This window comes from Anser cygnoides, chromosome 31 (assembly GCF_040182565.1).
Source record: "Anser cygnoides isolate HZ-2024a breed goose chromosome 31, Taihu_goose_T2T_genome, whole genome shotgun sequence".
In the NCBI taxonomy this organism is placed as follows: domain Eukaryota; kingdom Metazoa; phylum Chordata; class Aves; order Anseriformes; family Anatidae; genus Anser; species Anser cygnoides.
The window spans coordinates 800,578-871,066 of record NC_089903.1 but is presented as its reverse complement, the minus strand read 5'-3'; the positions used below and the strand labels follow the sequence as shown (position 1 = coordinate 871,066).

The 70,489-nt window shown below is 46.8% G+C and overlaps 1 protein-coding gene across 1 annotated transcript; it reads left to right on the top strand.

Moving 5' to 3' along the window:
• Window positions 1-10,455: 10,455 nt before the first annotated feature.
• LOC136787871 (serine/threonine-protein kinase PAK 1-like) lies at window positions 10,456-65,668 on the top strand. The gene is made up of 5 exons (XM_066985256.1): window positions 10,456-36,749; window positions 40,017-40,134; window positions 40,539-40,638; window positions 42,383-42,579; window positions 44,056-65,668. Exons 1-5 carry the CDS (start codon window positions 36,514-36,516, stop codon window positions 44,287-44,289), a joined length of 885 nt encoding a protein of 294 aa, XP_066841357.1. The 5' UTR covers window positions 10,456-36,513; the 3' UTR covers window positions 44,290-65,668.
• Window positions 65,669-70,489: the final 4,821 nt, after the last annotated feature.

Here is a 70,489-nt window from a genome sequence, read left to right as displayed (position 1 = left end):
TAAAAATTAACCTAATACAAACCAGAGGTTTTGAATCTCCAAGGCAGTTTTCCATGTTCTGAGACGTGCATTTCTTGCATTTCTTGCAATTACTGTCACTGTGTGCCTTCCTTTGCTCTCTGCTCTGTTTGTTTGTTTGTTTGTTTGGTGTTTTTGTTTTTTTTTGAGACTTTTATTCCCTGAGCTGTCCCCCATGGATGATGTGCCTTTAGTGACAACAAATACATAGAAAAAAAGTAAGGTTGCTGCTCTATTTTTCATGTCATGGCTGCTGGCCCAGGCCATATTCTATCTCTCAGAGTGCAGTCACAAAGTGTGTACCCCAAAATGCTCAACTATCTGTCACCCATGAGGAGGTTTTGACCCTACAAGGCAGTTTTGGTGAGTGCTTGGCCATTTCAGGAATGTATTTACTGTAGCAATAACCGCTTCTCTCCACCCACCTGTCCTGCCTTGCCATTGTGCAGAAAGGCCTAGAGTAAAGTGACTTCCCTATACAAAAATAATTCTAGAAATGCCTCATTTTGTCATTTTGTACCAGGATGCAAATAATCTCTTCTTGCTTTCCCAGGTCCTAGCGATGTGTTTGCTTGCAGAAGGTCAGCAGCTGTACCTGCACTGGAGTCACAAGGTGGGGAGAGGGTTTTCTGGTAACCCTAACCATGCTTTAAACCATCAGCCTGTGGTGTTTCCCTGCGTGCAAAACAGCTTAGATCATAGGAGAGAGGGAGGAGGTTAATCTTAGGAGGCTTTAAATATCCATACTAATGATATCTCCAAGTGAGCTAATCACCCCAAGCTCCCTGCGCGGTCAGATGAGGGAAATGAACCCTCTGAGGATGCAAATCATCCAGCTGGTCATAGACACTTAAATTGAGATGAGATGAATCACACCTAAAGTACCTTTTTTCCCCACTGGCTCTAAAAGGAGCCCGTGGTGACTCACTGAGGTGAGGATGTCTGCATTTAACATGTCTACATGTGGTTGCATGTAGACAAAGGCAAAGTTTCCATGAGGAGCACAGCGTAAGTCCCTGTAGCAGGACCCAACAGCTTTAAAAACAGTGGCCGCTTCCTCTGCAGAACAGAAACCTGGCTTTTCCAAGGCATTCTGGTGCCCCGTGTCTTTTGGTCTTGGGGTGGTTTTGGAAAAGCCACGTGGAGTTTGGAAGGCATAGAAACAACTCCTCAGAGAGCTGTTGCTGCAAAATGATGCTTTAGAAACCACCTTTCTTAAGAACTTCTTGAAAGCCAGGTGAGGCTTTTAAAAAAAGAGCCATGAAGCTTAGGGGAAAGCGTAATAAGATTGCAAATCTTGCAGTGGAGTGGAATAGTTGAATGTCAAAATACTCGATCCTCTGTTTCTTCATTTACACAGTGGAAACGATCAATTTTACTATCAAAAATGGGCTTCCAGAAGATCCAGAAAGCTGTAGAGCAATTTGTGGAAAACACCAACGCTGCATCCCTATGTGGAAGAGATTAGGGACTGATTATTAGGATGCTGATCTGTAGGATCTCCCTGAAGACTGGTTAGGGCCTTGGTCCAATTTCTACTCGTGTTTAGTTCTCAGCAGGCAAATAAGGTTCCAAGAAGAGCCTGCCATCATAACTGCTTGGTACCAACCTGGGCAAGAAGCCACAGCACGGAATGAGCTACCCCTTCACTTTTTTTTAGTTAAAGATTAAATTCTTATTTCTGAACTACAGAAATGTTTGCAGTTGCTGAAGCCTCTTCCAAAGCAACTCAGCATAAGGAAGCTGTGCTGATGTCTCTTTTGGGTTTAACTTGGTGTTTCTGAGTTCAGCCAACTACAGAATTTAACGATAGTTGTTCATCTAGGCTCCATCTGCATCAACAGACAGAGAGAGGCATCCCTTATCATAAAGCAAGTGGAAATGGATCACCTCTGTAAATTCCTCTCTTTCTCCCGTGACTAGAGAGGGAGCCTTGAGGGCTGACTCAGGTTAGGTACTTAACTTGTAAAATCAGTTTTGCCATGCAGAAAATCCAATTTATAGCACTGTGGGTCTGGTTTTAGTCCCATTAGATCTCTTTGTCTATGAAGTGGCACAGCCAAGCTTGTGCATCCCGAATGTATTGAGTCCAAGCTGATTAAAGAAGCCTGTTAGGCAACTAGATTGCACACCCTATGCAGAAATGCCAAAGCTTATTAATGTCCTTTGTATCTCCCCAGATTGGGACTTTTCTTGTCCTGGGCTTCTCTATCACAGCCCTCTTCATATTACCTGTACTCTGGGGAGATCAGTGGAAAACAGTCCGCCTCTCGTTCCAGGTAAGAGGCTTGTTTGAAAGGAGGTTCTTTGAAAAAAACAACTGGTTTCTTGAAGTATTGTGTGGCAATCAGTGGAAAATATTCCATACGTGAAATGGTTTTCACATGGGTTTTCCTGGCAGTCTGTGCAGTTTTGTATAAACTTTTATTAAGACTTAACATTTCCCGTAGGGAGGAAGGAAGCCAAGACCTGAGGTTTGGTATCAAGCTATCTGTTTGATGTAACATGTCTCCTTTGGGGAAGTTGTATCTTTTTTTTCCCTTTTTTTTTGGCAAACTTGTTGTAAGTGCACTGTTAATTAGCAGGTGCTGAGGGCAAGTAAATCAGATCCCTTTGGCTGGTGGGGTTACTGGAGTGAGAATTCAATCCCTACTCAGCTCATGCCAGCTCAGCAGCTTTTAGCATTAGTCCAATTTCAGTCTCCTACAACCCAGAAGAGCTTCATCCCCTGAGGATGGGAATCAGGGCTAATGCACTGGCAAAGGTTAAGAGAAAGTGTCAGCTTCTCCTCCCTTTTGCAGACTCTAGGGGAGGAGGATGGGGAGAAGGAGACACAAAATCTTTTGGGTTTCCCACAGGTGTGGTTTATTTGGGGTGTTCATGCCCTTTGTGATGCTTCAGCTGGCCTCCTGCTGCTGTTCCCAAAGGACACCAGTCTTTAACAAATCCTGTGTCCTCTCCACTAGCCCTGCATAACTATCTCAAATATCCTGGACGTCTCAGGTGGCACCTTTGTTTATGCAACTGCATCCTGCTTCTGGTCAAAAGCAGTTGGGATCAGGTGTCCAGGGCAGACAGTCTCACACACAATGACATCTCTCAATGACTTCTGCTTTTCTTCAACCCTTACATCTTAAGAGAGTTGGCCAAGCGATAGGAAAGGCTGAGGAAATTCGAGTTTGTTGACATTAGATTGATGATTTAGTTGCAGTGGAGATGACTGTTACATGGATAAGATTGGATTGGAGTAGATTGGATTAAAACTGGTGCTCTCTGGAAGGTGTTCACAGGTTATGATGTAGTAGTAAATGTGATTGTTTGCCAAGCCATCCTGGACAAGGACAGACTCGTCCCTTTTGGCTGTTTGAGAGGAAAGGAGAGCTTTATACTGAAGTGAGGAGCACTCCTCAGAGCAGGGAACCAGCCTGGCACATCTCTCTCCCCTGACTCAAGATGAGTTTTGTGGATCCAGCCTGGGTGTGGGAGATAATGAACTGCTGGTGTCCACAGCAGGAGCCCACCTATGAGGGAGGCTGCAGCTGTGTTGGGGCTTGTTTCTGTCTGTATCCACACTTCATCCTTTGAATAAAATCCCTTTTTCTCCTTTCTGATTCAAAATAAAGTTAATAAGAATCATTTAAGGAATAAGAAGTCTTTGATGTACCAGTCCATACTAGAGTAAAGGTATCACTTCTTTCTTGCAAAAAAAATGTAGAGTTGGCTGTCCAGCAGTGATGTAAAGATCCAGTATGAAAACAGTAATTCCCCTTGTCCTTTTTGGCATCAGCCAGAGTAGAAATGGACTGGCTGCAGGAATTGCTAAATTGCTGAGTAACCGATGATGAATAAGTGGCTTTCCCCTTTATTTCAATGGGGGATTAAAATGATTGACGTTGGTGCTGGCAGGTTTCTAGGGGACTCTTGTAGTAATGCTCTACTTCTTGCATTTCCTTCCCTGCAGGTTGCAACCAAACAGATGAATTTGCAGCAGCAGCCCAAGAAAGAAGTGATTATCAATGAAATCCTGGTAATGAGGGAAAACAAAAACCCCAACATCGTCAACTACTTGGACAGGTACGTCGTGATTTGAAGGGTTCACCGAGGGGCTCTGGAAAACACTTCCTTGCCACTGTCTTAAGTGATCCATCTCAGCTCAATGTAGATCTAGGACGATCTTGCATTGCTTAATGGATGTGGCAAGGTTGGGGTGTGGGTCGCTTAGTGGTCTCCATCTATATCCTAGGAGAAACAAGTGTCTGAATTGGTATTAATGGAGTATTTAGGCTCTCTTTAGAGATGCTGACAGCAATGGCATTAGCAGCATGCTGTCAGGACCCCATTTTCCAAGGCGCTCTACCAAATTTCACCCGACAAGCCATTTCCTTCCTGATGCTACAGGAGAAATGGGAATCCCTTGAACTGTGTTATTTGTTTTCCTCTTCCTCTTCTTTCCTCCTCCCTGAGCAATACTAACGTTCTGCTTGCAGAGGAGTAACCCTTCAATGTTCAGATGGTAATCGTGTCCCTGTGGCTGTCCACGTAAGGGAGGAAAGGAGAGGTGGCACAGAGTGGAATAGTCCTGATAGGCACTAGGATAGACACTGATGCATTGTGTCAAGCCTGGATCATTCACCTTATGCTCAAGCTAGTTGCAGTGGAGCTGCAGCAGGGTTTCCAGCCTGCTGCCCTCGTCAGAAACAAGCAGTCTTGATTAACTACAAGTTTGGCTTTTTGTAGGGAAAACTGTGCCTAGATGGGTGAGCTTCAGACTTTAATCTTGGCAGCTCATCTTCTGAAGATGGAACGGAGGGATGTGACCCAGAATCTCTTCTGGGAATCGGAGAGAGAGAATTTGGACACTCGCTTGCTCTGCATGGATATCAAAAGCCTATCAACTGTTGCCTTAACATCTTCCTCTGATGTCCTAGCTAAAAAAAGTACTTCTCATGCTGCAGCATCCACTGTGGTGCTGAATTTATATGGTGCTGTGTTCCGTGTTATAAGCACGGATGTAAAGAGCTGCCTTATCGAAAGGACAAAGCCTGCTGGTGAAATTTTGAGGAAGGGGTGCGTTTGTGCAGGGAAAGTGGTGCTGGGCACTCTTAGAAACGGCAGAAATTACCTGTGCAAAATGAGCAAAGCAGAAAAGAACATTTAAGGATTGCATGTGGGCTGAAAGTGTGTATTTCTCCAGGCTGATCAGAGGCTTTGTTTTGGGAAAACTGTTTGAGATGCATGTTCTTCCTTTAGAGAGAACATCCCCGTGTACATGCACATGCCTTGTCTAGCCAATACATCCCAGCTGTAGGGTAGCTGCACGTCCTGCTGTCTTGTTTAAACTTCCAGCAACAAGAGCCGCTTCTTTTGTCCTCGACTTTCTCTCGCTAAGCTTTTTCAGGGGGATTAGCTTTTGTTCGAGTGCAGCAAATGGACAGAACAGCAACGAGGGTGAACGCTGGGGGTTCTTGTGCCTATTGTGGGGCTTTGCAAGCGCAGGATCTTGCTGCTGGGCAGCTGCATCCCTCCTGCCTGCCCTAATGTGCCTGCTGGTTTCCTGAGTGCTGAGTGAAGCTGGTGTTTGAGCGCTGCTTGCTGGCTTCCACCTACTGCTGTCACAGAAGGAAGGATGTGCTGGCCGCTGTGGGACCTGTTTCCTTTTTTGTGGTTCTTTTTTGACAGTGCAGACAGGTACTCCCCCCCTTCTGAGTACCTACTGGAAGCTGCAAGATGCTCACCAGTATAAACCAGCCCTCCCATCCCTCTGCCTCAGCTCCTGGCCTTATGCAAGGGTTTCCAGTGTCTCTTACCTGCCTTTACCTCTCTTACCTACTTCCTAGTAGTTACGAGGTCTTACTAGATGTTAAGAGGTCTGGCTGGCTCACAGGCCCCCAAACACCACCGTGCAAATGGGGCATTTAGGATTCAGGCAGTGCTCTGCTGCCCTGTGTGGCACAAAGGTGTGCTGGGAAGCTTAAGCCCTAACTCAGCTGTACTTTTATTGCTGAGTGTAGAAGCATGCGTATCTGAAGACAGTGACCCTGCACAGACAAGCAGCCACTTGTGCTGAATTACCTTCTGGTCCTGCCTGTGTTTTTCTCCCGTGTGAAAGAGGCCCTCAGAGACCTGTTTCTAAATGTAGGCACCTAAAGTTAGAGGATGCCCAGCGTGAGGCAGAGCAAAGTTCTGCCTCGGGGTTTCTTTTGGAAGAGGAACCCTCGTTAACCTAACAAACCCCACAAATCCTCATTTTAGGTGATAGCCACTGTTACGGAACTGCGCTTCCCAGTAACCCCAACTCCCAGCTTGTATGTGTCGACTTCTTGATGAATTCTCCTGCCAGCAGGCAGAAGCTTGCAATTTGATTCTCTGCCGCCTCTCTCGACTCATCCGTCTGCTCCTTTCCAAACGGGGCAGATAAGCTGTGAAGGTGGGGTTTATGGTTTTCAAGCTGATGGTTCCTTCCTTCGGGAATGTGTCATCCTGATGCATCTGTTGTGAAAGGTTGTGTTGATTTTTTTCTGGATGGGCCCAAGAAGGCAGAAGTGGTTGGTGATGATTTTTTTTTACATGAGTTAATGCTGGTGCCTTCAACCCAGGTCTTCTGCTTCTAGGCATGAGCACACGTGCTCCCAGCAGAGAACAATATCCCAAATGGATGTGAAAAGTCACCCTCATCTCAGCTTTTTCCTATTTATCTTCCTACAGGCTTCCTACAGATGAGATTTTTCAAATGCACGATGCTTAAAAAATGGTGTTCTTGAAAAAGACCTGAAAAGTTGTACGTGGGCAACCACCCAGGACTGTCCGTGTGCCTGGGCAAGGGTAGGCCGTTGCTTCGGGTAGGAGGATGCCAGTGGTGTCAGAACAGCCCACAGCCACCTTTTTCAGTGCAAGAGCCCTTGAAAAATCATGCTGTGCACCAGCTGTTTAGGGATGCATGCTTGGACCCCGTCCTTTCCTGGTATCTCTTTCCTCTCTCTCCCAGTGTTGGAAGGAATCGTGAGCTTGTCTCTTTCTTAGCCTGGGCCCTTCCCATGGCAGAAGAAATCAGCCTTGCTTTTGTGGGCAGGAAACTTTGAACCTGCTCTTCCATCACCTCAGCCCTGTTTTCTCCTCAGCTTTCTGCACTCACCCTTTGTCTGCTCTTTCAGGTTGTGGTCAGATCCTCCAACACACGGAAGTTGCCATGAGTACCTGGTGCCCCAGTACATTTCAATATTCTGTTCAAGCCTCATGTTTCCCTGCACTTCTAAGATAGCTTTAAAACCCAGTGCGTTCTGACTCAGGAAACGGTGACATGCTCATATTTGCTTGTTCTAAAAGCTGTTTTTGGCACTTCAGCTACCTTGTAGGAGAAGAGCTCTGGGTCGTCATGGAGTACTTGGCAGGAGGCTCCCTAACAGATGTTGTGACAGAGACCTGCATGGACGAAGGACAAATCGCAGCTGTGTGCCGAGAGGTAAAGCTGCACCCACAGCCTGGGCGAGCTGTGAGGAGGAAGGGGACAGGGCTTTCTCTGATGTATTCTGCTGGAGGAGCTGTCTACAGCTTCTCTACTGCTGCAGTCATCTTCTCAGAGGATGGATTTCACTGGGGAGGTGGTGGCATGCTCCTGTTAGCTTTCACCCTAGAGTGAGGACTGCAAAATGGGGCTGGAATCCTTGCGGTTACGCCTGTTTTCTTCAGGGCTAACCTGTCCTCCTGCTGGTCCCAGTGGGGATGTCTCTGTAGCCCTGCACATACTGGATATAGAAAAGGCTCTAAAAAGCTAAGCCCGTGCTACTCAAAATGCACATTGTTAGAGTCCATAGCTGGCTAAATGTACTTAATGCACAGTAAGAACCTCGTCCTTTCTTTTTTCAGTGTCTCCAGGCTCTGGAATTCCTCCACTCGAACCAAGTTATTCACAGAGACATCAAGAGTGACAACATCCTGCTGGGCATGGACGGCTCCGTCAAACTAAGTATGAGGGGAAGAGCGCTGGTGGTGACTTTAGTTATCAACCCAGGCTTCTTCCCTGCTACGGGACAGGCCTGGTGGGGAGATGGGTGCTTGAGATGCTTGGTGCTGTGGTGGTGGAGGGTGTGTAGAAATGCTGCAGTAGGTATTTTTGTGGCATCTGTTTCAATGGAGATTGGCAAGCATAAATCCCTGTGAACTGCTAACAGACGTGCAATGAGATTTGGTGTTCATTTAGCCTTGGGCCATCTATTTGTGTTGTGTGAAGTAACAGGATTTTAATGCACCTCCGGTCTAGAAAGCTGGGTTTTTAGGTGGAGGGTGACAAGCCTTTCTCCGTTTGTGATCCGTCGAGTCTTGAAAATACTGCAGGTACTTGGGTGATGGAGGTGGGTGGAGGGGAAGTTGCAATCTGTTCAGCTAGAAAGCATTTAATCTTACAAACCCAGTGTGTAGTAGTGTGTAAGCGATTAGAGGTGTCTAATTTCTTATATTAGGAGTGAGTTTCTATAGCTGAGTAATTGGTAACGACAGACACGGAGAAGGCTGAGGTACTCAGCAACTTCTTTGCCTCCGTCTGCGCTGGTAGATGGGCTTCCCAAGTCTTTCATTTCCCTGAACCCGTAGGTGGAGGCTGGGGGAGCAAAGTCCCACCGACTGTAAGTGCAGAGCAGGTTCGAGACCACCTGCTGAATGTAAACAGGTCCAGGTCTATGGGACCTGATGACATGAATCCCAGGGTCCTGAGGGAACTGGCTGATGGGGTTGCCAAGCCTCTCTCCATCACAGTTGAAAAGTCCTGGCAGTCGGGCGATGTCACTGGTGAGTGGAAAAATGGAAACGTCATGCCCCTACTCTTCAACAATCAAAACAAAGAACTGAACAAAGAGCGCTACTCTTCACCAATTAAAACAATTAGGAGACTTTTCTTCTCAGCAAGAGCGGTCAGGCACTGGGACGCGTTGCCCAGGGAGGTGGTGGAGTCCCTGTCCCTGGGGGTGTTCAAGGCAAGGTTGGACGTGGTGCTTGGGGACGTGGTTTCGTGGGTGACATTGTTCGTAGGGGGATGGTTGGACCAGGTGATCTTGGAGGGCTTTTCCAACCTTAATTTTTCTATGATTCTATGATTCTGTGATCTTTTGGAAAGTCAAATGCAAATAAGACAGGGCCAAGCAATTTCCACAGGAAGGCTCTCCAGCTTTCTGTCTTCTCAAAGAAAATAATAAGTACCAAATAGGGAACTTAAATTTATTCTGAACACAGTATTTGCTCTAGAAAGCAAATCGTGTTTGAGAGATGGTACATCTTCTGGGGAAATATTATCTCTGGGACTGAAAATACGACCAGATAATACTGGTGGGTGTGGGTGGAGGGGGGACAGACTGGGCATTGCTTTCTGTTTTCACAGACCCAGGAACAGGCTTGAGAGCATGTGTTACACAGTGTATTACAGCTGCAAAATGCTGCAGTGCCACGTTTCACAGCATCCATGTACAGCTCTTTACTGATCACCAGCCTTCACATCGACAAGTGAGCAGCTCTGTGATGTTGATGGCCTCAGCGAGTCAGATTTAGAAGCTTACTCCTGAACACCTTGTTAACCACAAAAGCAGGCCTCCTTTGCAGCAGCAATGTAGCAGGCAGTGCAACAGGCTAGCTTGTACCACAGCTGTGGCATCAGTACGTGTTGTTTTTGGAGAAACCTGCTGATTTCTAACTTTTTCTTCCCTCCTTCTTTGCTTTTCCAGCTGACTTTGGCTTCCGCGCCGAGATCGCTCCCGAACAGAGCAAGCGCAGCACCGTGGTGGGGACCCCGTACTGGATGGCGCCTGAAGTGGTGACACGAAAAGCCTCCGGGCCCAAAGTGGACATCTGGTCACTGGGGATAATGGCCATCGAGATGATCGAAGGAGAACCCCCCTACCTCAATGAAAACCCCCTGAGAGTAAGCGAGTGCCTTTTTTTGCCCTCAGGCCTTCGCTGAGCCTGCTGGTTAACCTAGGCTCTGGAGGAGGCAGGTGAACCTCCGCTGTGGTTTCATCACATGCAGCTACACGTCTCCTTGGATGCTGTAGTGAGAAGATTGTGGTCATTTAAGTTAGAAGCCATGGCTGGTTCTGGGTGGCAGAGGGCACAGGCTCTTCCTGTTGCAGACCTTCAGGTAGGGTCTGAGTTAATCCTGTGGTGCATCCATAATTCCCCCCCTTCTGGAGAGGCTGACAGGGGCACCTTCTGGCCCCAGAGTGCCTGGCTTCTTAAATCCTTGTGAGTGGGGAAGAGAGCTGTCCTTGAATTCGAAGAATACCACGTTACTCTTTTACAAACAGGGCTTTTTCTTGCTGGTGCATTGTTCTTCTTGGCATGCTCCCAGTAAAGCTCCAGGTTTAACAAGCCTTTAGTCAGGCTTTGCCCCTGCTGGTGTCTCTCCCTTCGTATTCTTTAATGAAAGGGGAAATTCTGTCAGTTTGTAAGAATGCAGCTGTTCTTGGTGTAAGCCAGTTTTATGGCTTTTTTTCCTAAGCTAAACAGGACGAAGGGATCTAGAACAGTTCTGTTTAACTTGTTTCCGCCTCTTTGACTGGAGGTGATTTTGGGAGAGAAGTGCAGCAGTGAAGAAATGCGAAAGGAAAATGTTGGTGTGGAGTTAAATGAGGATGGCTAAGCAACGGGGTGCTTTGCTCTCATTTAACTTAACTTGTTGCAGTTCCCAGGCTATCAGACCTCTACCTTGAGATGTGATGAGCGATGAGCTCAAAAGGCCTCTGCCAGCTGTCTGTTTCCTTTTAAAAGGCATCTAGCGATTTTCTTTTAAGAATAAAATTTTGCAGTGGATGAATTCTGAATTTCCTGATTCTTAGAAAATTCTTCATTCGCAAGCAGCAGCAAAACGACTCCACTCGTTTCTGTAGGGTGTTAAGTGCTGCTTGAGAACCTACTGGCCATCTTTTGTAAGGGACCAACTGCATCTTTAGAGTATTGACTTTTGAGGCCTTGTGCAGTTGGGCAAAGTATCGAGAGAACAAAGCCTCCTGATTATTCAGGGGTACCTTCCCATGAGGATATAGTTATTGCAGGAGTCGAGCACTGGCAGAGCTGTGCCAGCCAACTTCCCTATGTAAACACAGTCTGGACTGCTGGTTTTGTCCTCTTAATCCCTTGAGAGGGCTGCAGGATCCAAACCCAGATTACGAGGGTAAAGCAAGAAAGGATTGGATCCCATCCACATAAAAATAAGGCCGGCAGCTCTTCTCTTTGCTGAAACTTAAGCATTTCTTCGTCACCCTGATAAGGGTTTTTGTTTTGGTTTTGTTTTTCCCCATTGAACTGTGGGGAGGGAGAGGAAAAATGGGTGCCTCTGTGAACCGCAGCTGGAGTCTGACCTTCGTAACCTCCTGTTTGTTTGGTGCTTGCTTTGCTTTAGGCCCTGTATCTCATTGCTACTAACGGGACTCCGGAACTGCAGAATCCAGAAAAGCTTTCACCCATATTCCGAGACTTCTTAAATCGCTGTCTTGAAATGGACGTGGAAAAAAGAGGTTCTGCAAAAGAGCTGCTCCAGGTAAGTGCTGGGGAACAGGACGGAATTCAGCATTCTAGACTGAGAATAGGCACGCGGAGAAATGTCATTTGGGGTCTTAAATACTGCGTCATCTGAAGTCACAAGCACAGCAGAGATGATTTACCATGAAGAAACGAACAAAAAAACCCAAAACGAACCAACCAAAAAACCCCAAATCCATACCGAAGCGTTTACAGAGTACTTTCCTTTTTGTGCTGTACTTGCTACTGGCAGCAGCTGTGCAGCGTGTTCTGTAACCAACCTCAAATAATTGCCGTGCCCCGAGCCTGCCAACTGCTGAGCCCCTTAATTCCCGTGGCTTCTGCACGCAGCTCACCCTAACATCTGGCTGTGGTGTTGCGGTCTGGCCATGCTTGTTCCCATTTGGATAACAGGAGGGCTTCCAGCTATCGAATGCTCTGGTTGTCTCCCTTCTGGGGGAGAGTTCCCAAAGCTTTTTGGAAGGGGCACGTCTTGCACTAACTGCAGCAGTTTGGCGTGAACACATTTTGCCAGATACAGCTCTTCCTGCAGAGGTGATGGAACCAAGCTTGTGAGAAATCCTCAGTTATTTCACTGAAAACCTGGTGTCTTTGTCTGGACTCCTGGTGAAAGTGAAGGACGAAGCTGCCAGGCTTTTTACCAACACAGATGAGGAGTGTTCATGTGTTTCCTTTTGTCAAACCTCCCACGGGGGTGGAAAATGTGCTTCAGCTCTTTGTAAAATAAATCTGTGATGATGGGGCCCTCAGACCTCGACTGTGAGACAGTTGTCTCTTTTTTGGTGTTCCTTTCTTTCCTTTAGTTTGTCTACTGGGTTCAGCTTTGGGAGTGCTGCTGCCGTTCTGAGACTCTAAAGAAGCATTAATCAGCGGCAGAAAGAATGGCAGTAGATGAAAGCTGACTTTTTCTCCTGGACTTGCCAACTCCAGAGTATCAGAGAGCAGCAGTGCTGTGTCCCTTGGGGCAGGAGAACATTGGGACTGCAGCATTTCTGCCTGCCTTTACCTTTTGGCCTCGGATTTTTCCACCTCTGAAGTGTGTTCAGATTGGGTGGTTGATCCCTTCTGGTGCTCAGAAATCCTGGGGGACTTAGGGTGATTTCCCTTTGGTGAACTTGACCCATTTCTCCATCAACACAAGCAAAGCTGTGCCAGTATTGGTTATGTGGAAGCTGAGTTTTGTTATTTGACAGCAGGGAAGTATGGAGATCTGAGTCTTGTAGTGGTGATGTGTTGTCAAAGTAGAGTTATTCCTCTAACCCTGAACTGTAAAGCTCATGAGAAGAAGGGAAACATTATCACTAAAGCTGCCTTGATTCTCTCTGCCTTGCTGGAGGGTTTGTCTCCAGTTGGAGACTGCAGATGTGGTCACAAAACACTCCTTAAATTTATGCCCAAAGAGGTTTATGTTCCTGAGGTCTTCACTTTTCCAAATCGCATTAAATTTTCCCCACTTTCCGTCTCATTCCTGCTCCAGCTTTCATTTTGAGATGCCAGGTGCTGAGGTTGAGCTTGTGGCTTTGACTCACCTCTGTGACCAAGGCAACTGGCTTTTATCATCAGTTCCTGCTGCTCCTACCCGTTCATTGACGTCTCATCATATAGCCAGCCTGTAAATTGCCCGTGGCAGGGAACCTCTCTTAGCCTTGCTCACGCAGTGCCCAACACAACAGGTTTCCGAGGTCCTTTGTCCCTGCTGAAGTACAAATAAATAGTGATTTTATTTCAGTGCTAGCAATAAAATAACAAAGTGAGAAATAGGACAGCTGCTTGGCCATGCTACAAGCAATCAATAGCATTATAAAAGCTGTGGAATAACTTCTCTCTAAGTAGGACAAATAACAATATTTAATTACAAGGATTTTGAGGTGTGCTGGTGGCTGTAGAGCTTAATCTCTGTTATTTAGCTAGGTCTACCTAGCTTTCCTGGTGTTAATGGATCAGTGTGGGTAGTTTGGAGGTTGCAACGTTACTTTGGGCAACTCTGAGCTTTGGCAAAGATGCATGTGCGGTCAGGATCCATTTGCTCCTCATCTTCATGAAGCTGTTAAGTAACCCACCTAAAGTCACTGGGTATTTCTAAGGGCACTTGCCCTGCTTGCTTGCATCGCTATGTCCATCATGTCTAATTTGGCAAGACTCCTGCATGCACTGATGTTAAGTTCTGGGAGGCACAAGGCTGTACGTGCTCCTGCTATCTCAAAATGTGCAGTGGCTTTCCACAGGGGCAAAAGAAGCAGGGCATGGCTACAGCAAGTCAGGGACCTCCCACCTTGGGGTGCATCAGGCTACTGCTATCCTACCAAAAACATTCATCTCCAGAGGTTCAGCACTCTTGAGCAACCACAGCCAGCTGGCACTTCCCTGAGCACTTCTCCCTCCTACCCAAGTGATGTTCAGGGGGCGTAACACAGCAGAAATACCTTCTGCATTGAGCCACTGGTGGTTCCTGTGATGTGTGACTTCCCTACAAGACTGTTGGTATCACGCATCATAGCTAGACTTAGGTTAAACCATGGTCTGTTCTTCACCAGGTCTTAGGAGCACGTAGAGACCCTTTTTGAACCATGGTGGGCTGTGACCATGTTGGCTCCGTGTGAAAACTTGCGTTTGCCTTGTTTCCTAAGAGGCTGGCTGTGCTGCCTGCCTGTTATTTCTCAACAGTTTTTGGCTGAATCAGCGAATTTCAATCACCTGGGACAGACATCCTGACCTGCAGGGACATGGGATGGGGATGTGGAGGAGGGAGGATTCCACGTGTTGCAGGAAGGACCAGAGATCTTCACCCAGGCAATGCTTCCTTGTGATGTTTTACATCAGCAGCCCAACATGTCAGAAAGCTGAGCACGCTGATGCCCTTGCTGGAGCAGAGTTTTTACAGCAAGCAGTGCTTGGCGTGGTTTTGTTTGTGAGCATCGTAGTCTCTTCCTCCACCCAACTGAGGCCTGGAGGCCTCCTTCCACGTCCTTATTGTGAACTACTGAAGCAAACACTCTTCTGCCCAGCAGCCACCAGTGGCTGAACAAAGTGCTGCACGACAAAGCACTTGCTGTCTGTGCAAAGGCTCTCTCCGCCTGCACGCATCAGGGTTATTTTCTTCAGACAATCAGTTTCAATGAATTTAATTGTTATCACTCCCAAGGCAATCTTCTCATCCCCATTAGAGCTAAAAGGTTAAGCTGCGGGGTCTTGTTGTAGGACAGTTCAGGCTCAGGGGAGAAGAAAAATACTTTCTTGTTCAGTCTTTCAAACACAGAAGATGATATTTGCCTCTCTGCAGTTAAACACATTCATTCCAAGGGGTTTTGGGGAGGTAACTCGTGACTGTATAATGTAAAGGGGTTCAGATGTGCTGGGGCCTCTGCATTCATACACTAAGAAGACGACTCAAAATTGTACGTTGGTAGTGAAGTCCAAAGAGTGACCTCAAGCCTTCATCCCTGAGGGACTGGGGTATCATGGAAGCTCTGAAAGCCTGCATTTTTTTTTGCCAGAAAGTGAATGTAGAAACCTGGCTTGTGCTGTCAAGCCCCCATTGCAGTGAATCCCAGGGTATGTGTAGGAGCAGTTTGGAGGAGCCAGACCTGCTGGTGGTGGTTGTCCTTTGGCCTGAAGAAGTCTTGCTGTAGGTGGAACTGTGTGAGACACTGCTAAACGCAGCTGCTCTCCATGGAAGAGCAGATCAGACAGGTCCTGAGGCAGCTTTTGAGGAGCCAGAGCACACAGAGGACAGATCTTGTCCACATCACATCATCTCACCGGTCCATCAAGACGTGTTCTCCTCCACTGACCAGTGGAGCAACTGCGAGAGTTCCTCCTTCACCATCCGGGGATGAAAATTGGTGATTATACTTCTTGTAAGCTGGTAATGAGCTGTTACCTCTATCCATAAAAACGAGCTTTTCCTCCAATGGCATCCCCAAATATGCTGCATCTTTTGTAAGAAAGTTACACAGGAGTAGCAGGGGAGAGTCTAGTTGAGCACGGCCTCTGAAGTAGGTGTTTGGATGCACCTTAGGCAAGGACCAAGTCTTCGTAACATTGCTTGCCGAAAAGGGGAGATTTTGAAAGTGTCTTTTCCCTTCATTTTTCTAAAATGGCTTATTTAAATGTGCCTGGTTTAAGATCTTCAGCAGTAATTCAGTTCTCTGTGAACTGCTCCCGCGGTTACTCATCATGTCCTAGGTGTAGGATTCAATTAAAGGAGGCTGACATGTCAAGTAGCCCTTAAAGGCTGATCTGTATTCTCTGCTGAGCTTATCTTGCCTCAAATCAGCATCATCCTGGAAGGAGAGGGTATTTGTAGCTGGGTCAGAAACACCTTACATTCCTTTATAGTTGGGTTTCAGGAGAACAGCTCCCCTTCCCAGCACATTATTGCCCTAAATCTCTTTGTCCTGCTTTCACACAGTCCCACTGTGTTACAGTCTGCAAGGACCTGGATTATAAATTATCATCTCAGTGGAGCACTGATGACTGCTAACAGATGTTTTTTCTCTAAACCCTCACAGGTTTGCACAGCAGCAAGGCATCTGGGCTGGTGAAACTCATCACAAGGCACCTGGGCTGGTGAAACTTGTCACCAGGTTCATCAGTTGTCTGTGACAACCTGAAGCTAGTCTCCAGAAGAGCCACGGACTGGTTTTCCTCATCCTTTACTTGGTGTTCAGGGCATCTCAGGTTGTCCCCTGCCCTGGCTGGGGTTTTTGCTGTCCTTAAGGGACCCTGATCCCCAAGGGCTCCAACCTGCCAGCAGGGAAAGGAACACACCAGCCATAGGGCCACAGCTGGGGATTAAAAATTAACCTAATACAAACCAGAGGTTTTGAATCTCCAAGGCAGTTTTCCATGTTCTGAGACTTGCATTTCTTGCAATTACTGTCACTGTGTGCCTTCCTTTGCTCTCTGCTCTGTTTGTTTGTTTGTTTGTTTGGTGTTTTTGTTTTTTTTTGAGACTTTTATTCCCTGAGCTGTCCCCCATGGATGATGTGCCTTTAGTGACAACAAATACATAGAAAAAAAGTAAGGTTGCTGCTCTATTTTTCATGTCATGGCTGCTGGCCCAGGCCATATTCTATCTCTCAGAGTGCAGTCACAAAGTGTGTACCCCAAAATGCTCAACTATCTGTCACCCATGAGGAGGTTTTGACCCTACAAGGCAGTTTTGGTGAGTGCTTGGCCATTTCAGGAATGTATTTACTGTAGCAATAACCGCTTCTCTCCACCCACCTGTCCTGCCTTGCCATTGTGCAGAAAGGCCTAGAGTAAAGTGACTTCCCTATACAAAAATAATTCTAGAAATGCCTCATTTTGTCATTTTGTACCAGGATGCAAATAATCTCTTCTTGCTTTCCCAGGTCCTAGCGATGTGTTTGCTTGCAGAAGGTCAGCAGCTGTACCTGCACTGGAGTCACAAGGTGGGGAGAGGGTTTTCTGGTAACCCTAACCATGCTTTAAACCATCAGCCTGTGGTGTTTCCCTGCGTGCAAAACAGCTTAGATCATAGGAGAGAGGGAGGAGGTTAATCTTAGGAGGCTTTAAATATCCATACTAATGATATCTCCAAGTGAGCTAATCACCCCAAGCTCCCTGCGCGGTCAGATGAGGGAAATGAACCCTCTGAGGATGCAAATCATCCAGCTGGTCATAGACACTTAAATTGAGATGAGATGAATCACACCTAAAGTACCTTTTTTCCCCACTGGCTCTAAAAGGAGCCCGTGGTGACTCACTGAGGTGAGGATGTCTGCATTTAACATGTCTACATGTGGTTGCATGTAGACAAAGGCAAAGTTTCCATGAGGAGCACAGCGTAAGTCCCTGTAGCAGGACCCAACAGCTTTAAAAACAGTGGCCGCTTCCTCTGCAGAACAGAAACCTGGCTTTTCCAAGGCATTCTGGTGCCCCGTGTCTTTTGGTCTTGGGGTGGTTTTGGAAAAGCCACGTGGAGTTTGGAAGGCATAGAAACAACTCCTCAGAGAGCTGTTGCTGCAAAATGATGCTTTAGAAACCACCTTTCTTAAGAACTTCTTGAAAGCCAGGTGAGGCTTTTAAAAAAAGAGCCATGAAGCTTAGGGGAAAGCGTAATAAGATTGCAAATCTTGCAGTGGAGTGGAATAGTTGAATGTCAAAATACTCGATCCTCTGTTTCTTCATTTACACAGTGGAAACGATCAATTTTACTATCAAAAATGGGCTTCCAGAAGATCCAGAAAGCTGTAGAGCAATTTGTGGAAAACACCAACGCTGCATCCCTATGTGGAAGAGATTAGGGACTGATTATTAGGATGCTGATCTGTAGGATCTCCCTGAAGACTGGTTAGGGCCTTGGTCCAATTTCTACTCGTGTTTAGTTCTCAGCAGGCAAATAAGGTTCCAAGAAGAGCCTGCCATCATAACTGCTTGGTACCAACCTGGGCAAGAAGCCACAGCACGGAATGAGCTACCCCTTCACTTTTTTTTAGTTAAAGATTAAATTCTTATTTCTGAACTACAGAAATGTTTGCAGTTGCTGAAGCCTCTTCCAAAGCAACTCAGCATAAGGAAGCTGTGCTGATGTCTCTTTTGGGTTTAACTTGGTGTTTCTGAGTTCAGCCAACTACAGAATTTAACGATAGTTGTTCATCTAGGCTCCATCTGCATCAACAGACAGAGAGAGGCATCCCTTATCATAAAGCAAGTGGAAATGGATCACCTCTGTAAATTCCTCTCTTTCTCCCGTGACTAGAGAGGGAGCCTTGAGGGCTGACTCAGGTTAGGTACTTAACTTGTAAAATCAGTTTTGCCATGCAGAAAATCCAATTTATAGCACTGTGGGTCTGGTTTTAGTCCCATTAGATCTCTTTGTCTATGAAGTGGCACAGCCAAGCTTGTGCATCCCGAATGTATTGAGTCCAAGCTGATTAAAGAAGCCTGTTAGGCAACTAGATTGCACACCCTATGCAGAAATGCCAAAGCTTATTAATGTCCTTTGTATCTCCCCAGATTGGGACTTTTCTTGTCCTGGGCTTCTCTATCACAGCCCTCTTCATATTACCTGTACTCTGGGGAGATCAGTGGAAAACAGTCCGCCTCTCGTTCCAGGTAAGAGGCTTGTTTGAAAGGAGGTTCTTTGAAAAAAACAACTGGTTTCTTGAAGTATTGTGTGGCAATCAGTGGAAAATATTCCATACGTGAAATGGTTTTCACATGGGTTTTCCTGGCAGTCTGTGCAGTTTTGTATAAACTTTTATTAAGACTTAACATTTCCCGTAGGGAGGAAGGAAGCCAAGACCTGAGGTTTGGTATCAAGCTATCTGTTTGATGTAACATGTCTCCTTTGGGGAAGTTGTATCTTTTTTTTCCCTTTTTTTTTGGCAAACTTGTTGTAAGTGCACTGTTAATTAGCAGGTGCTGAGGGCAAGTAAATCAGATCCCTTTGGCTGGTGGGGTTACTGGAGTGAGAATTCAATCCCTACTCAGCTCATGCCAGCTCAGCAGCTTTTAGCATTAGTCCAATTTCAGTCTCCTACAACCCAGAAGAGCTTCATCCCCTGAGGATGGGAATCAGGGCTAATGCACTGGCAAAGGTTAAGAGAAAGTGTCAGCTTCTCCTCCCTTTTGCAGACTCTAGGGGAGGAGGATGGGGAGAAGGAGACACAAAATCTTTTGGGTTTCCCACAGGTGTGGTTTATTTGGGGTGTTCATGCCCTTTGTGATGCTTCAGCTGGCCTCCTGCTGCTGTTCCCAAAGGACACCAGTCTTTAACAAATCCTGTGTCCTCTCCACTAGCCCTGCATAACTATCTCAAATATCCTGGACGTCTCAGGTGGCACCTTTGTTTATGCAACTGCATCCTGCTTCTGGTCAAAAGCAGTTGGGATCAGGTGTCCAGGGCAGACAGTCTCACACACAATGACATCTCTCAATGACTTCTGCTTTTCTTCAACCCTTACATCTTAAGAGAGTTGGCCAAGCGATAGGAAAGGCTGAGGAAATTCGAGTTTGTTGACATTAGATTGATGATTTAGTTGCAGTGGAGATGACTGTTACATGGATAAGATTGGATTGGAGTAGATTGGATTAAAACTGGTGCTCTCTGGAAGGTGTTCACAGGTTATGATGTAGTAGTAAATGTGATTGTTTGCCAAGCCATCCTGGACAAGGACAGACTCGTCCCTTTTGGCTGTTTGAGAGGAAAGGAGAGCTTTATACTGAAGTGAGGAGCACTCCTCAGAGCAGGGAACCAGCCTGGCACATCTCTCTCCCCTGACTCAAGATGAGTTTTGTGGATCCAGCCTGGGTGTGGGAGATAATGAACTGCTGGTGTCCACAGCAGGAGCCCATCTATGAGGGAGGCTGCAGCTGTGTTGGGGCTTGTTTCTGTCTGTATCCACACTTCATCCTTTGAATAAAATCCCTTTTTCTCCTTTCTGATTCAAAATAAAGTTAATAAGAATCATTTAAGGAATAAGAAGTCTTTGATGTACCAGTCCATACTAGAGTAAAGGTATCACTTCTTTCTTGCAAAAAAAATGTAGAGTTGGCTGTCCAGCAGTGATGTAAAGATCCAGTATGAAAACAGTAATTCCCCTTGTCCTTTTTGGCATCAGCCAGAGTAGAAATGGACTGGCTGCAGGAATTGCTAAATTGCTGAGTAACCGATGATGAATAAGTGGCTTTCCCCTTTATTTCAATGGGGGATTAAAATGATTGACGTTGGTGCTGGCAGGTTTCTAGGGGACTCTTGTAGTAATGCTCTACTTCTTGCATTTCCTTCCCTGCAGGTTGCAACCAAACAGATGAATTTGCAGCAGCAGCCCAAGAAAGAAGTGATTATCAATGAAATCCTGGTAATGAGGGAAAACAAAAACCCCAACATCGTCAACTACTTGGACAGGTACGTCGTGATTTGAAGGGTTCACCGAGGGGCTCTGGAAAACACTTCCTTGCCACTGTCTTAAGTGATCCATCTCAGCTCAATGTAGATCTAGGACGATCTTGCATTGCTTAATGGATGTGGCAAGGTTGGGGTGTGGGTCGCTTAGTGGTCTCCATCTATATCCTAGGAGAAACAAGTGTCTGAATTGGTATTAATGGAGTATTTAGGCTCTCTTTAGAGATGCTGACAGCAATGGCATTAGCAGCATGCTGTCAGGACCCCATTTTCCAAGGCGCTCTACCAAATTTCACCCGACAAGCCATTTCCTTCCTGATGCTACAGGAGAAATGGGAATCCCTTGAACTGTGTTATTTGTTTTCCTCTTCCTCTTCTTTCCTCCTCCCTGAGCAATACTAACGTTCTGCTTGCAGAGGAGTAACCCTTCAATGTTCAGATGGTAATCGTGTCCCTGTGGCTGTCCACGTAAGGGAGGAAAGGAGAGGTGGCACAGAGTGGAATAGTCCTGATAGACACTAGGATAGACACTGATGCATTGTGTCAAGCCTGGATCATTCACCTTATGCTCAAGCTAGTTGCAGTGGAGCTGCAGCAGGGTTTCCAGCCTGCTGCCCTCGTCAGAAACAAGCAGTCTTGATTAACTACAAGTTTGGCTTTTTGTAGGGAAAACTGTGCCTAGATGGGTGAGCTTCAGACTTTAATCTTGGCAGCTCATCTTCTGAAGATGGAACGGAGGGATGTGACCCAGAATCTCTTCTGGGAATCGGAGAGAGAGAATTTGGACACTCGCTTGCTCTGCATGGATATCAAAAGCCTATCAACTGTTGCCTTAACATCTTCCTCTGATGTCCTAGCTAAAAAAAGTACTTCTCATGCTGCAGCATCCACTGTGGTGCTGAATTTATATGGTGCTGTGTTCCATGTTATAAGTACGGATGTAAAGAGCTGCCTTACCGAAAGGACAAAGCCTGCTGGTGAAATTTTGAGGAAGGGGTGCGTTTGTGCAGGGAAAGTGGTGCTGGGCACTCTTAGAAACGGCAGAAATTACCTGTGCAAAATGAGCAAAGCAGAAAAGAACATTTAAGGATTGCATGTGGGCTGAAAGTGTGTATTTCTCCAGGCTGATCAGAGGCTTTGTTTTGGGAAAACTGTTTGAGATGCATGTTCTTCCTTTAGAGAGAACATCCCCGTGTACATGCACATGCCTTGTCTAGCCAATACATCCCAGCTGTAGGGTAGCTGCACGTCCTGCTGTCTTGTTTAAACTTCCAGCAACAAGAGCCGCTTCTTTCGTCCTCGACTTTCTCTCGCTAAGCTTTTTCAGGGGGATTAGCTTTTGTTCGAGTGCAGCAAATGGACAGAACAGCAACGAGGGTGAACGCTGGGGGTTCTTGTGCCTATTGTGGGGCTTTGCAAGCGCAGGATCTTGCTGCTGGGCAGCTGCATCCCTCCTGCCTGCCCTAATGTGCCTGCTGGTTTCCTGAGTGCTGAGTGAAGCTGGTGTTTGAGCGCTGCTTGCTGGCTTCCACCTACTGCTGTCACAGAAGGAAGGATGTGCTGGCCGCTGTGGGACCTGTTTCCTTTTTTGTGGTTCTTTTTTGACAGTGCAGACAGGTACTCCCCCCCTTCTGAGTACCTACTGGAAGCTGCAAGATGCTCACCAGTATAAACCAGCCCTCCCATCCCTCTGCCTCAGCTCCTGGCCTTATGCAAGGGTTTCCAGTGTCTCTTACCTGCCTTTACCTCTCTTACCTACTTCCTAGTAGTTACGAGGTCTTACTAGATGTTAAGAGGTCTGGCTGGCTCACAGGCCCCCAAACACCACCGTGCAAATGGGGCATTTAGGATTCAGGCAGTGCTCTGCTGCCCTGTGTGGCACAAAGGTGTGCTGGGAAGCTTAAGCCCTAACTCAGCTGTACTTTTATTGCTGAGTGTAGAAGCATGCGTATCTGAAGACAGTGACCCTGCACAGACAAGCAGCCACTTGTGCTGAATTACCTTCTGGTCCTGCCTGTGTTTTTCTCCCGTGTGAAAGAGGCCCTCAGAGACCTGTTTCTAAATGTAGGCACCTAAAGTTAGAGGATGCCCAGCGTGAGGCAGAGCAAAGTTCTGCCTCGGGGTTTCTTTTGGAAGAGGAACCCTCGTTAACCTAACAAACCCCACAAATCCTCATTTTAGGTGATAGCCACTGTTACGGAACTGCGCTTCCCAGTAACCCCAACTCCCAGCTTGTATGTGTCGACTTCTTGATGAATTCTCCTGCCAGCAGGCAGAAGCTTGCAATTTGATTCTCTGCCGCCTCTCTCGACTCATCCGTCTGCTCCTTTCCAAACGGGGCAGATAAGCTGTGAAGGTGGGGTTTATGGTTTTCAAGCTGATGGTTCCTTCCTTCGGGAATGTGTCATCCTGATGCATCTGTTGTGAAAGGTTGTGTTGATTTTTTTCTGGATGGGCCCAAGAAGGCAGAAGTGGTTGGTGATGATTTTTTTTTACATGAGTTAATGCTGGTGCCTTCAACCCAGGTCTTCTGCTTCTAGGCATGAGCACACGTGCTCCCAGCAGAGAACAATATCCCAAATGGATGTGAAAAGTCACCCTCATCTCAGCTTTTTCCTATTTATCTTCCTACAGGCTTCCTACAGATGAGATTTTTCAAATGCACGATGCTTAAAAAATGGTGTTCTTGAAAAAGACCTGAAAAGTTGTACGTGGGCAACCACCCAGGACTGTCCGTGTGCCTGGGCAAGGGTAGGCCGTTGCTTCGGGTAGGAGGATGCCAGTGGTGTCAGAACAGCCCACAGCCACCTTTTTCAGTGCAAGAGCCCTTGAAAAATCATGCTGTGCACCAGCTGTTTAGGGATGCATGCTTGGACCCCGTCCTTTCCTGGTATCTCTTTCCTCTCTCTCCCAGTGTTGGAAGGAATCGTGAGCTTGTCTCTTTCTTAGCCTGGGCCCTTCCCATGGCAGAAGAAATCAGCCTTGCTTTTGTGGGCAGGAAACTTTGAACCTGCTCTTCCATCACCTCAGCCCTGTTTTCTCCTCAGCTTTCTGCACTCACCCTTTGTCTGCTCTTTCAGGTTGTGGTCAGATCCTCCAACACACAGAAGTTGCCATGAGTACCTGGTGCCCCAGTACATTTCAATATTCTGTTCAAGCCTCATGTTTCCCTGCACTTCTAAGATAGCTTTAAAACCCAGTGCGTTCTGACTCAGGAAACGGTGACATGCTCATATTTGCTTGTTCTAAAAGCTGTTTTTGGCACTTCAGCTACCTTGTAGGAGAAGAGCTCTGGGTCGTCACGGAGTACTTGGCAGGAGGCTCCCTAACAGATGTTGTGACAGAGACCTGCATGGACGAAGGACAAATCGCAGCTGTGTGCCGAGAGGTAAAGCTGCACCCACAGCCTGGGCGAGCTGTGAGGAGGAAGGGGACAGGGCTTTCTCTGATGTATTCTGCTGGAGGAGCTGTCTACAGCTTCTCTACTGCTGCAGTCATCTTCTCAGAGGATGGATTTCACTGGGGAGGTGGTGGCATGCTCCTGTTAGCTTTCACCCTAGAGTGAGGACTGCAAAATGGGGCTGGAATCCTTGCGGTTACGCCTGTTTTCTTCAGGGCTAACCTGTCCTCCTGCTGGTCCCAGTGGGGATGTCTCTGTAGCCCTGCACATACTGGATATAGAAAAGGCTCTAAAAAGCTAAGCCCGTGCTACTCAAAATGCACATTGTTAGAGTCCATAGCTGGCTAAATGTACTTAATGCACAGTAAGAACCTCGTCCTTTCTTTTTTCAGTGTCTCCAGGCTCTGGAATTCCTCCACTCGAACCAAGTTATTCACAGAGACATCAAGAGTGACAACATCCTGCTGGGCATGGACGGCTCCGTCAAACTAAGTATGAGGGGAAGAGCGCTGGTGGTGACTTTAGTTATCAACCCAGGCTTCTTCCCTGCTACGGGACAGGCCTGGTGGGGAGATGGGTGCTTGAGATGCTTGGTGCTGTGGTGGTGGAGGGTGTGTAGAAATGCTGCAGTAGGTATTTTTGTGGCATCTGTTTCAATGGAGATTGGCAAGCATAAATCCCTGTGAACTGCTAACAGACGTGCAATGAGATTTGGTGTTCATTTAGCCTTGGGCCATCTGTTTGTGTTGTGTGAAGTAACAGGATTTTAATGCACCTCCGGTCTAGAAAGCTGGGTTTTTAGGTGGAGGGTGACAAGCCTTTCTCCGTTTGTGATCCGTCGAGTCTTGAAAATACTGCAGGTACTTGGGTGATGGAGGTGGGTGGAGGGGAAGTTGCAATCTGTTCAGCTAGAAAGCATTTAATCTTACAAACCCAGTGTGTAGTAGTGTGTAAGCGATTAGAGGTGTCTAATTTCTTATATTAGGAGTGAGTTTCTATAGCTGAGTAATTGGTAACGACAGACACGGAGAAGGCTGAGGTACTCAGCAACTTCTTTGCCTCCGTCTGCGCTGGTAGATGGGCTTCCCAAGTCTTTCATTTCCCTGAACCCGTAGGTGGAGGCTGGGGGAGCAAAGTCCCACCGACTGTAAGTGCAGAGCAGGTTCGAGACCACCTGCTGAATGTAAACAGGTCCAGGTCTATGGGACCTGATGACATGAATCCCAGGGTCCTGAGGGAACTGGCTGATGGGGTTGCCAAGCCTCTCTCCATCACAGTTGAAAAGTCCTGGCAGTCGGGCGATGTCACTGGTGAGTGGAAAAATGGAAACGTCATGCCCCTACTCTTCAACAATCAAAACAAAGAACTGAACAAAGCGCGCTACTCTTCACCAATTAAAACAATTAGGAGACTTTTCTTCTCAGCAAGAGCGGTCAGGCACTGGGACGCGTTGCCCAGGGAGGTGGTGGAGTCCCTGTCCCTGGGGGTGTTCAAGGCAAGGTTGGACGTGGTGCTTGGGGACGTGGTTCCGTGGGTGACATTGTTCGTAGGGGGATGGTTGGACCAGGTGATCTTGGAGGGCTTTTCCAACCTTAATTTTTCTGTGATTCTATGATTCTGTGATCTTTTGGAAAGTCAAATGCAAATAAGACAGGGCCAAGCAATTTCCACAGGAAGGCTCTCCAGCTTTCTGTCTTCTCAAAGAAAATAATAAGTACCAAATAGGGAACTTAAATTTATTCTGAACACAGTATTTGCTCTAGAAAGCAAATCGTGTTTGAGAGATGGTACATCTTCTGGGGAAATATTATCTCTGGGACTGAAAATACGACCAGATAATACTGGTGGGTGTGGGTGGAGGGGGGACAGACTGGGCATTGCTTTCTGTTTTCACAGACCCAGGAACAGGCTTGAGAGCATGTGTTACACAGTGTATTACAGCTGCAAAATGCTGCAGTGCCACGTTTCACAGCATCCATGTACAGCTCTTTACTGATCACCAGCCTTCACATCGACAAGTGAGCAGCTCTGTGATGTTGATGGCCTCAGCGAGTCAGATTTAGAAGCTTACTCCTGAACACCTTGTTAACCACAAAAGCAGGCCTCCTTTGCAGCAGCAATGTAGCAGGCAGTGCAACAGGCTAGCTTGTACCACAGCTGTGGCATCAGTACGTGTTGTTTTTGGAGAAACCTGCTGATTTCTAACTTTTTCTTCCCTCCTGCTTTGCTTTTCCAGCTGACTTTGGCTTCCGCGCCGAGATCGCTCCCGAACAGAGCAAGCGCAGCACCGTGGTGGGGACCCCGTACTGGATGGCGCCTGAAGTGGTGACACGAAAAGCCTCCGGGCCCAAAGTGGACATCTGGTCACTGGGGATAATGGCCATCGAGATGATCGAAGGAGAACCCCCCTACCTCAATGAAAACCCCCTGAGAGTAAGCGAGTGCCTTTTTTTGCCCTCAGGCCTTCGCTGAGCCTGCTGGTTAACCTAGGCTCTGGAGGAGGCAGGTGAACCTCCGCTGTGGTTTCATCACATGCAGCTACACGTCTCCTTGGATGCTGTAGTGAGAAGATTGTGGTCATTTAAGTTAGAAGCCATGGCTGGTTCTGGGTGGCAGAGGGCACAGGCTCTTCCTGTTGCAGACCTTCAGGTAGGGTCTGAGTTAATCCTGTGGTGCATCCATAATTCCCCCCCTTCTGGAGAGGCTGACAGGGGCACCTTCTGGCCCCAGAGTGCCTGGCTTCTTAAATCCTTGTGAGTGGGGAAGAGAGCTGTCCTTGAATTCGAAGAATACCACATTACTCTTTTACAAACAGGGCTTTTTCTTGCTGGTGCATTGTTCTTCTTGGCATGCTCCCAGTAAAGCTCCAGGTTTAACAAGCCTTTAGTCAGGCTTTGCCCCTGCTGGTGTCTCTCCCTTCGTATTCTTTAATGAAAGGGGAAATTCTGTCAGTTTGTAAGAATGCGGCTGTTCTTGGTGTAAGCCAGTTTTATGGCTTTTTTTCCTAAGCTAAACAGGACGAAGGGATCTAGAACAGTTCTGTTTAACTTGTTTCCGCCTCTTTGACTGGAGGTGATTTTGGGAGAGAAGTGCAGCAGTGAAGAAATGCGAAAGGAAAATGTTGGTGTGGAGTTAAATGAGGATGGCTAAGCAACGGGGTGCTTTGCTCTCATTTAACTTAACTTGTTGCAGTTCCCAGGCTATCAGACCTCTACCTTGAGATGTGATGAGCGATGAGCTCAAAAGGCCTCTGCCAGATGTCTGTTTCCTTTTAAAAGGCATCTAGCGATTTTCTTTTAAGAATAAAATTTTGCAGTGGATGAATTCTGAATTTCCTGATTCTTAGAAAATTCTTCATTCGCAAGCAGCAGCAAAACGACTCCACTCGTTTCTGTAGGGTGTTAAGTGCTGCTTGAGAACCTACTGGCCATCTTTTGTAAGGGACCAACTGCATCTTTAGAGTATTGACTTTTGAGGCCTTGTGCAGTTGGGCAAAGTATCGAGAGAACAAAGCCTCCTGATTATTCAGGGGTACCTTCCCATGAGGATATAGTTATTGCAGGAGTCGAGCACTGGCAGAGCTGTGCCAGCCAACTTCCCTATGTAAACACAGTCTGGACTGCTGGTTTTGTCCTCTTAATCCCTTGAGAGGGCTGCAGGATCCAAACCCAGATTACGAGGGTAAAGCAAGAAAGGATTGGATCCCATCCACATAAAAATAAGGCCGGCAGCTCTTCTCTTTGCTGAAACTTAAGCATTTCTTCGTCACCCTGATAAGGGTTTTTGTTTTGGTTTTGTTTTTCCCCATTGAACTGTGGGGAGGGAGAGGAAAAATGGGTGCCTCTGTGAACCGCAGCTGGAGTCTGACCTTCGTAACCTCCTGTTTGTTTGGTGCTTGCTTTGCTTTAGGCCCTGTATCTCATTGCTACTAACGGGACTCCGGAACTGCAGAATCCAGAAAAGCTTTCACCCATATTCCGAGACTTCTTAAATCGCTGTCTTGAAATGGACGTGGAAAAAAGAGGTTCTGCAAAAGAGCTGCTCCAGGTAAGTGCTGGGGAACAGGACGGAATTCAGCATTCTAGAGTGAGAATAGGCACGCGGAGAAATGTCATTTGGGGTCTTAAATACTGCGTCATCTGAAGTCACAAGCACAGCAGAGATGATTTACCATGAAGAAACGAACAAAAAAACCCAAAACGAACCAACCAAAAAACCCCAAATCCATACCGAAGCGTTTACAGAGTACTTTCCTTTTTGTGCTGTACTTGCTACTGGCAGCAGCTGTGCAGCGTGTTCTGTAACCAACCTCAAATAATTGCCGTGCCCCGAGCCTGCCAACTGCTGAGCCCCTTAATTCCCGTGGCTTCTGCACGCAGCTCACCCTAACATCTGGCTGTGGTGTTGCGGTCTGGCCATGCTTGTTCCCATTTGGATAACAGGAGGGCTTCCAGCTATCGAATGCTCTGGTTGTCTCCCTTCTGGGGGAGAGTTCCCAAAGCTTTTTGGAAGGGGCACGTCTTGCACTAACTGCAGCAGTTTGGCGTGAACACATTTTGCCAGATACAGCTCTTCCTGCAGAGGTGATGGAACCAAGCTTGTGAGAAATCCTCAGTTATTTCACTGAAAACCTGGTGTCTTTGTCTGGACTCCTGGTGAAAGTGAAGGACGAAGCTGCCAGGCTTTTTACCGACACAGATGAGGAGTGTTCATGTGTTTCCTTTTGTCAAACCTCCCACGGGGGTGGAAAATGTGCTTCAGCTCTTTGTAAAATAAATCTGTGATGATGGGGCCCTCAGACCTCGACTGTGAGACAGTTGTCTCTTTTTTGGTGTTCCTTTCTTTCCTTTAGTTTGTCTACTGGGTTCAGCTTTGGGAGTGCTGCTGCCGTTCTGAGACTCTAAAGAAGCATTAATCAGCGGCAGAAAGAATGGCAGTAGATGAAAGCTGACTTTTTCTCCTGGACTTGCCAACTCCAGAGTATCAGAGAGCAGCAGTGCTGTGTCCCTTGGGGCAGGAGAACATTGGGACTGCAGCATTTCTGCCTGCCTTTACCTTTTGGCCTCGGATTTTTCCACCTCTGAAGTGTGTTCAGATTGGGTGGTTGATCCCTTCTGGTGCTCAGAAATCCTGGGGGACTTAGGGTGATTTCCCTTTGGTGAACTTGACCCATTTCTCCATCAACACAAGCAAAGCTGTGCCAGTATTGGTTATGTGGAAGCTGAGTTTTGTTATTTGACAGCAGGGAAGTATGGAGATCTGAGTCTTGTAGTGGTGATGTGTTGTCAAAGTAGAGTTATTCCTCTAACCCTGAACTGTAAAGCTCATGAGAAGAAGGGAAACATTATCACTAAAGCTGCCTTGATTCTCTCTGCCTTGCTGGAGGGTTTGTCTCCAGTTGGAGACTGCAGATGTGGTCACAAAACACTCCTTAAATTTATGCCCAAAGAGGTTTATGTTCCTGAGGTCTTCACTTTTCCAAATCGCATTAAATTTTCCCCACTTTCCGTCTCATTCCTGCTCCAGCTTTCATTTTGAGATGCCAGGTGCTGAGGTTGAGCTTGTGGCTTTGACTCACCTCTGTGACCAAGGCAACTGGCTTTTATCATCAGTTCCTGCTGCTCCTACCCGTTCATTGACGTCTCATCATATAGCCAGCCTGTAAATTGCCCGTGGCAGGGAACCTCTCTTAGCCTTGCTCACGCAGTGCCCAACACAACAGGTTTCCGAGGTCCTTTGTCCCTGCTGAAGTACAAATAAATAGTGATTTTATTTCAGTGCTAGCAATAAAATAACAAAGTGAGAAATAGGACAGCTGCTTGGCCATGCTACAAGCAATCAATAGCATTATAAAAGCTGTGGAATAACTTCTCTCTAAGTAGGACAAATAACAATATTTAATTACAAGGATTTTGAGGTGTGCTGGTGGCTGTAGAGCTTAATCTCTGTTATTTAGCTAGGTCTACCTAGCTTTCCTGGTGTTAATGGATCAGTGTGGGTAGTTTGGAGGTTGCAACGTTACTTTGGGCAACTCTGAGCTTTGGCAAAGATGCATGTGCGGTCAGGATCCGTTTGCTCCTCATCTTCATGAAGCTGTTAAGTAACCCACCTAAAGTCACTGGGTATTTCTAAGGGCACTTGCCCTGCTTGCTTGCATCGCTATGTCCATCATGTCTAATTTGGCAAGACTCCTGCATGCACTGATGTTAAGTTCTGGGAGGCACAAGGCTGTACGTGCTCCTGCTATCTCAAAATGTGCAGTGGCTTTCCACAGGGGCAAAAGAAGCAGGGCATGGCTACAGCAAGTCAGGGACCTCCCACCTTGGGGTGCATCAGGCTACTGCTATCCTACCAAAAACATTCATCTCCAGAGGTTCAGCACTCTTGAGCAACCACAGCCAGCTGGCACTTCCCTGAGCACTTCTCCCTCCTACCCAAGTGATGTTCAGGGGGCGTAACACAGCAGAAATACCTTCTGCATTGAGCCACTGGTGGTTCCTGTGATGTGTGACTTCCCTACAAGACTGTTGGTATCACGCATCATAGCTAGACTTAGGTTAAACCATGGTCTGTTCTTCACCAGGTCTTAGGAGCACGTAGAGACCCTTTTTGAACCATGGTGGGCTGTGACCATGTTGGCTCCGTGTGAAAACTTGCGTTTGCCTTGTTTCCTAAGAGGCTGGCTGTGCTGCCTGCCTGTTATTTCTCAACAGTTTTTGGCTGAATCAGCGAATTTCAATCACCTGGGACAGACATCCTGACCTGCAGGGACATGGGATGGGGATGTGGAGGAGGGAGGATTCCACGTGTTGCAGGAAGGACCAGAGATCTTCACCCAGGCAATGCTTCCTTGTGATGTTTTACATCAGCAGCCCAACATGTCAGAAAGCTGAGCACGCTGATGCCCTTGCTGGAGCAGAGTTTTTACAGCAAGCAGTGCTTGGCGTGGTTTTGTTTGTGAGCATCGTAGTCTCTTCCTCCACCCAACTGAGGCCTGGAGGCCTCCTTCCACGTCCTTATTGTGAACTACTGAAGCAAACACTCTTCTGCCCAGCAGCCACCAGTGGCTGAACAAAGTGCTGCACGACAAAGCACTTGCTGTCTGTGCAAAGGCTCTCTCCGCCTGCACGCATCAGGGTTATTTTCTTCAGACAATCAGTTTCAATGAATTTAATTGTTATCACTCCCAAGGCAATCTTCTCATCCCCATTAGAGCTAAAAGGTTAAGCTGCGGGGTCTTGTTGTAGGACAGTTCAGGCTCAGGGGAGAAGAAAAATACTTTCTTGTTCAGTCTTTCAAACACAGAAGATGATATTTGCCTCTCTGCAGTTAAACACATTCATTCCAAGGGGTTTTGGGGAGGTAACTCGTGACTGTATAATGTAAAGGGGTTCAGATGTGCTGGGGCCTCTGCATTCATACACTAAGAAGACGACTCAAAATTGTACGTTGGTAGTGAAGTCCAAAGAGTGACCTCAAGCCTTCATCCCTGAGGGACTGGGGTATCATGGAAGCTCTGAAAGCCTGCATTTTTTTTTGCCAGAAAGTGAATGTAGAAACCTGGCTTGTGCTGTCAAGCCCCCATTGCAGTGAATCCCAGGGTATGTGTAGGAGCAGTTTGGAGGAGCCAGACCTGCTGGTGGTGGTTGTCCTTTGGCCTGAAGAAGTCTTGCTGTAGGTGGAACTGTGTGAGACACTGCTAAACACAGCTGCTCTCCATGGAAGAGCAGATCAGACAGGTCCTGAGGCAGCTTTTGAGGAGCCAGAGCACACAGAGGACAGATCTTGTCCACATCACATCATCTCACCGGTCCATCAAGACGTGTTCTCCTCCACTGACCAGTGGAGCAACTGCGAGAGTTCCTCCTTCACCATCCGGGGATGAAAATTGGTGATTATACTTCTTGTAAGCTGGTAATGAGCTGTTACCTCTATCCATAAAAACGAGCTTTTCCTCCAATGGCATCCCCAAATATGCTGCATCTTTTGTAAGAAAGTTACACAGGAGTAGCAGGGGAGAGTCTAGTTGAGCACGGCCTCTGAAGTAGGTGTTTGGATGCACCTTAGGCAAGGACCAAGTCTTCGTAACATTGCTTGCCGAAAAGGGGAGGTTTTGAAAGTGTCTTTTCCCTTCATTTTTCTAAAATGGCTTATTTAAATGTGCCTGGTTTAAGATCTTCAGCAGTAATTCAGTTCTCTGTGAACTGCTCCCGCGGTTACTCATCATGTCCTAGGTGTAGGATTCAATTAAAGGAGGCTGACATGTCAAGTAGCCCTTAAAGGCTGATCTGTATTCTCTGCTGAGCTTATCTTGCCTCAAATCAGCATCATCCTGGAAGGAGAGGGTATTTGTAGCTGGGTCAGAAACACCTTACATTCCTTTATAGTTGGGTTTCAGGAGAACAGCTCCCCTTCCCAGCACATTATTGCCCTAAATCTCTTTGTCCTGCTTTCACACAGTCCCACTGTGTTACAGTCTGCAAGGACCTGGATTATAAATTATCATCTCAGTGGAGCACTGATGACTGCTAACAGATGTTTTTTCTCTAAACCCTCACAGGTTTGCACAGCAGCAAGGCATCTGGGCTGGTGAAACTCATCACAAGGCACCTGGGCTGGTGAAACTTGTCACCAGGTTCATCAGTTGTCTGTGACAACCTGAAGCTAGTCTCCAGAAGAGCCACGGACTGGTTTTCCTCATCCTTTACTTGGTGTTCAGGGCATCTCAGGTTGTCCCCTGCCCTGGCTGGGGTTTTTGCTGTCCTTAAGGGACCCTGATCCCCAAGGGCTCCAACCTGCCAGCAGGGAAAGGAACACACCAGCCATAGGGCCACAGCTGGGGATTAAAAATTAACCTAATACAAACCAGAGGTTTTGAATCTCCAAGGCAGTTTTCCATGTTCTGAGACGTGCATTTCTTGCATTTCTTGCAATTACTGTCACTGTGTGCCTTCCTTTGCTCTCTGCTCTGTTTGTTTGTTTGTTTGTTTGGTGTTTTTGTTTTTTTTTGAGACTTTTATTCCCTGAGCTGTCCCCCATGGATGATGTGCCTTTAGTGACAACAAATACATAGAAAAAAAGTAAGGTTGCTGCTCTATTTTTCATGTCATGGCTGCTGGCCCAGGCCATATTCTATCTCTCAGAGTGCAGTCACAAAGTGTGTACCCCAAAATGCTCAACTATCTGTCACCCATGAGGAGGTTTTGACCCTACAAGGCAGTTTTGGTGAGTGCTTGGCCATTTCAGGAATGTATTTACTGTAGCAATAACCGCTTCTCTCCACCCACCTGTCCTGCCTTGCCATTGTGCAGAAAGGCCTAGAGTAAAGTGACTTCCCTATACAAAAATAATTCTAGAAATGCCTCATTTTGTCATTTTGTACCAGGATGCAAATAATCTCTTCTTGCTTTCCCAGGTCCTAGCGATGTGTTTGCTTGCAGAAGGTCAGCAGCTGTACCTGCACTGGAGTCACAAGGTGGGGAGAGGGTTTTCTGGTAACCCTAACCATGCTTTAAACCATCAGCCTGTGGTGTTTCCCTGCGTGCAAAACAGCTTAGATCATAGGAGAGAGGGAGGAGGTTAATCTTAGGAGGCTTTAAATATCCATACTAATGATATCTCCAAGTGAGCTAATCACCCCAAGCTCCCTGTGCAGTCAGGTGAGGGAAATGAACCCTCTGAGGATGCAAATCATCCAGCTGGTCATAGACACTTAAATTGAGATGAGATGAATCACACCTAAAGTACCTTTTTTCCCCACTGGCTCTAAAAGGAGCCCGTGGTGACTCACTGAGGTGAGGATGTCTGCATTTAACATGTCTACATGTGGTTGCATGTAGACAAAGGCAAAGTTTCCATGAGGAGCACAGCGTAAGTCCCTGTAGCAGGACCCAACAGCTTTAAAAACAGTGGCCGCTTCCTCTGCAGAACAGAAACCTGGCTTTTCCAAGGCATTCTGGTGCCCCGTGTCTTTTGGTCTTGGGGTGGTTTTGGAAAAGCCACGTGGAGTTTGGAAGGCATAGAAACAACTCCTCAGAGAGCTGTTGCTGCAAAATGATGCTTTAGAAACCACCTTTCTTAAGAACTTCTTGAAAGCCAGGTGAGGCTTTTAAAAAAAGAGCCATGAAGCTTAGGGGAAAGCGTAATAAGATTGCAAATCTTGCAGTGGAGTGGAATAGTTGAATGTCAAAATACTCGATCCTCTGTTTCTTCATTTACACAGTGGAAACGATCAATTTTACTATCAAAAATGGGCTTCCAGAAGATCCAGAAAGCTGTAGAGCAATTTGTGGAAAACACCAACGCTGCATCCCTATGTGGAAGAGATTAGGGACTGATTATTAGGATGCTGATCTGTAGGATCTCCCTGAAGACTGGTTAGGGCCTTGGTCCAATTTCTACTCGTGTTTAGTTCTCAGCAGGCAAATAAGGTTCCAAGAAGAGCCTGCCATCATAACTGCTTGGTACCAACCTGGGCAAGAAGCCACAGCACGGAATGAGCTACCCCTTCGCTTTTTTTTAGTTAAAGATTAAATTCTTATTTCTGAACTACAGAAATGTTTGCAGTTGCTGAAGCCTCTTCCAAAGCAACTCAGCATAAGGAAGCTGTGCTGATGTCTCTTTTGGGTTTAACTTGGTGTTTCTGAGTTCAGCCAACTACAGAATTTAACGATAGTTGTTCATCTAGGCTCCATCTGCATCAACAGACAGAGAGAGGCATCCCTTATCATAAAGCAAGTGGAAATGGATCACCTCTGTAAATTCCTCTCTTTCTCCCGTGACTAGAGAGGGAGCCTTGAGGGCTGACTCAGGTTAGGTACTTAACTTGTAAAATCAGTTTTGCCATGCAGAAAATCCAATTTATAGCACTGTGGGTCTGGTTTTAGTCCCATTAGATCTCTTTGTCTATGAAGTGGCACAGCCAAGCTTGTGCATCCCGAATGTATTGAGTCCAAGCTGATTAAAGAAGCCTGTTAGGCAACTAGATTGCACACCCTATGCAGAAATGCCAAAGCTTATTAATGTCCTTTGTATCTCCCCAGATTGGGACTTTTCTTGTCCTGGGCTTCTCTATCACAGCCCTCTTCATATTACCTGTACTCTGGGGAGATCAGTGGAAAACAGTCCGCCTCTCGTTCCAGGTAAGAGGCTTGTTTGAAAGGAGGTTCTTTGAAAAAAACAACTGGTTTCTTGAAGTATTGTGTGGCAATCAGTGGAAAATATTCCATACGTGAAATGGTTTTCACATGGGTTTTCCTGGCAGTCTGTGCAGTTTTGTATAAACTTTTATTAAGACTTAACATTTCCCGTAGGGAGGAAGGAAGCCAAGACCTGAGGTTTGGTATCAAGCTATCTGTTTGATGTAACATGTCTCCTTTGGGGAAGTTGTATCTTTTTTTTCCCTTTTTTTTTGGCAAACTTGTTGTAAGTGCACTGTTAATTAGCAGGTGCTGAGGGCAAGTAAATCAGATCCCTTTGGCTGGTGGGGTTACTGGAGTGAGAATTCAATCCCTACTCAGCTCATGCCAGCTCAGCAGCTTTTAGCATTAGTCCAATTTCAGTCTCCTACAACCCAGAAGAGCTTCATCCCCTGAGGATGGGAATCAGGGCTAATGCACTGGCAAAGGTTAAGAGAAAGTGTCAGCTTCTCCTCCCTTTTGCAGACTCTAGGGGAGGAGGATGGGGAGAAGGAGACACAAAATCTTTTGGGTTTCCCACAGGTGTGGTTTATTTGGGGTGTTCATGCCCTTTGTGATGCTTCAGCTGGCCTCCTGCTGCTGTTCCCAAAGGACACCAGTCTTTAACAAATCCTGTGTCCTCTCCACTAGCCCTGCATAACTATCTCAAATATCCTGGACGTCTCAGGTGGCACCTTTGTTTATGCAACTGCATCCTGCTTCTGGTCAAAAGCAGTTGGGATCAGGTGTCCAGGGCAGACAGTCTCACACACAATGACATCTCTCAATGACTTCTGCTTTTCTTCAACCCTTACATCTTAAGAGAGTTGGCCAAGCGATAGGAAAGGCTGAGGAAATTCGAGTTTGTTGACATTAGATTGATGATTTAGTTGCAGTGGAGATGACTGTTACATGGATAAGATTGGATTGGAGTAGATTGGATTAAAACTGGTGCTCTCTGGAAGGTGTTCACAGGTTATGATGTAGTAGTAAATGTGATTGTTTGCCAAGCCATCCTGGACAAGGACAGACTCGTCCCTTTTGGCTGTTTGAGAGGAAAGGAGAGCTTTATACTGAAGTGAGGAGCACTCCTCAGAGCAGGGAACCAGCCTGGCACATCTCTCTCCCCTGACTCAAGATGAGTTTTGTGGATCCAGCCTGGGTGTGGGAGATAATGAACTGCTGGTGTCCACAGCAGGAGCCCATCTATGAGGGAGGCTGCAGCTGTGTTGGGGCTTGTTTCTGTCTGTATCCACACTTCATCCTTTGAATAAAATCCCTTTTTCTCCTTTCTGATTCAAAATAAAGTTAATAAGAATCATTTAAGGAATAAGAAGTCTTTGATGTACCAGTCCATACTAGAGTAAAGGTATCACTTCTTTCTTGCAAAAAAAATGTAGAGTTGGCTGTCCAGCAGTGATGTAAAGATCCAGTATGAAAACAGTAATTCCCCTTGTCCTTTTTGGCATCAGCCAGAGTAGAAATGGACTGGCTGCAGGAATTGCTAAATTGCTGAGTAACCGATGATGAATAAGTGGCTTTCCCCTTTATTTCAATGGGGGATTAAAATGATTGACGTTGGTGCTGGCAGGTTTCTAGGGGACTCTTGTAGTAATGCTCTACTTCTTGCATTTCCTTCCCTGCAGGTTGCAACCAAACAGATGAATTTGCAGCAGCAGCCCAAGAAAGAAGTGATTATCAATGAAATCCTGGTAATGAGGGAAAACAAAAACCCCAACATCGTCAACTACTTGGACAGGTACGTCGTGATTTGAAGGGTTCACCGAGGGGCTCTGGAAAACACTTCCTTGCCACTGTCTTAAGTGATCCATCTCAGCTCAATGTAGATCTAGGACGATCTTGCATTGCTTAATGGATGTGGCAAGGTTGGGGTGTGGGTCGCTTAGTGGTCTCCATCTATATCCTAGGAGAAACAAGTGTCTGAATTGGTATTAATGGAGTATTTAGGCTCTCTTTAGAGATGCTGACAGCAATGGCATTAGCAGCATGCTGTCAGGACCCCATTTTCCAAGGCGCTCTACCAAATTTCACCCGACAAGCCATTTCCTTCCTGATGCTACAGGAGAAATGGGAATCCCTTGAACTGTGTTATTTGTTTTCCTCTTCCTCTTCTTTCCTCCTCCCTGAGCAATACTAACGTTCTGCTTGCAGAGGAGTAACCCTTCAATGTTCAGATGGTAATCGTGTCCCTGTGGCTGTCCACGTAAGGGAGGAAAGGAGAGGTGGCACAGAGTGGAATAGTCCTGATAGACACTAGGATAGACACTGATGCATTGTGTCAAGCCTGGATCATTCACCTTATGCTCAAGCTAGTTGCAGTGGAGCTGCAGCAGGGTTTCCAGCCTGCTGCCCTCGTCAGAAACAAGCAGTCTTGATTAACTACAAGTTTGGCTTTTTGTAGGGAAAACTGTGCCTAGATGGGTGAGCTTCAGACTTTAATCTTGGCAGCTCATCTTCTGAAGATGGAACGGAGGGATGTGACCCAGAATCTCTTCTGGGAATCGGAGAGAGAGAATTTGGACACTCGCTTGCTCTGCATGGATATCAAAAGCCTATCAACTGTTGCCTTAACATCTTCCTCTGATGTCCTAGCTAAAAAAAGTACTTCTCATGCTGCAGCATCCACTGTGGTGCTGAATTTATATGGTGCTGTGTTCCGTGTTATAAGCACGGATGTAAAGAGCTGCCTTACCGAAAGGACAAAGCCTGCTGGTGAAATTTTGAGGAAGGGGTGCGTTTGTGCAGGGAAAGTGGTGCTGGGCACTCTTAGAAACGGCAGAAATTACCTGTGCAAAATGAGCAAAGCAGAAAAGAACATTTAAGGATTGCATGTGGGCTGAAAGTGTGTATTTCTCCAGGCTGATCAGAGGCTTTGTTTTGGGAAAACTGTTTGAGATGCATGTTCTTCCTTTAGAGAGAACATCCCCGTGTACATGCACATGCCTTGTCTAGCCAATACATCCCAGCTGTAGGGTAGCTGCACGTCCTGCTGTCTTGTTTAAACTTCCAGCAACAAGAGCCGCTTCTTTCGTCCTCGACTTTCTCTCGCTAAGCTTTTTCAGGGGGATTAGCTTTTGTTCGAGTGCAGCAAATGGACAGAACAGCAACGAGGGTGAACGCTGGGGGTTCTTGTGCCTATTGTGGGGCTTTGCAAGCGCAGGATCTTGCTGCTGGGCAGCTGCATCCCTCCTGCCTGCCCTAATGTGCCTGCTGGTTTCCTGAGTGCTGAGTGAAGCTGGTGTTTGAGCGCTGCTTGCTGGCTTCCACCTACTGCTGTCACAGAAGGAAGGATGTGCTGGCCGCTGTGGGACCTGTTTCCTTTTTTGTGGTTCTTTTTTGACAGTGCAGACAGGTACTCCCCCCCTTCTGAGTACCTACTGGAAGCTGCAAGATGCTCACCAGTATAAACCAGCCCTCCCATCCCTCTGCCTCAGCTCCTGGCCTTATGCAAGGGTTTCCAGTGTCTCTTACCTGCCTTTACCTCTCTTACCTACTTCCTAGTAGTTACGAGGTCTTACTAGATGTTAAGAGGTCTGGCTGGCTCACAGGCCCCCAAACACCACCGTGCAAATGGGGCATTTAGGATTCAGGCAGTGCTCTGCTGCCCTGTGTGGCACAAAGGTGTGCTGGGAAGCTTAAGCCCTAACTCAGCTGTACTTTTATTGCTGAGTGTAGAAGCATGCGTATCTGAAGACAGTGACCCTGCACAGACAAGCAGCCACTTGTGCTGAATTACCTTCTGGTCCTGCCTGTGTTTTTCTCCCGTGTGAAAGAGGCCCTCAGAGACCTGTTTCTAAATGTAGGCACCTAAAGTTAGAGGATGCCCAGCGTGAGGCAGAGCAAAGTTCTGCCTCGGGGTTTCTTTTGGAAGAGGAACCCTCGTTAACCTAACAAACCCCACAAATCCTCATTTTAGGTGATAGCCACTGTTACGGAACTGCGCTTCCCAGTAACCCCAACTCCCAGCTTGTATGTGTCGACTTCTTGATGAATTCTCCTGCCAGCAGGCAGAAGCTTGCAATTTGATTCTCTGCCGCCTCTCTCGACTCATCCGTCTGCTCCTTTCCAAACGGGGCAGATAAGCTGTGAAGGTGGGGTTTATGGTTTTCAAGCTGATGGTTCCTTCCTTCGGGAATGTGTCATCCTGATGCATCTGTTGTGAAAGGTTGTGTTGATTTTTTTCTGGATGGGCCCAAGAAGGCAGAAGTGGTTGGTGATGATTTTTTTTTACATGAGTTAATGCTGGTGCCTTCAACCCAGGTCTTCTGCTTCTAGGCATGAGCACACGTGCTCCCAGCAGAGAACAATATCCCAAATGGATGTGAAAAGTCACCCTCATCTCAGCTTTTTCCTATTTATCTTCCTACAGGCTTCCTACAGATGAGATTTTTCAAATGCACGATGCTTAAAAAATGGTGTTCTTGAAAAAGACCTGAAAAGTTGTACGTGGGCAACCACCCAGGACTGTCCGTGTGCCTGGGCAAGGGTAGGCCGTTGCTTCGGGTAGGAGGATGCCAGTGGTGTCAGAACAGCCCACAGCCACCTTTTTCAGTGCAAGAGCCCTTGAAAAATCATGCTGTGCACCAGCTGTTTAGGGATGCATGCTTGGACCCCGTCCTTTCCTGGTATCTCTTTCCTCTCTCTCCCAGTGTTGGAAGGAATCGTGAGCTTGTCTCTTTCTTAGCCTGGGCCCTTCCCATGGCAGAAGAAATCAGCCTTGCTTTTGTGGGCAGGAAACTTTGAACCTGCTCTTCCATCACCTCAGCCCTGTTTTCTCCTCAGCTTTCTGCACTCACCCTTTGTCTGCTCTTTCAGGTTGTGGTCAGATCCTCCAACACACAGAAGTTGCCATGAGTACCTGGTGCCCCAGTACATTTCAATATTCTGTTCAAGCCTCATGTTTCCCTGCACTTCTAAGATAGCTTTAAAACCCAGTGCGTTCTGACTCAGGAAACGGTGACATGCTCATATTTGCTTGTTCTAAAAGCTGTTTTTGGCACTTCAGCTACCTTGTAGGAGAAGAGCTCTGGGTCGTCATGGAGTACTTGGCAGGAGGCTCCCTAACAGATGTTGTGACAGAGACCTGCATGGACGAAGGACAAATCGCAGCTGTGTGCCGAGAGGTAAAGCTGCACCCACAGCCTGGGCGAGCTGTGAGGAGGAAGGGGACAGGGCTTTCTCTGATGTATTCTGCTGGAGGAGCTGTCTACAGCTTCTCTACTGCTGCAGTCATCTTCTCAGAGGATGGATTTCACTGGGGAGGTGGTGGCATGCTCCTGTTAGCTTTCACCCTAGAGTGAGGACTGCAAAATGGGGCTGGAATCCTTGCGGTTACGCCTGTTTTCTTCAGGGCTAACCTGTCCTCCTGCTGGTCCCAGTGGGGATGTCTCTGTAGCCCTGCACATACTGGATATAGAAAAGGCTCTAAAAAGCTAAGCCCGTGCTACTCAAAATGCACATTGTTAGAGTCCATAGCTGGCTAAATGTACTTAATGCACAGTAAGAACCTCGTCCTTTCTTTTTTCAGTGTCTCCAGGCTCTGGAATTCCTCCACTCGAACCAAGTTATTCACAGAGACATCAAGAGTGACAACATCCTGCTGGGCATGGACGGCTCCGTCAAACTAAGTATGAGGGGAAGAGCGCTGGTGGTGACTTTAGTTATCAACCCAGGCTTCTTCCCTGCTACGGGACAGGCCTGGTGGGGAGATGGGTGCTTGAGATGCTTGGTGCTGTGGTGGTGGAGGGTGTGTAGAAATGCTGCAGTAGGTATTTTTGTGGCATCTGTTTCAATGGAGATTGGCAAGCATAAATCCCTGTGAACTGCTAACAGACGTGCAATGAGATTTGGTGTTCATTTAGCCTTGGGCCATCTGTTTGTGTTGTGTGAAGTAACAGGATTTTAATGCACCTCCGGTCTAGAAAGCTGGGTTTTTAGGTGGAGGGTGACAAGCCTTTCTCCGTTTGTGATCCGTCGAGTCTTGAAAATACTGCAGGTACTTGGGTGATGGAGGTGGGTGGAGGGGAAGTTGCAATCTGTTCAGCTAGAAAGCATTTAATCTTACAAACCCAGTGTGTAGTAGTGTGTAAGCGATTAGAGGTGTCTAATTTCTTATATTAGGAGTGAGTTTCTATAGCTGAGTAATTGGTAACGACAGACACGGAGAAGGCTGAGGTACTCAGCAACTTCTTTGCCTCCGTCTGCGCTGGTAGATGGGCTTCCCAAGTCTTTCATTTCCCTGAACCCGTAGGTGGAGGTTGGGGGAGCAAAGTCCCACCGACTGTAAGTGCAGAGCAGGTTCGAGACCACCTGCTGAATGTAAACAGGTCCAGGTCTATGGGACCTGATGACATGAATCCCAGGGTCCTGAGGGAACTGGCTGATGGGGTTGCCAAGCCTCTCTCCATCACAGTTGAAAAGTCCTGGCAGTCGGGCGATGTCACTGGTGAGTGGAAAAATGGAAACGTCATGCCCCTACTCTTCAACAATCAAAACAAAGAACTGAACAAAGAGCGCTACTCTTCACCAATTAAAACAATTAGGAGACTTTTCTTCTCAGCAAGAGCGGTCAGGCACTGGGACGCGTTGCCCAGGGAGGTGGTGGAGTCCCTGTCCCTGGGGGTGTTCAAGGCAAGGTTGGACGTGGTGCTTGGGGACGTGGTTCCGTGGGTGACATTGTTCGTAGGGGGATGGTTGGACCAGGTGATCTTGGAGGGCTTTTCCAACCTTAATTTTTCTGTGATTCTATGATTCTGTGATCTTTTGGAAAGTCAAATGCAAATAAGACAGGGCCAAGCAATTTCCACAGGAAGGCTCTCCAGCTTTCTGTCTTCTCAAAGAAAATAATAAGTACCAAATAGGGAACTTAAATTTATTCTGAACACAGTATTTGCTCTAGAAAGCAAATCGTGTTTGAGAGATGGTACATCTTCTGGGGAAATATTATCTCTGGGACTGAAAATACGACCAGATAATACTGGTGGGTGTGGGTGGAGGGGGGACAGACTGGGCATTGCTTTCTGTTTTCACAGACCCAGGAACAGGCTTGAGAGCATGTGTTACACAGTGTATTACAGCTGCAAAATGCTGCAGTGCCACGTTTCACAGCATCCATGTACAGCTCTTTACTGATCACCAGCCTTCACATCGACAAGTGAGCAGCTCTGTGATGTTGATGGCCTCAGCGAGTCAGATTTAGAAGCTTACTCCTGAACACCTTGTTAACCACAAAAGCAGGCCTCCTTTGCAGCAGCAATGTAGCAGGCAGTGCAACAGGCTAGCTTGTACCACAGCTGTGGCATCAGTACGTGTTGTTTTTGGAGAAACCTGCTGATTTCTAACTTTTTCTTCCCTCCTTCTTTGCTTTTCCAGCTGACTTTGGCTTCCGCGCCGAGATCGCTCCCGAACAGAGCAAGCGCAGCACCGTGGTGGGGACCCCGTACTGGATGGCGCCTGAAGTGGTGACACGAAAAGCCTCCGGGCCCAAAGTGGACATCTGGTCACTGGGGATAATGGCCATCGAGATGATCGAAGGAGAACCCCCCTACCTCAATGAAAACCCCCTGAGAGTAAGCGAGTGCCTTTTTTTGCCCTCAGGCCTTCGCTGAGCCTGCTGGTTAACCTAGGCTCTGGAGGAGGCAGGTGAACCTCCGCTGTGGTTTCATCACATGCAGCTACACGTCTCCTTGGATGCTGTAGTGAGAAGATTGTGGTCATTTAAGTTAGAAGCCATGGCTGGTTCTGGGTGGCAGAGGGCACAGGCTCTTCCTGTTGCAGACCTTCAGGTAGGGTCTGAGTTAATCCTGTGGTGCATCCATAATTCCCCCCCTTCTGGAGAGGCTGACAGGGGCACCTTCTGGCCCCAGAGTGCCTGGCTTCTTAAATCCTTGTGAGTGGGGAAGAGAGCTGTCCTTGAATTCGAAGAATACCACATTACTCTTTTACAAACAGGGCTTTTTCTTGCTGGTGCATTGTTCTTCTTGGCATGCTCCCAGTAAAGCTCCAGGTTTAACAAGCCTTTAGTCAGGCTTTGCCCCTGCTGGTGTCTCTCCCTTCGTATTCTTTAATGAAAGGGGAAATTCTGTCAGTTTGTAAGAATGCGGCTGTTCTTGGTGTAAGCCAGTTTTATGGCTTTTTTTCCTAAGCTAAACAGGACGAAGGGATCTAGAACAGTTCTGTTTAACTTGTTTCCGCCTCTTTGACTGGAGGTGATTTTGGGAGAGAAGTGCAGCAGTGAAGAAATGCGAAAGGAAAATGTTGGTGTGGAGTTAAATGAGGATGGCTAAGCAACGGGGTGCTTTGCTCTCATTTAACTTAACTTGTTGCAGTTCCCAGGCTATCAGACCTCTACCTTGAGATGTGATGAGCGATGAGCTCAAAAGGCCTCTGCCAGCTGTCTGTTTCCTTTTAAAAGGCATCTAGCGATTTTCTTTTAAGAATAAAATTTTGCAGTGGATGAATTCTGAATTTCCTGATTCTTAGAAAATTCTTCATTCGCAAGCAGCAGCAAAACGACTCCACTCGTTTCTGTAGGGTGTTAAGTGCTGCTTGAGAACCTACTGGCCATCTTTTGTAAGGGACCAACTGCATCTTTAGAGTATTGACTTTTGAGGCCTTGTGCAGTTGGGCAAAGTATCGAGAGAACAAAGCCTCCTGATTATTCAGGGGTACCTTCCCATGAGGATATAGTTATTGCAGGAGTCGAGCACTGGCAGAGCTGTGCCAGCCAACTTCCCTATGTAAACACAGTCTGGACTGCTGGTTTTGTCCTCTTAATCCCTTGAGAGGGCTGCAGGATCCAAACCCAGATTACGAGGGTAAAGCAAGAAAGGATTGGATCCCATCCACATAAAAATAAGGCCGGCAGCTCTTCTCTTTGCTGAAACTTAAGCATTTCTTCGTCACCCTGATAAGGGTTTTTGTTTTGGTTTTGTTTTTCCCCATTGAACTGTGGGGAGGGAGAGGAAAAATGGGTGCCTCTGTGAACCGCAGCTGGAGTCTGACCTTCGTAACCTCCTGTTTCTTTGGTGCTTGCTTTGCTTTAGGCCCTGTATCTCATTGCTACTAACGGGACTCCGGAACTGCAGAATCCAGAAAAGCTTTCACCCATATTCCGAGACTTCTTAAATCGCTGTCTTGAAATGGACGTGGAAAAAAGAGGTTCTGCAAAAGAGCTGCTCCAGGTAAGTGCTGGGGAACAGGACGGAATTCAGCATTCTAGACTGAGAATAGGCACGCGGAGAAATGTCATTTGGGGTCTTAAATACTGCGTCATCTGAAGTCACAAGCACAGCAGAGATGATTTACCATGAAGAAACGAACAAAAAAACCCAAAACGAACCAACCAAAAAACCCCAAATCCATACCGAAGCGTTTACAGAGTACTTTCCTTTTTGTGCTGTACTTGCTACTGGCAGCAGCTGTGCAGCGTGTTCTGTAACCAACCTCAAATAATTGCCGTGCCCCGAGCCTGCCAACTGCTGAGCCCCTTAATTCCCGTGGCTTCTGCACGCAGCTCACCCTAACATCTGGCTGTGGTGTTGCGGTCTGGCCATGCTTGTTCCCATTTGGATAACAGGAGGGCTTCCAGCTATCGAATGCTCTGGTTGTCTCCCTTCTGGGGGAGAGTTCCCAAAGCTTTTTGGAAGGGGCACGTCTTGCACTAACTGCAGCAGTTTGGCGTGAACACATTTTGCCAGATACAGCTCTTCCTGCAGAGGTGATGGAACCAAGCTTGTGAGAAATCCTCAGTTATTTCACTGAAAACCTGGTGTCTTTGTCTGGACTCCTGGTGAAAGTGAAGGACGAAGCTGCCAGGCTTTTTACCAACACAGATGAGGAGTGTTCATGTGTTTCCTTTTGTCAAACCTCCCACGGGGGTGGAAAATGTGCTTCAGCTCTTTGTAAAATAAATCTGTGATGATGGGGCCCTCAGACCTCGACTGTGAGACAGTTGTCTCTTTTTTGGTGTTCCTTTCTTTCCTTTAGTTTGTTTACTGGGTTCAGCTTTGGGAGTGCTGCTGCCGTTCTGAGACTCTAAAGAAGCATTAATCAGCGGCAGAAAGAATGGCAGTAGATGAAAGCTGACTTTTTCTCCTGGACTTGCCAACTCCAGAGTATCAGAGAGCAGCAGTGCTGTGTCCCTTGGGGCAGGAGAACATTGGGACTGCAGCATTTCTGCCTGCCTTTACCTTTTGGTCTCGGATTTTTCCACCTCTGAAGTGTGTTCAGATTGGGTGGTTGATCCCTTCTGGTGCTCAGAAATCCTGGGGGACTTAGGGTGATTTCCCTTTGGTGAACTTGACCCATTTCTCCATCAACACAAGCAAAGCTGTGCCAGTATTGGTTATGTGGAAGCTGAGTTTTGTTATTTGACAGCAGGGAAGTATGGAGATCTGAGTCTTGTAGTGGTGATGTGTTGTCAAAGTAGAGTTATTCCTCTAACCCTGAACTGTAAAGCTCATGAGAAGAAGGGAAACATTATCACTAAAGCTGCCTTGATTCTCTCTGCCTTGCTGGAGGGTTTGTCTCCAGTTGGAGACTGCAGATGTGGTCACAAAACACTCCTTAAATTTATGCCCAAAGAGGTTTATGTTCCTGACGTCTTCACTTTTCCAAATCGCATTAAATTTTCCCCACTTTCCGTCTCATTCCTGCTCCAGCTTTCATTTTGAGATGCCAGGTGCTGAGGTTGAGCTTGTGGCTTTGACTCACCTCTGTGACCAAGGCAACTGGCTTTTATCATCAGTTCCTGCTGCTCCTACCCGTTCATTGACGTCTCATCATATAGCCAGCCTGTAAATTGCCCGTGGCAGGGAACCTCTCTTAGCCTTGCTCACGCAGTGCCCAACACAACAGGTTTCCGAGGTCCTTTGTCCCTGCTGAAGTACAAATAAATAGTGATTTTATTTCAGTGCTAGCAATAAAATAACAAAGTGAGAAATAGGACAGCTGCTTGGCCATGCTACAAGCAATCAATAGCATTATAAAAGCTGTGGAATAACTTCTCTCTAAGTAGGACAAATAACAATATTTAATTACAAGGATTTTGAGGTGTGCTGGTGGCTGTAGAGCTTAATCTCTGTTATTTAGCTAGGTCTACCTAGCTTTCCTGGTGTTAATGGATCAGTGTGGGTAGTTTGGAGGTTGCAACGTTACTTTGGGCAACTCTGAGCTTTGGCAAAGATGCATGTGCGGTCGGGATCCGTTTGCTCCTCATCTTCATGAAGCTGTTAAGTAACCCACCTAAAGTCACTGGGTATTTCTAAGGGCACTTGCCCTGCTTGCTTGCATCGCTATGTCCATCATGTCTAATTTGGCAAGACTCCTGCATGCACTGATGTTAAGTTCTGGGAGGCACAAGGCTGTTCATGCTCCTGCTATCTCAAAATGTGCAGTGGCTTTCCACAGGGGCAAAAGAAGCAGGGCATGGCTACAGCAAGTCAGGGACCTCCCACCTTGGGGTGCATCAGGCTACTGCTATCCTACCAAAAACATTCATCTCCAGAGGTTCAGCACTCTTGAGCAACCACAGCCAGCTGGCACTTCCCTGAGCACTTCTCCCTCCTACCCAAGTGATGTTCAGGGGGCGTAACACAGCAGAAATACCTTCTGCATTGAGCCACTGGTGGTTCCTGTGATGTGTGACTTCCCTACAAGACTGTTGGTATCACGCATCATAGCTAGACTTAGGTTAAACCATGGTCTGTTCTTCACCAGGTCTTAGGAGCACGTAGAGACCCTTTTTGAACCATGGTGGGCTGTGACCATGTTGGCTCCGTGTGAAAACTTGCGTTTGCCTTGTTTCCTAAGAGGCTGGCTGTGCTGCCTGCCTGTTATTTCTCAACAGTTTTTGGCTGAATCAGCGAATTTCAATCACCTGGGACAGACATCCTGACCTGCAGGGACATGGGATGGGGATGTGGAGGAGGGAGGATTCCACGTGTTGCAGGAAGGACCAGAGATCTTCACCCAGGCAATGCTTCCTTGTGATGTTTTACATCAGCAGCCCAACATGTCAGAAAGCTGAGCACGCTGATGCCCTTGCTGGAGCAGAGTTTTTACAGCAAGCAGTGCTTGGCGTGGTTTTGTTTGTGAGCATCGTAGTCTCTTCCTCCACCCAACTGAGGCCTGGAGGCCTCCTTCCACGTCCTTATTGTGAACTACTGAAGCAAACACTCTTCTGCCCAGCAGCCACCAGTGGCTGAACAAAGTGCTGCACGACAAAGCACTTGCTGTCTGTGCAAAGGCTCTCTCCGCCTGCACGCATCAGGGTTATTTTCTTCAGACAATCAGTTTCAATGAATTTAATTGTTATCACTCCCAAGGCAATCTTCTCATCCCCATTAGAGCTAAAAGGTTAAGCTGCGGGGTCTTGTTGTAGGACAGTTCAGGCTCAGGGGAGAAGAAAAATACTTTCTTGTTCAGTCTTTCAAACACAGAAGATGATATTTGCCTCTCTGCAGTTAAACACATTCATTCCAAGGGGTTTTGGGGAGGTAACTCGTGACTGTATAATGTAAAGGGGTTCAGATGTGCTGGGGCCTCTGCATTCATACACTAAGAAGACGACTCAAAATTGTACGTTGGTAGTGAAGTCCAAAGAGTGACCTCAAGCCTTCATCCCTGAGGGACTGGGGTATCATGGAAGCTCTGAAAGCCTGCATTTTTTTTTGCCAGAAAGTGAATGTAGAAACCTGGCTTGTGCTGTCAAGCCCCCATTGCAGTGAATCCCAGGGTATGTGTAGGAGCAGTTTGGAGGAGCCAGACCTGCTGGTGGTGGTTGTCCTTTGGCCTGAAGAAGTCTTGCTGTAGGTGGAACTGTGTGAGACACTGCTAAACGCAGCTGCTCTCCATGGAAGAGCAGATCAGACAGGTCCTGAGGCAGCTTTTGAGGAGCCAGAGCACACAGAGGACAGATCTTGTCCACATCACATCATCTCACCGGTCCATCAAGACGTGTTCTCCTCCACTGACCAGTGGAGCAACTGCGAGAGTTCCTCCTTCACCATCCGGGGATGAAAATTGGTGATTATACTTCTTGTAAGCTGGTAATGAGCTGTTACCTCTATCCATAAAAACGAGCTTTTCCTCCAATGGCATCCCCAAATATGCTGCATCTTTTGTAAGAAAGTTACACAGGAGTAGCAGGGGAGAGTCTAGTTGAGCACGGCCTCTGAAGTAGGTGTTTGGATGCACCTTAGGCAAGGACCAAGTCTTCGTAACATTGCTTGCCGAAAAGGGGAGATTTTGAAAGTGTCTTTTCCCTTCATTTTTCTAAAATGGCTTATTTAAATGTGCCTGGTTTAAGATCTTCAGCAGTAATTCAGTTCTCTGTGAACTGCTCCCGCGGTTACTCATCATGTCCTAGGTGTAGGATTCAATTAAAGGAGGCTGACATGTCAAGTAGCCCTTAAAGGCTGATCTGTATTCTCTGCTGAGCTTATCTTGCCTCAAATCAGCATCATCCTGGAAGGAGAGGGTATTTGTAGCTGGGTCAGAAACACCTTACATTCCTTTATAGTTGGGTTTCAGGAGAACAGCTCCCCTTCCCAGCACATTATTGCCCTAAATCTCTTTGTCCTGCTTTCACACAGTCCCACTGTGTTACAGTCTGCAAGGACCTGGATTATAAATTATCATCTCAGTGGAGCACTGATGACTGCTAACAGATGTTTTTTCTCTAAACCCTCACAGGTTTGCACAGCAGCAAGGCATCTGGGCTGGTGAAACTCATCACAAGGCACCTGGGCTGGTGAAACTTGTCACCAGGTTCATCAGTTGTCTGTGACAACCTGAAGCTAGTCTCCAGAAGAGCCACGGACTGGTTTTCCTCATCCTTTACTTGGTGTTCAGGGCATCTCAGGTTGTCCCCTGCCCTGGCTGGGGTTTTTGCTGTCCTTAAGGGACCCTGATCCCCAAGGGCTCCAACCTGCCAGCAGGGAAAGGAACACACCAGCCATAGGGCCACAGCTGGGGATTAAAAATTAACCTAATACAAACCAGAGGTTTTGAATCTCCAAGGCAGTTTTCCATGTTCTGAGACGTGCATTTCTTGCATTTCTTGCAATTACTGTCACTGTGTGCCTTCCTTTGCTCTCTGCTCTGTTTGTTTGTTTGTTTGTTTTGTGTTTTTGTTTTTTTTTGAGACTTTTATTCCCTGAGCTGTCCCCCATGGATGATGTGCCTTTAGTGACAACAAATACATAGAAAAAAAGTAAGGTTGCTGCTCTATTTTTCATGTCATGGCTGCTGGCCCAGGCCATATTCTATCTCTCAGAGTGCAGTCACAAAGTGTGTACCCCAAAATGCTCAACTATCTGTCACCCATGAGGAGGTTTTGACCCTACAAGGCAGTTTTGGTGAGTGCTTGGCCATTTCAGGAATGTATTTACTGTAGCAATAACCGCTTCTCTCCACCCACCTGTCCTGCCTTGCCATTGTGCAGAAAGGCCTAGAGTAAAGTGACTTCCCTATACAAAAATAATTCTAGAAATGCCTCATTTTGTCATTTTGTACCAGGATGCAAATAATCTCTTCTTGCTTTCCCAGGTCCTAGCGATGTGTTTGCTTGCAGAAGGTCAGCAGCTGTACCTGCACTGGAGTCACAAGGTGGGGAGAGGGTTTTCTGGTAACCCTAACCATGCTTTAAACCATCAGCCTGTGGTGTTTCCCTGCGTGCAAAACAGCTTAGATCATAGGAGAGAGGGAGGAGGTTAATCTTAGGAGGCTTTAAATATCCATACTAATGATATCTCCAAGTGAGCTAATCACCCCAAGCTCCCTGCGCGGTCAGATGAGGGAAATGAACCCTCTGAGGATGCAAATCATCCAGCTGGTCATAGACACTTAAATTGAGATGAGATGAATCACACCTAAAGTACCTTTTTTCCCCACTGGCTCTAAAAGGAGCCCGTGGTGACTCACTGAGGTGAGGATGTCTGCATTTAACATGTCTACATGTGGTTGCATGTAGACAAAGGCAAAGTTTCCATGAGGAGCACAGCGTAAGTCCCTGTAGCAGGACCCAACAGCTTTAAAAACAGTGGCCGCTTCCTCTGCAGAACAGAAACCTGGCTTTTCCAAGGCATTCTGGTGCCCCGTGTCTTTTGGTCTTGGGGTGGTTTTGGAAAAGCCACGTGGAGTTTGGAAGGCATAGAAACAACTCCTCAGAGAGCTGTTGCTGCAAAATGATGCTTTAGAAACCACCTTTCTTAAGAACTTCTTGAAAGCCAGGTGAGGCTTTTAAAAAAAGAGCCATGAAGCTTAGGGGAAAGCGTAATAAGATTGCAAATCTTGCAGTGGAGTGGAATAGTTGAATGTCAAAATACTCGATCCTCTGTTTCTTCATTTACACAGTGGAAACGATCAATTTTACTATCAAAAATGGGCTTCCAGAAGATCCAGAAAGCTGTAGAGCAATTTGTGGAAAACACCAACGCTGCATCCCTATGTGGAAGAGATTAGGGACTGATTATTAGGATGCTGATCTGTAGGATCTCCCTGAAGACTGGTTAGGGCCTTGGTCCAATTTCTACTCGTGTTTAGTTCTCAGCAGGCAAATAAGGTTCCAAGAAGAGCCTGCCATCATAACTGCTTGGTACCAACCTGGGCAAGAAGCCACAGCACGGAATGAGCTACCCCTTCGCTTTTTTTTAGTTAAAGATTAAATTCTTATTTCTGAACTACAGAAATGTTTGCAGTTGCTGAAGCCTCTTCCAAAGCAACTCAGCATAAGGAAGCTGTGCTGATGTCTCTTTTGGGTTTAACTTGGTGTTTCTGAGTTCAGCCAACTACAGAATTTAACGATAGTTGTTCATCTAGGCTCCATCTGCATCAACAGACAGAGAGAGGCATCCCTTATCATAAAGCAAGTGGAAATGGATCACCTCTGTAAATTCCTCTCTTTCTCCCGTGACTAGAGAGGGAGCCTTGAGGGCTGACTCAGGTTAGGTACTTAACTTGTAAAATCAGTTTTGCCATGCAGAAAATCCAATTTATAGCACTGTGGGTCTGGTTTTAGTCCCATTAGATCTCTTTGTCTATGAAGTGGCACAGCCAAGCTTGTGCATCCCGAATGTATTGAGTCCAAGCTGATTAAAGAAGCCTGTTAGGCAACTAGATTGCACACCCTATGCAGAAATGCCAAAGCTTATTAATGTCCTTTGTATCTCCCCAGATTGGGACTTTTCTTGTCCTGGGCTTCTCTATCACAGCCCTCTTCATATTACCTGTACTCTGGGGAGATCAGTGGAAAACAGTCCGCCTCTCGTTCCAGGTAAGAGGCTTGTTTGAAAGGAGGTTCTTTGAAAAAAACAACTGGTTTCTTGAAGTATTGTGTGGCAATCAGTGGAAAATATTCCATACGTGAAATGGTTTTCACATGGGTTTTCCTGGCAGTCTGTGCAGTTTTGTATAAACTTTTATTAAGACTTAACATTTCCCGTAGGGAGGAAGGAAGCCAAGACCTGAGGTTTGGTATCAAGCTATCTGTTTGATGTAACATGTCTCCTTTGGGGAAGTTGTATCTTTTTTTTCCCTTTTTTTTTGGCAAACTTGTTGTAAGTGCACTGTTAATTAGCAGGTGCTGAGGGCAAGTAAATCAGATCCCTTTGGCTGGTGGGGTTACTGGAGTGAGAATTCAATCCCTACTCAGCTCATGCCAGCTCAGCAGCTTTTAGCATTAGTCCAATTTCAGTCTCCTACAACCCAGAAGAGCTTCATCCCCTGAGGATGGGAATCAGGGCTAATGCACTGGCAAAGGTTAAGAGAAAGTGTCAGCTTCTCCTCCCTTTTGCAGACTCTAGGGGAGGAGGATGGGGAGAAGGAGACACAAAATCTTTTGGGTTTCCCACAGGTGTGGTTTATTTGGGGTGTTCATGCCCTTTGTGATGCTTCAGCTGGCCTCCTGCTGCTGTTCCCAAAGGACACCAGTCTTTAACAAATCCTGTGTCCTCTCCACTAGCCCTGCATAACTATCTCAAATATCCTGGACGTCTCAGGTGGCACCTTTGTTTATGCAACTGCATCCTGCTTCTGGTCAAAAGCAGTTGGGATCAGGTGTCCAGGGCAGACAGTCTCACACACAATGACATCTCTCAATGACTTCTGCTTTTCTTCAACCCTTACATCTTAAGAGAGTTGGCCAAGCGATAGGAAAGGCTGAGGAAATTCGAGTTTGTTGACATTAGATTGATGATTTAGTTGCAGTGGAGATGACTGTTACATGGATAAGATTGGATTGGAGTAGATTGGATTAAAACTGGTGCTCTCTGGAAGGTGTTCACAGGTTATGATGTAGTAGTAAATGTGATTGTTTGCCAAGCCATCCTGGACAAGGACAGACTCGTCCCTTTTGGCTGTTTGAGAGGAAAGGAGAGCTTTATACTGAAGTGAGGAGCACTCCTCAGAGCAGGGAACCAGCCTGGCACATCTCTCTCCCCTGACTCAAGATGAGTTTTGTGGATCCAGCCTGGGTGTGGGAGATAATGAACTGCTGGTGTCCACAGCAGGAGCCCATCTATGAGGGAGGCTGCAGCTGTGTTGGGGCTTGTTTCTGTCTGTATCCACACTTCATCCTTTGAATAAAATCCCTTTTTCTCCTTTCTGATTCAAAATAAAGTTAATAAGAATCATTTAAGGAATAAGAAGTCTTTGATGTACCAGTCCATACTAGAGTAAAGGTATCACTTCTTTCTTGCAAAAAAAATGTAGAGTTGGCTGTCCAGCAGTGATGTAAAGATCCAGTATGAAAACAGTAATTCCCCTTGTCCTTTTTGGCATCAGCCAGAGTAGAAATGGACTGGCTGCAGGAATTGCTAAATTGCTGAGTAACCGATGATGAATAAGTGGCTTTCCCCTTTATTTCAATGGGGGATTAAAATGATTGACGTTGGTGCTGGCAGGTTTCTAGGGGACTCTTGTAGTAATGCTCTACTTCTTGCATTTCCTTCCCTGCAGGTTGCAACCAAACAGATGAATTTGCAGCAGCAGCCCAAGAAAGAAGTGATTATCAATGAAATCCTGGTAATGAGGGAAAACAAAAACCCCAACATCGTCAACTACTTGGACAGGTACGTCGTGATTTGAAGGGTTCACCGAGGGGCTCTGGAAAACACTTCCTTGCCACTGTCTTAAGTGATCCATCTCAGCTCAATGTAGATCTAGGACGATCTTGCATTGCTTAATGGATGTCGCAAGGTTGGGGTGTGGGTCGCTTAGTGGTCTCCATCTATATCCTAGGAGAAACAAGTGTCTGAATTGGTATTAATGGAGTATTTAGGCTCTCTTTAGAGATGCTGACAGCAATGGCATTAGCAGCATGCTGTCAGGACCCCATTTTCCAAGGCGCTCTACCAAATTTCACCCGACAAGCCATTTCCTTCCTGATGCTACAGGAGAAATGGGAATCCCTTGAACTGTGTTATTTGTTTTCCTCTTCCTCTTCTTTCCTCCTCCCTGAGCAATACTAACGTTCTGCTTGCAGAGGAGTAACCCTTCAATGTTCAGATGGTAATCGTGTCCCTGTGGCTGTCCACGTAAGGGAGGAAAGGAGAGGTGGCACAGAGTGGAATAGTCCTGATAGACACTAGGATAGACACTGATGCATTGTGTCAAGCCTGGATCATTCACCTTATGCTCAAGCTAGTTGCAGTGGAGCTGCAGCAGGGTTTCCAGCCTGCTGCCCTCGTCAGAAACAAGCAGTCTTGATTAACTACAAGTTTGGCTTTTTGTAGGGAAAACTGTGCCTAGATGGGTGAGCTTCAGACTTTAATCTTGGCAGCTCATCTTCTGAAGATGGAACGGAGGGATGTGACCCAGAATCTCTTCTGGGAATCGGAGAGAGAGAATTTGGACACTCGCTTGCTCTGCATGGATATCAAAAGCCTATCAACTGTTGCCTTAACATCTTCCTCTGATGTCCTAGCTAAAAAAAGTACTTCTCATGCTGCAGCATCCACTGTGGTGCTGAATTTATATGGTGCTGTGTTCCATGTTATAAGTACGGATGTAAAGAGCTGCCTTACCGAAAGGACAAAGCCTGCTGGTGAAATTTTGAGGAAGGGGTGCGTTTGTGCAGGGAAAGTGGTGCTGGGCACTCTTAGAAACGGCAGAAATTACCTGTGCAAAATGAGCAAAGCAGAAAAGAACATTTAAGGATTGCATGTGGGCTGAAAGTGTGTATTTCTCCAGGCTGATCAGAGGCTTTGTTTTGGGAAAACTGTTTGAGATGCATGTTCTTCCTTTAGAGAGAACATCCCCGTGTACATGCACATGCCTTGTCTAGCCAATACATCCCAGCTGTAGGGTAGCTGCACGTCCTGCTGTCTTGTTTAAACTTCCAGCAACAAGAGCCGCTTCTTTCGTCCTCGACTTTCTCTCGCTAAGCTTTTTCAGGGGGATTAGCTTTTGTTCGAGTGCAGCAAATGGACAGAACAGCAACGAGGGTGAACGCTGGGGGTTCTTGTGCCTATTGTGGGGCTTTGCAAGCGCAGGATCTTGCTGCTGGGCAGCTGCATCCCTCCTGCCTGCCCTAATGTGCCTGCTGGTTTCCTGAGTGCTGAGTGAAGCTGGTGTTTGAGCGCTGCTTGCTGGCTTCCACCTACTGCTGTCACAGAAGGAAGGATGTGCTGGCCGCTGTGGGACCTGTTTCCTTTTTTGTGGTTCTTTTTTGACAGTGCAGACAGGTACTCCCCCCCTTCTGAGTACCTACTGGAAGCTGCAAGATGCTCACCAGTATAAACCAGCCCTCCCATCCCTCTGCCTCAGCTCCTGGCCTTATGCAAGGGTTTCCAGTGTCTCTTACCTGCCTTTACCTCTCTTACCTACTTCCTAGTAGTTACGAGGTCTTACTAGATGTTAAGAGGTCTGGCTGGCTCACAGGCCCCCAAACACCACCGTGCAAATGGGGCATTTAGGATTCAGGCAGTGCTCTGCTGCCCTGTGTGGCACAAAGGTGTGCTGGGAAGCTTAAGCCCTAACTCAGCTGTACTTTTATTGCTGAGTGTAGAAGCATGCGTATCTGAAGACAGTGACCCTGCACAGACAAGCAGCCACTTGTGCTGAATTACCTTCTGGTCCTGCCTGTGTTTTTCTCCCGTGTGAAAGAGGCCCTCAGAGACCTGTTTCTAAATGTAGGCACCTAAAGTTAGAGGATGCCCAGCGTGAGGCAGAGCAAAGTTCTGCCTCGGGGTTTCTTTTGGAAGAGGAACCCTCGTTAACCTAACAAACCCCACAAACCCTCATTTTAGGTGATAGCCACTGTTACGGAACTGCGCTTCCCAGTAACCCCAACTCCCAGCTTGTATGTGTCGACTTCTTGATGAATTCTCCTGCCAGCAGGCAGAAGCTTGCAATTTGATTCTCTGCCGCCTCTCTCGACTCATCCGTCTGCTCCTTTCCAAACGGGGCAGATAAGCTGTGAAGGTGGGGTTTATGGTTTTCAAGCTGATGGTTCCTTCCTTCGGGAATGTGTCATCCTGATGCATCTGTTGTGAAAGGTTGTGTTGATTTTTTTCTGGATGGGCCCAAGAAGGCAGAAGTGGTTGGTGATGATTTTTTTTTACATGAGTTAATGCTGGTGCCTTCAACCCAGGTCTTCTGCTTCTAGGCATGAGCACACGTGCTCCCAGCAGAGAACAATATCCCAAATGGATGTGAAAAGTCACCCTCATCTCAGCTTTTTCCTATTTATCTTCCTACAGGCTTCCTACAGATGAGATTTTTCAAATGCACGATGCTTAAAAAATGGTGTTCTTGAAAAAGACCTGAAAAGTTGTACGTGGGCAACCACCCAGGACTGTCCGTGTGCCTGGGCAAGGGTAGGCCGTTGCTTCGGGTAGGAGGATGCCAGTGGTGTCAGAACAGCCCACAGCCACCTTTTTCAGTGCAAGAGCCCTTGAAAAATCATGCTGTGCACCAGCTGTTTAGGGATGCATGCTTGGACCCCGTCCTTTCCTGGTATCTCTTTCCTCTCTCTCCCAGTGTTGGAAGGAATCGTGAGCTTGTCTCTTTCTTAGCCTGGGCCCTTCCCATGGCAGAAGAAATCAGCCTTGCTTTTGTGGGCAGGAAACTTTGAACCTGCTCTTCCATCACCTCAGCCCTGTTTTCTCCTCAGCTTTCTGCACTCACCCTTTGTCTGCTCTTTCAGGTTGTGGTCAGATCCTCCAACACACAGAAGTTGCCATGAGTACCTGGTGCCCCAGTACATTTCAATATTCTGTTCAAGCCTCATGTTTCCCTGCACTTCTAAGATAGCTTTAAAACCCAGTGCGTTCTGACTCAGGAAACGGTGACATGCTCATATTTGCTTGTTCTAAAAGCTGTTTTTGGCACTTCAGCTACCTTGTAGGAGAAGAGCTCTGGGTCGTCACGGAGTACTTGGCAGGAGGCTCCCTAACAGATGTTGTGACAGAGACCTGCATGGACGAAGGACAAATCGCAGCTGTGTGCCGAGAGGTAAAGCTGCACCCACAGCCTGGGCGAGCTGTGAGGAGGAAGGGGACAGGGCTTTCTCTGATGTATTCTGCTGGAGGAGCTGTCTACAGCTTCTCTACTGCTGCAGTCATCTTCTCAGAGGATGATTTCACTGGGGAGGTGGTGGCATGCTCCTGTTAGCTTTCACCCTAGAGTGAGGACTGCAAAATGGGGCTGGAATCCTTGCGGTTACGCCTGTTTTCTTCAGGGCTAACCTGTCCTCCTGCTGGTCCCAGTGGGGATGTCTCTGTAGCCCTGCACATACTGGATATAGAAAAGGCTCTAAAAAGCTAAGCCCGTGCTACTCAAAATGCACATTGTTAGAGTCCATAGCTGGCTAAATGTACTTAATGCACAGTAAGAACCTCGTCCTTTCTTTTTTCAGTGTCTCCAGGCTCTGGAATTCCTCCACTCGAACCAAGTTATTCACAGAGACATCAAGAGTGACAACATCCTGCTGGGCATGGACGGCTCCGTCAAACTAAGTATGAGGGGAAGAGCGCTGGTGGTGACTTTAGTTATCAACCCAGGCTTCTTCCCTGCTACGGGACAGGCCTGGTGGGGAGATGGGTGCTTGAGATGCTTGGTGCTGTGGTGGTGGAGGGTGTGTAGAAATGCTGCAGTAGGTATTTTTGTGGCATCTGTTTCAATGGAGATTGGCAAGCATAAATCCCTGTGAACTGCTAACAGACGTGCAATGAGATTTGGTGTTCATTTAGCCTTGGGCCATCTGTTTGTGTTGTGTGAAGTAACAGGATTTTAATGCACCTCCGGTCTAGAAAGCTGGGTTTTTAGGTGGAGGGTGACAAGCCTTTCTCCGTTTGTGATCCGTCGAGTCTTGAAAATACTGCAGGTACTTGGGTGATGGAGGTGGGTGGAGGGGAAGTTGCAATCTGTTCAGCTAGAAAGCATTTAATCTTACAAACCCAGTGTGTAGTAGTGTGTAAGCGATTAGAGGTGTCTAATTTCTTATATTAGGAGTGAGTTTCTATAGCTGAGTAATTGGTAACGACAGACACGGAGAAGGCTGAGGTACTCAGCAACTTCTTTGCCTCCGTCTGCGCTGGTAGATGGGCTTCCCAAGTCTTTCATTTCCCTGAACCCGTAGGTGGAGGCTGGGGGAGCAAAGTCCCACCGACTGTAAGTGCAGAGCAGGTTCGAGACCACCTGCTGAATGTAAACAGGTCCAGGTCTATGGGACCTGATGACATGAATCCCAGGGTCCTGAGGGAACTGGCTGATGGGGTTGCCAAGCCTCTCTCCATCACAGTTGAAAAGTCCTGGCAGTCGGGCGATGTCACTGGTGAGTGGAAAAATGGAAACGTCATGCCCCTACTCTTCAACAATCAAAACAAAGAACTGAACAAAGCGCGCTACTCTTCACCAATTAAAACAATTAGGAGACTTTTCTTCTCAGCAAGAGCGGTCAGGCACTGGGACGCGTTGCCCAGGGAGGTGGTGGAGTCCCTGTCCCTGGGGGTGTTCAAGGCAAGGTTGGACGTGGTGCTTGGGGACGTGGTTCCGTGGGTGACATTGTTCGTAGGGGGATGGTTGGACCAGGTGATCTTGGAGGGCTTTTCCAACCTTAATTTTTCTGTGATTCTATGATTCTGTGATCTTTTGGAAAGTCAAATGCAAATAAGACAGGGCCAAGCAATTTCCACAGGAAGGCTCTCCAGCTTTCTGTCTTCTCAAAGAAAATAATAAGTACCAAATAGGGAACTTAAATTTATTCTGAACACAGTATTTGCTCTAGAAAGCAAATCGTGTTTGAGAGATGGTACATCTTCTGGGGAAATATTATCTCTGGGACTGAAAATACGACCAGATAATACTGGTGGGTGTGGGTGGAGGGGGGACAGACTGGGCATTGCTTTCTGTTTTCACAGACCCAGGAACAGGCTTGAGAGCATGTGTTACACAGTGTATTACAGCTGCAAAATGCTGCAGTGCCACGTTTCACAGCATCCATGTACAGCTCTTTACTGATCACCAGCCTTCACATCGACAAGTGAGCAGCTCTGTGATGTTGATGGCCTCAGCGAGTCAGATTTAGAAGCTTACTCCTGAACACCTTGTTAACCACAAAAGCAGGCCTCCTTTGCAGCAGCAATGTAGCAGGCAGTGCAACAGGCTAGCTTGTACCACAGCTGTGGCATCAGTACGTGTTGTTTTTGGAGAAACCTGCTGATTTCTAACTTTTTCTTCCCTCCTGCTTTGCTTTTCCAGCTGACTTTGGCTTCCGCGCCGAGATCGCTCCCGAACAGAGCAAGCGCAGCACCGTGGTGGGGACCCCGTACTGGATGGCGCCTGAAGTGGTGACACGAAAAGCCTCCGGGCCCAAAGTGGACATCTGGTCACTGGGGATAATGGCCATCGAGATGATCGAAGGAGAACCCCCCTACCTCAATGAAAACCCCCTGAGAGTAAGCGAGTGCCTTTTTTTGCCCTCAGGCCTTCGCTGAGCCTGCTGGTTAACCTAGGCTCTGGAGGAGGCAGGTGAACCTCCGCTGTGGTTTCATCACATGCAGCTACACGTCTCCTTGGATGCTGTAGTGAGAAGATTGTGGTCATTTAAGTTAGAAGCCATGGCTGGTTCTGGGTGGCAGAGGGCACAGGCTCTTCCTGTTGCAGACCTTCAGGTAGGGTCTGAGTTAATCCTGTGGTGCATCCATAATTCCCCCCCTTCTGGAGAGGCTGACAGGGGCACCTTCTGGCCCCAGAGTGCCTGGCTTCTTAAATCCTTGTGAGTGGGGAAGAGAGCTGTCCTTGAATTCGAAGAATACCACATTACTCTTTTACAAACAGGGCTTTTTCTTGCTGGTGCATTGTTCTTCTTGGCATGCTCCCAGTAAAGCTCCAGGTTTAACAAGCCTTTAGTCAGGCTTTGCCCCTGCTGGTGTCTCTCCCTTCGTATTCTTTAATGAAAGGGGAAATTCTGTCAGTTTGTAAGAATGCGGCTGTTCTTGGTGTAAGCCAGTTTTATGGCTTTTTTTCCTAAGCTAAACAGGACGAAGGGATCTAGAACAGTTCTGTTTAACTTGTTTCCGCCTCTTTGACTGGAGGTGATTTTGGGAGAGAAGTGCAGCAGTGAAGAAATGCGAAAGGAAAATGTTGGTGTGGAGTTAAATGAGGATGGCTAAGCAACGGGGTGCTTTGCTCTCATTTAACTTAACTTGTTGCAGTTCCCAGGCTATCAGACCTCTACCTTGAGATGTGATGAGCGATGAGCTCAAAAGGCCTCTGCCAGCTGTCTGTTTCCTTTTAAAAGGCATCTAGCGATTTTCTTTTAAGAATAAAATTTTGCAGTGGATGAATTCTGAATTTCCTGATTCTTAGAAAATTCTTCATTCGCAAGCAGCAGCAAAACGACTCCACTCGTTTCTGTAGGGTGTTAAGTGCTGCTTGAGAACCTACTGGCCATCTTTTGTAAGGGACCAACTGCATCTTTAGAGTATTGACTTTTGAGGCCTTGTGCAGTTGGGCAAAGTATCGAGAGAACAAAGCCTCCTGATTATTCAGGGGTACCTTCCCATGAGGATATAGTTATTGCAGGAGTCGAGCACTGGCAGAGCTGTGCCAGCCAACTTCCCTATGTAAACACAGTCTGGACTGCTGGTTTTGTCCTCTTAATCCCTTGAGAGGGCTGCAGGATCCAAACCCAGATTACGAGGGTAAAGCAAGAAAGGATTGGATCCCATCCACATAAAAATAAGGCCGGCAGCTCTTCTCTTTGCTGAAACTTAAGCATTTCTTCGTCACCCTGATAAGGGTTTTTGTTTTGGTTTTGTTTTTCCCCATTGAACTGTGGGGAGGGAGAGGAAAAATGGGTGCCTCTGTGAACCGCAGCTGGAGTCTGACCTTCGTAACCTCCTGTTTGTTTGGTGCTTGCTTTGCTTTAGGCCCTGTATCTCATTGCTACTAACGGGACTCCGGAACTGCAGAATCCAGAAAAGCTTTCACCCATATTCCGAGACTTCTTAAATCGCTGTCTTGAAATGGACGTGGAAAAAAGAGGTTCTGCAAAAGAGCTGCTCCAGGTAAGTGCTGGGGAACAGGACGGAATTCAGCATTCTAGACTGAGAATAGGCACGCGGAGAAATGTCATTTGGGGTCTTAAATACTGCGTCATCTGAAGTCACAAGCACAGCAGAGATGATTTACCATGAAGAAACGAACAAAAAAACCCAAAACGAACCAACCAAAAAACCCCAAATCCATACCGAAGCGTTTACAGAGTACTTTCCTTTTTGTGCTGTACTTGCTACTGGCAGCAGCTGTGCAGCGTGTTCTGTAACCAACCTCAAATAATTGCCGTGCCCCGAGCCTGCCAACTGCTGAGCCCCTTAATTCCCGTGGCTTCTGCACGCAGCTCACCCTAACATCTGGCTGTGGTGTTGCGGTCTGGCCATGCTTGTTCCCATTTGGATAACAGGAGGGCTTCCAGCTATCGAATGCTCTGGTTGTCTCCCTTCTGGGGGAGAGTTCCCAAAGCTTTTTGGAAGGGGCACGTCTTGCACTAACTGCAGCAGTTTGGCGTGAACACATTTTGCCAGATACAGCTCTTCCTGCAGAGGTGATGGAACCAAGCTTGTGAGAAATCCTCAGTTATTTCACTGAAAACCTGGTGTCTTTGTCTGGACTCCTGGTGAAAGTGAAGGACGAAGCTGCCAGGCTTTTTACCGACACAGATGAGGAGTGTTCATGTGTTTCCTTTTGTCAGACCTCCCACGGGGGTGGAAAATGTGCTTCAGCTCTTTGTAAAATAAATCTGTGATGATGGGGCCCTCAGAGGTCGACTGTGAGACAGTTGTCTCTTTTTTGGTGTTCCTTTCTTTCCTTTAGTTTGTTTACTGGGTTCAGCTTTGGGAGTGCTGCTGCCGTTCTGAGACTCTAAAGAAGCATTAATCAGCGGCAGAAAGAATGGCAGTAGATGAAAGCTGACTTTTTCTCCTGGACTTGCCAACTCCAGAGTATCAGAGAGCAGCAGTGCTGTGTCCCTTGGGGCAGGAGAACATTGGGACTGCAGCATTTCTGCCTGCCTTTACCTTTTGGCCTCGGATTTTTCCACCTCTGAAGTGTGTTCAGATTGGGTGGTTGATCCCTTCTGGTGCTCAGAAATCCTGGGGGACTTAGGGTGATTTCCCTTTGGTGAACTTGACCCATTTCTCCATCAACACAAGCAAAGCTGTGCCAGTATTGGTTATGTGGAAGCTGAGTTTTGTTATTTGACAGCAGGGAAGTATGGAGATCTGAGTCTTGTAGTGGTGATGTGTTGTCAAAGTAGAGTTATTCCTCTAACCCTGAACTGTAAAGCTCATGAGAAGAAGGGAAACATTATCACTAAAGCTGCCTTGATTCTCTCTGCCTTGCTGGAGGGTTTGTCTCCAGTTGGAGACTGCAGATGTGGTCACAAAACACTCCTTAAATTTATGCCCAAAGAGGTTTATGTTCCTGACGTCTTCACTTTTCCAAATCGCATTAAATTTTCCCCACTTTCCGTCTCATTCCTGCTCCAGCTTTCATTTTGAGATGCCAGGTGCTGAGGTTGAGCTTGTGGCTTTGACTCACCTCTGTGACCAAGGCAACTGGCTTTTATCATCAGTTCCTGCTGCTCCTACCCGTTCATTGACGTCTCATCATATAGCCAGCCTGTAAATTGCCCGTGGCAGGGAACCTCTCTTAGCCTTGCTCACGCAGTGCCCAACACAACAGGTTTCCGAGGTCCTTTGTCCCTGCTGAAGTACAAATAAATAGTGATTTTATTTCAGTGCTAGCAATAAAATAACAAAGTGAGAAATAGGACAGCTGCTTGGCCATGCTACAAGCAATCAATAGCATTATAAAAGCTGTGGAATAACTTCTCTCTAAGTAGGACAAATAACAATATTTAATTACAAGGATTTTGAGGTGTGCTGGTGGCTGTAGAGCTTAATCTCTGTTATTTAGCTAGGTCTACCTAGCTTTCCTGGTGTTAATGGATCAGTGTGGGTAGTTTGGAGGTTGCAACGTTACTTTGGGCAACTCTGAGCTTTGGCAAAGATGCATGTGCGGTCGGGATCCGTTTGCTCCTCATCTTCATGAAGCTGTTAAGTAACCCACCTAAAGTCACTGGGTATTTCTAAGGGCACTTGCCCTGCTTGCTTGCATCGCTATGTCCATCATGTCTAATTTGGCAAGACTCCTGCATGCACTGATGTTAAGTTCTGGGAGGCACAAGGCTGTTCATGCTCCTGCTATCTCAAAATGTGCAGTGGCTTTCCACAGGGGCAAAAGAAGCAGGGCATGGCTACAGCAAGTCAGGGACCTCCCACCTTGGGGTGCATCAGGCTACTGCTATCCTACCAAAAACATTCATCTCCAGAGGTTCAGCACTCTTGAGCAACCACAGCCAGCTGGCACTTCCCTGAGCACTTCTCCCTCCTACCCAAGTGATGTTCAGGGGGCGTAACACAGCAGAAATACCTTCTGCATTGAGCCACTGGTGGTTCCTGTGATGTGTGACTTCCCTACAAGACTGTTGGTATCACGCATCATAGCTAGACTTAGGTTAAACCATGGTCTGTTCTTCACCAGGTCTTAGGAGCACGTAGAGACCCTTTTTGAACCATGGTGGGCTGTGACCATGTTGGCTCCGTGTGAAAACTTGCGTTTGCCTTGTTTCCTAAGAGGCTGGCTGTGCTGCCTGCCTGTTATTTCTCAACAGTTTTTGGCTGAATCAGCGAATTTCAATCACCTGGGACAGACATCCTGACCTGCAGGGACATGGGATGGGGATGTGGAGGAGGGAGGATTCCACGTGTTGCAGGAAGGACCAGAGATCTTCACCCAGGCAATGCTTCCTTGTGATGTTTTACATCAGCAGCCCAACATGTCAGAAAGCTGAGCACGCTGATGCCCTTGCTGGAGCAGAGTTTTTACAGCAAGCAGTGCTTGGCGTGGTTTTGTTTGTGAGCATCGTAGTCTCTTCCTCCACCCAACTGAGGCCTGGAGGCCTCCTTCCACGTCCTTATTGTGAACTACTGAAGCAAACACTCTTCTGCCCAGCAGCCACCAGTGGCTGAACAAAGTGCTGCACGACAAAGCACTTGCTGTCTGTGCAAAGGCTCTCTCCGCCTGCATGCATCAGGGTTATTTTCTTCAGACAATCAGTTTCAATGAATTTAATTGTTATCACTCCCAAGGCAATCTTCTCATCCCCATTAGAGCTAAAAGGTTAAGCTGCGGGGTCTTGTTGTAGGACAGTTCAGGCTCAGGGGAGAAGAAAAATACTTTCTTGTTCAGTCTTTCAAACACAGAAGATGATATTTGCCTCTCTGCAGTTAAACACATTCATTCCAAGGGGTTTTGGGGAGGTAACTCGTGACTGTATAATGTAAAGGGGTTCAGATGTGCTGGGGCCTCTGCATTCATACACTAAGAAGACGACTCAAAATTGTACGTTGGTAGTGAAGTCCAAAGAGTGACCTCAAGCCTTCATCCCTGAGGGACTGGGGTATCATGGAAGCTCTGAAAGCCTGCATTTTTTTTTGCCAGAAAGTGAATGTAGAAACCTGGCTTGTGCTGTCAAGCCCCCATTGCAGTGAATCCCAGGGTATGTGTAGGAGCAGTTTGGAGGAGCCAGACCTGCTGGTGGTGGTTGTCCTTTGGCCTGAAGAAGTCTTGCTGTAGGTGGAACTGTGTGAGACACTGCTAAACACAGCTGCTCTCCATGGAAGAGCAGATCAGACAGGTCCTGAGGCAGCTTTTGAGGAGCCAGAGCACACAGAGGACAGATCTTGTCCACATCACATCATCTCACCGGTCCATCAAGACGTGTTCTCCTCCACTGACCAGTGGAGCAACTGCGAGAGTTCCTCCTTCACCATCCGGGGATGAAAATTGGTGATTATACTTCTTGTAAGCTGGTAATGAGCTGTTACCTCTATCCATAAAAACGAGCTTTTCCTCCAATGGCATCCCCAAATATGCTGCATCTTTTGTAAGAAAGTTACACAGGAGTAGCAGGGGAGAGTCTAGTTGAGCACGGCCTCTGAAGTAGGTGTTTGGATGCACCTTAGGCAAGGACCAAGTCTTCGTAACATTGCTTGCCGAAAAGGGGAGGTTTTGAAAGTGTCTTTTCCCTTCATTTTTCTAAAATGGCTTATTTAAATGTGCCTGGTTTAAGATCTTCAGCAGTAATTCAGTTCTCTGTGAACTGCTCCCGCGGTTACTCATCATGTCCTAGGTGTAGGATTCAATTAAAGGAGGCTGACATGTCAAGTAGCCCTTAAAGGCTGATCTGTATTCTCTGCTGAGCTTATCTTGCCTCAAATCAGCATCATCCTGGAAGGAGAGGGTATTTGTAGCTGGGTCAGAAACACCTTACATTCCTTTATAGTTGGGTTTCAGGAGAACAGCTCCCCTTCCCAGCACATTATTGCCCTAAATCTCTTTGTCCTGCTTTCACACAGTCCCACTGTGTTACAGTCTGCAAGGACCTGGATTATAAATTATCATCTCAGTGGAGCACTGATGACTGCTAACAGATGTTTTTTCTCTAAACCCTCACAGGTTTGCACAGCAGCAAGGCATCTGGGCTGGTGAAACTCATCACAAGGCACCTGGGCTGGTGAAACTTGTCACCAGGTTCATCAGTTGTCTGTGACAACCTGAAGCTAGTCTCCAGAAGAGCCACGGACTGGTTTTCCTCATCCTTTACTTGGTGTTCAGGGCATCTCAGGTTGTCCCCTGCCCTGGCTGGGGTTTTTGCTGTCCTTAAGGGACCCTGATCCCCAAGGGCTCCAACCTGCCAGCAGGGAAAGGAACACACCAGCCATAGGGCCACAGCTGGGGATTAAAAATTAACCTAATACAAACCAGAGGTTTTGAATCTCCAAGGCAGTTTTCCATGTTCTGAGACGTGCATTTCTTGCATTTCTTGCAATTACTGTCACTGTGTGCCTTCCTTTGCTCTCTGCTCTGTTTGTTTGTTTGTTTGTTTGGTGTTTTTGTTTTTTTTTGAGACTTTTATTCCCTGAGCTGTCCCCCATGGATGATGTGCCTTTAGTGACAACAAATACATAGAAAAAAAGTAAGGTTGCTGCTCTATTTTTCATGTCATGGCTGCTGGCCCAGGCCATATTCTATCTCTCAGAGTGCAGTCACAAAGTGTGTACCCCAAAATGCTCAACTATCTGTCACCCATGAGGAGGTTTTGACCCTACAAGGCAGTTTTGGTGAGTGCTTGGCCATTTCAGGAATGTATTTACTGTAGCAATAACCGCTTCTCTCCACCCACCTGTCCTGCCTTGCCATTGTGCAGAAAGGCCTAGAGTAAAGTGACTTCCCTATACAAAAATAATTCTAGAAATGCCTCATTTTGTCATTTTGTACCAGGATGCAAATAATCTCTTCTTGCTTTCCCAGGTCCTAGCGATGTGTTTGCTTGCAGAAGGTCAGCAGCTGTACCTGCACTGGAGTCACAAGGTGGGGAGAGGGTTTTCTGGTAACCCTAACCATGCTTTAAACCATCAGCCTGTGGTGTTTCCCTGCGTGCAAAACAGCTTAGATCATAGGAGAGAGGGAGGAGGTTAATCTTAGGAGGCTTTAAATATCCATACTAATGATATCTCCAAGTGAGCTAATCACCCCAAGCTCCCTGCGCGGTCAGATGAGGGAAATGAACCCTCTGAGGATGCAAATCATCCAGCTGGTCATAGACACTTAAATTGAGATGAGGTGAATCACACCTAAAGTACCTTTTTTCCCCACTGGCTCTAAAAGGAGCCCGTGGTGACTCACTGAGGTGAGGATGTCTGCATTTAACATGTCTACATGTGGTTGCATGTAGACAAAGGCAAAGTTTCCATGAGGAGCACAGCGTAAGTCCCTGTAGCAGGACCCAACAGCTTTAAAAACAGTGGCCGCTTCCTCTGCAGAACAGAAACCTGGCTTTTCCAAGGCATTCTGGTGCCCCGTGTCTTTTGGTCTTGGGGTGGTTTTGGAAAAGCCACGTGGAGTTTGGAAGGCATAGAAACAACTCCTCAGAGAGCTGTTGCTGCAAAATGATGCTTTAGAAACCACCTTTCTTAAGAACTTCTTGAAAGCCAGGTGAGGCTTTTAAAAAAAGAGCCATGAAGCTTAGGGGAAAGCGTAATAAGATTGCAAATCTTGCAGTGGAGTGGAATAGTTGAATGTCAAAATACTCGATCCTCTGTTTCTTCATTTACACAGTGGAAACGATCAATTTTACTATCAAAAATGGGCTTCCAGAAGATCCAGAAAGCTGTAGAGCAATTTGTGGAAAACACCAACGCTGCATCCCTATGTGGAAGAGATTAGGGACTGATTATTAGGATGCTGATCTGTAGGATCTCCCTGAAGACTGGTTAGGGCCTTGGTCCAATTTCTACTCGTGTTTAGTTCTCAGCAGACAAATAAGGTTCCAAGAAGAGCCTGCCATCATAACTGCTTGGTACCAACCTGGGCAAGAAGCCACAGCACAGAATGAGCTACCCCTTTGCTTTTTTTTAGTTAAAGATTAAATTCTTATTTCTGAACTACAGAAATGTTTGCAGTTGCTGAAGCCTCTTCCAAAGCAACTCAGCATAAGGAAGCTGTGCTGATGTCTCTTTTGGGTTTAACTTGGTGTTTCTGAGTTCAGCCAACTACAGAATTTAACGATAGTTGTTCATCTAGGCTCCATCTGCATCAACAGACAGAGAGAGGCATCCCTTATCATAAAGCAAGTGGAAATGGATCACCTCTGTAAATTCCTCTCTTTCTCCCGTGACTAGAGAGGGAGCCTTGAGGGCTGACTCAGGTTAGGTACTTAACTTGTAAAATCAGTTTTGCCATGCAGAAAATCCAATTTATAGCACTGTGGGTCTGGTTTTAGTCCCATTAGATCTCTTTGTCTATGAAGTGGCACAGCCAAGCTTGTGCATCCCGAATGTATTGAGTCCAAGCTGATTAAAGAAGCCTGTTAGGCAACTAGATTGCACACCCTATGCAGAAATGCCAAAGCTTATTAATGTCCTTTGTATCTCCCCAGATTGGGACTTTTCTTGTCCTGGGCTTCTCTATCACAGCCCTCTTCATATTACCTGTACTCTGGGGAGATCAGTGGAAAACAGTCCGCCTCTCGTTCCAGGTAAGAGGCTTGTTTGAAAGGAGGTTCTTTGAAAAAAACAACTGGTTTCTTGAAGTATTGTGTGGCAATCAGTGGAAAATATTCCATACGTGAAATGGTTTTCACATGGGTTTTCCTGGCAGTCTGTGCAGTTTTGTATAAACTTTTATTAAGACTTAACATTTCCCGTAGGGAGGAAGGAAGCCAAGACCTGAGGTTTGGTATCAAGCTATCTGTTTGATGTAACATGTCTCCTTTGGGGAAGTTGTATCTTTTTTTTCCCTTTTTTTTTGGCAAACTTGTTGTAAGTGCACTGTTAATTAGCAGGTGCTGAGGGCAAGTAAATCAGATCCCTTTGGCTGGTGGGGTTACTGGAGTGAGAATTCAATCCCTACTCAGCTCATGCCAGCTCAGCAGCTTTTAGCATTAGTCCAATTTCAGTCTCCTACAACCCAGAAGAGCTTCATCCCCTGAGGATGGGAATCAGGGCTAATGCACTGGCAAAGGTTAAGAGAAAGTGTCAGCTTCTCCTCCCTTTTGCAGACTCTAGGGGAGGAGGATGGGGAGAAGGAGACACAAAATCTTTTGGGTTTCCCACAGGTGTGGTTTATTTGGGGTGTTCATGCCCTTTGTGATGCTTCAGCTGGCCTCCTGCTGCTGTTCCCAAAGGACACCAGTCTTTAACAAATCCTGTGTCCTCTCCACTAGCCCTGCATAACTATCTCAAATATCCTGGACGTCTCAGGTGGCACCTTTGTTTATGCAACTGCATCCTGCTTCTGGTCAAAAGCAGTTGGGATCAGGTGTCCAGGGCAGACAGTCTCACACACAATGACATCTCTCAATGACTTCTGCTTTTCTTCAACCCTTACATCTTAAGAGAGTTGGCCAAGCGATAGGAAAGGCTGAGGAAATTCGAGTTTGTTGACATTAGATTGATGATTTAGTTGCAGTGGAGATGACTGTTACATGGATAAGATTGGATTGGAGTAGATTGGATTAAAACTGGTGCTCTCTGGAAGGTGTTCACAGGTTATGATGTAGTAGTAAATGTGATTGTTTGCCAAGCCATCCTGGACAAGGACAGACTCGTCCCTTTTGGCTGTTTGAGAGGAAAGGAGAGCTTTATACTGAAGTGAGGAGCACTCCTCAGAGCAGGGAACCAGCCTGGCACATCTCTCTCCCCTGACTCAAGATGAGTTTTGTGGATCCAGCCTGGGTGTGGGAGATAATGAACTGCTGGTGTCCACAGCAGGAGCCCATCTATGAGGGAGGCTGCAGCTGTGTTGGGGCTTGTTTCTGTCTGTATCCACACTTCATCCTTTGAATAAAATCCCTTTTTCTCCTTTCTGATTCAAAATAAAGTTAATAAGAATCATTTAAGGAATAAGAAGTCTTTGATGTACCAGTCCATACTAGAGTAAAGGTATCACTTCTTTCTTGCAAAAAAAATGTAGAGTTGGCTGTCCAGCAGTGATGTAAAGATCCAGTATGAAAACAGTAATTCCCCTTGTCCTTTTTGGCATCAGCCAGAGTAGAAATGGACTGGCTGCAGGAATTGCTAAATTGCTGAGTAACCGATGATGAATAAGTGGCTTTCCCCTTTATTTCAATGGGGGATTAAAATGATTGACGTTGGTGCTGGCAGGTTTCTAGGGGACTCTTGTAGTAATGCTCTACTTCTTGCATTTCCTTCCCTGCAGGTTGCAACCAAACAGATGAATTTGCAGCAGCAGCCCAAGAAAGAAGTGATTATCAATGAAATCCTGGTAATGAGGGAAAACAAAAACCCCAACATCGTCAACTACTTGGACAGGTACGTCGTGATTTGAAGGGTTCACCGAGGGGCTCTGGAAAACACTTCCTTGCCACTGTCTTAAGTGATCCATCTCAGCTCAATGTAGATCTAGGACGATCTTGCATTGCTTAATGGATGTCGCAAGGTTGGGGTGTGGGTCGCTTAGTGGTCTCCATCTATATCCTAGGAGAAACAAGTGTCTGAATTGGTATTAATGGAGTATTTAGGCTCTCTTTAGAGATGCTGACAGCAATGGCATTAGCAGCATGCTGTCAGGACCCCATTTTCCAAGGCGCTCTACCAAATTTCACCCGACAAGCCATTTCCTTCCTGATGCTACAGGAGAAATGGGAATCCCTTGAACTGTGTTATTTGTTTTCCTCTTCCTCTTCTTTCCTCCTCCCTGAGCAATACTAACGTTCTGCTTGCAGAGGAGTAACCCTTCAATGTTCAGATGGTAATCGTGTCCCTGTGGCTGTCCACGTAAGGGAGGAAAGGAGAGGTGGCACAGAGTGGAATAGTCCTGATAGGCACTAGGATAGACACTGATGCATTGTGTCAAGCCTGGATCATTCACCTTATGCTCAAGCTAGTTGCAGTGGAGCTGCAGCAGGGTTTCCAGCCTGCTGCCCTCGTCAGAAACAAGCAGTCTTGATTAACTACAAGTTTGGCTTTTTGTAGGGAAAACTGTGCCTAGATGGGTGAGCTTCAGACTTTAATCTTGGCAGCTCATCTTCTGAAGATGGAACGGAGGGATGTGACCCAGAATCTCTTCTGGGAATCGGAGAGAGAGAATTTGGACACTCGCTTGCTCTGCATGGATATCAAAAGCCTATCAACTGTTGCCTTAACATCTTCCTCTGATGTCCTAGCTAAAAAAAGTACTTCTCATGCTGCAGCATCCACTGTGGTGCTGAATTTATATGGTGCTGTGTTCCATGTTATAAGTACGGATGTAAAGAGCTGCCTTACCGAAAGGACAAAGCCTGCTGGTGAAATTTTGAGGAAGGGGTGCGTTTGTGCAGGGAAAGTGGTGCTGGGCACTCTTAGAAACGGCAGAAATTACCTGTGCAAAATGAGCAAAGCAGAAAAG

Excerpts from the sequence above, each read along its gene's own strand:
- LOC136787871 (XM_066985256.1), top strand. The coding sequence starts at position 36,514 with ATGATGAATAAGTGGCTTTCCCCTTTATTTCAATGGGGGATTAAAATG. Across the intron at positions 40,135-40,538 it reads TCGCAGCTGTGTGCCGAGAG|TGTCTCCAGGCTCTGGAATT; the intron begins GTAAAGCTGCAC and ends TTCTTTTTTCAG. Across the intron at positions 42,580-44,055 it reads TCAATGAAAACCCCCTGAGA|GCCCTGTATCTCATTGCTAC; the intron begins GTAAGCGAGTGC and ends GCTTTGCTTTAG.